Raw genomic sequence first — 72,089 nt, 5'->3', positions numbered from 1 at the left:
CTGTCTTATAACTTACTGTTGAGATGCATTGAGAGATCATCCTAATCCAGTGGCTCGAAAAAACATAAGCCTGTAGCACTTTTAAGAGGAAGACCCAATCTACCCTGTCGTATGCCTTTGACATGTCAATCTTGACCGCAGTGGAATTAGAGCCCTTTCTCGAATTTATAAGGTGCAGGAGTTCATGACTCAAGAGGATGTTATCCTCCATATACCTGCCTGGTATAAATGCATGTTGATTCTCTGAGATAAGGTTTGGCAGAACCTTCTTTAGCTTATTGACAAGGCACTTTGAGATGCATTTGTAGACCGTATTGCATAAACTTATCGGCCTGAACTGATTGGCAAGTTCTGACACCTTAACCTTCGGTATCAAAACCAATAGGGATTGGTTCCACTCCTTAAGCATGTGACCTGATTTCAAGAACTGATGAACACTGTCCAACACTAGCTGTCCTACCTCCTTCCAATAGACCTGAAAGAAATCTGCTGTGAAACCATCCGGGCCCGGGGACTTGGATTTATGAATGCTGATCATTGACTTTTTGATTTCATGGTCTGTGAAATCCACGTCCAGCCATCCTTTATCCTCTACTGTCAAACCCGCGATATCCAGTTGCCTTATCAAAAGATCTACCTTTTCCTCATGATTATCATCCATGGCCGGGTTGTAGATATCCTTGATTGACTTCAGGATTACATCTTCCACCTCTCTTTGCCCTTCAACCCAAGTATCATTCCCATTTCTTAACGTCAATATTTCATTGTTTGATTGCCTTTGTTTAACTTTCCTGTACATCAAAGAAGTAAGGCAGTCACCAAACCTGACCCAATTGGCTTTCATCCTCTATTTCCAAAATCGAAACACAGTTGGCTTTCTAGAATAAGCCTGTTGATGTGTTGGATGTAATCATCCCCTTTCTGAACTGTGTTGATGTTCACACCCCTTCCATGAAGGTCTTTAGAGAGTTACCTCCAGTTTATGCCCCAACTTTTCTTGTTACTCAAACACCAGTTTTGGAGCTTTGTCCTTACCAAGTTTAGCTTTCGCGAAAGTTGAAACATGTGAGACCCACTAAACTTAGTCTTCCAAGTTGCTTCCACTATGGTCTTAACCTCTGGGAAGTTGAGACACCAACTCTCAATTTGGTATTGTAACACCCCCAAATTACTCACTAATATTTACAATAGTAATCCAACTTTAGGGAGTAACATGGGAGTATTACTGCCACGTGATTACGTAAGGCTTAACAGAGTTTTGCAGCGGAAAATAGTACTTATCTTTCATTAATAATAATAGTAATAATAATAGTAATAATAATAGTTTGATACACTTTCAAAGTAGCTACACCACTAATACTATGTATACTAAATTAAACTAGATGATCACCGCCCATCATTCCCAATGCAGCATATAGTTCACGTTGTCCGATCGCCATCACCTATCTACTTATCAAAATGATAAGTAAGGCCAAGCCAAAACAAAACAAATACGTATTAGCCAAAATGCTAAGTACATACAAATGCTAGACATGTAAAATCAATTTAATTAATTAAACATGCTTTCGAAGAGATTTAACTTTAATAAATCATAATTTATCCAAACCATTACTGAATAGAAATTCATGTATAAAAACTTGTCAAAAGAACCAAATTCCGAAATAACCAACTTTCTAAAGATTTTTCCGAATAGGATGGATCAGTCCATATTTTCATAAATCATTTTCCCATCTAAGTGTGCACACCCCCCAAGCTAGTAACTCCTTTACATAGTGCTATCAAGGGGAAAGACTAGGTCATAAAAAGTCCATAGTCTTCAACTTACTTCGTGTAGTGGGAGTTAAAAATCCAAAGATCCAAGGAATAAATCCTGATAAATAAAATTTCCAATATCCCATACTCGGGATAAATTAAAACAATAAAACTTCCTTCTTTAATATCAATACAAGTTTATAATCAACTATATAAAATATTTTAACTTTTGAGATTTAAACGATTAAAACATGCTTCACTGAAATATATTTCTTAATTATTTAAACATGGTTCGAAATCACTTAACATGTAAAACATGTTGCATATAAAAGCCACTTTCTAAAAGATCTAGCCACATGTACGTACCTCGACCTTTGCACACAATTACGGAGCTCCTAATTTCGAACCTAAAATTCCTCCTATAACAAACCAATAATCCTAATCAAATACTTTTCAACCTATAGACACGAAGACTTAAAATACCGACTTTGACTTGTTGTGCATGACCAATTTATTAACACTTGTATTTATAAAATAATCTTTAACTATCCGTAGTAATAATAATAATAATAATAATAATAATAATAATAATAATAATAATTATACTATTAATAATAATAAGAGTAGTAGTAGTGATACGTAGGTAAGTAGTAGTATAATAGTAGTAATTGTAGTAGTAGCAACTCAGCAGCAACAACTACATCAATAATAATAATAATAATAATAATAATAATAATAATAATAATAATAATAAATGGAAAGGTAGTAATAGTAGTACGTGGAATAAGAGTAGTAGTAGTAGTAGTAGTGAGTAGTAGTAGTGAATGTTGATAGTTATCATTGATTATAGTAGTGACAAAATAAGTAGTAGTAATACGTGAGTAGTAATAGCCTAGCAGGTAGTATGTAATTAATAGTAAGACATAGTAGTGTATAATAGAAGTTCAAGAAGTATGGCAATAGCTTGGGACTTACGGTCAACAACAACGAGGAAGGAGGTGGCGGCACGACGGTGGTCGAGTGGCGGCAGTTTGGTGGCAGCGAGGTGGGTGCTCGTGAGGAGCCCAAGACCACGGATGAAGGCTATAAAGGAGGTGAGTATGGAGGAGGAAGAAGCTAGTATGAGGAAGAAAGTAAGAAGAGGATTTTAGAGAAGAAGATGGAGTGAAGTAGCCTTATGCGTATGGCTATTTATAGTGATACTTGGTACTACTTCTACCATGGCATTCAATGAAGGAAGCAAGTGGGTAATTTACTCCCCCTTTGCCGACATCAAATTGTTATTTTTTTTTTTTATTTTTTTTTATTATATATATATATATATATATATATATATATTGAAGTAGATATTTTTGTGTAGTACTAGTGTACTACACATGAATTGAACTCGTATAGCGAATTTTGCACTTTGTTGTCTGAATCGGGTATAATTTATTAACGGTTGAAAATTTGATTTGGGTACGACAAGTTTTAACTTGACTCGTATAGTTAAAATCATCATAAAATATAGGTATAAAATTATCATATAAATATTTTGTATGATAAAATATATCGGGAAAACCATATTTAATAATTATTAAATGACTTAAAAATACGGGGTATTACAGTCTACCCCCTTAAAAGAAGTTTCGACCTCGAAACTTGAGTAAAAGTTGGTTAAATAATCCAAGTTAATATAAATTGACTCATGCACAACTTATAATGACTCGAAATGACTCAACTATGACTCATGCACAACACATAGTAACTCAAGATGACTCAAAACTAACCAAAAAGGGCAAAAGCGCGAAATCTATCGCATTTTACCCCCCTTAAAAGGAGTTACGCCCCCGTAACTCGACTACTAACCTCCGAAAATAACTCTGGATATCTTTTCCTCATATCTGCTTCGGCTTCCCAAGTAGCTTCCTCGGTTTTATGGTTTGACCATAGAACCTTGACTATCTTAACATCCTTGTTCCTAGAGCTTCTCACTTTACTATCCAGAATCTTCACAGGCCTTTCCTCATAAGTCAAGTTTTCGTCCATCTCGATGGTTTCAGGCTGTGAAACATGGGAAACATCTGGTATGTACTTCCGAATTTGGCTCACATGGAACACATTGTGAACTTTTTCTAGCTCGTTAGGCAAATCCAACTTGTATGCTACCTTTCCCACCTTTTGGATGATCTCGTAGGGTCCAATGTATTTCGGGCTTAACTTTCCTCTTTTCCCGAACCTCATCACTCCCTTCATCGGGGATATTTTCAATAAAACTTTCTCACCTACTTTGTTTTCCTCATCCTTCCTTTTCAAATCTGCATAGCTCTTTTGACGATCTTGTGCGGCTTTTATTTTCTCTTGAATCATCTTTACTTGTTTCACCGTCTCTTCGATCATTTCTGGCCCAAGTGTAACAGTCTCGCTTATGTCATTCCAACATATCGGGCTTCTACACTTTCTCCCATACAAAGCCTCGAATGGCGCCATCCCAATGCTTGCATGATAACTGTTGTTATAGGAAAATTCTATCAAGTCCAAATGATCTTCCCGTGAACCCTGGTACTCCATGACACATGATCTCAACATATCCTCTAATGTCTGTATTGTTCTCTCTGTTTGACCATCGGTTGCGGGGCGGAATGCAGTGCTCATCAACAACTTAGTTCCCATAGCCTTTTGTAAACTCTGCCAGAAGTTGGATAAGAACCTTGAGTCTCTATCCGAGATGATGTCCTTCGGCACACCATGGTATTTCACCACAAATTTCACATACGCTCTTCCTACTTGATCCATTGACCATGTACTCCTCATGGATATGAACGTGGCACACTTCGTTAGTCGATCCACTATGTCCCAAATCGTATCATTTCCTATTTGAGTTTTTGGTAAAGCTCCTACGAAATCCATAGAGATCGAATCCCACTTCCAACTAGGAACCTCCAAGGATTGAACTGTTCCTTGGGGTCTCCTATGCTCGATTTTGACCTTTTGACAAGTCAAACATTTATCCACAAATTCTGCCACTTCCCTTTTCATATTCGGCCACCAGAATGTCTTTTTCATGTCCTTATACAACTTATTCCCTCCGGGATGCATTGAATAAGGAGAACAATGAGCTTCCTCCATCAACTTCTGCTTAAGATCACTTCGATTCAGAGGGACACACCATCTCCCTTTAAACCTCATGCTTCCATCATCGGCTATTGAAAAGTCCAATACTTTCCCTTCCTCGATCTTTTCTTTAATCTTGTTTAACTTTTCATCTCCGGGCTGACTTTCCCGAATTTCATCATAGATTGACGGTCTGCTCAACACGGCACTCAAGATCTTCTTAACTTCTCCTCGTTCCAATACCTCCAAATTCACCTTTTGGAATTCCGCACACAATTGATCTGGTAGAATCATTGCATTAATTGCATGACTTGACTTCCTACTTAATGCATCAGCTACAACATTCGCTTTCCCTTCATGATATTGAATCTCCTAATCATAATCCTTAATCAACTCCAACCATCGTCGTTGTCTCATGTTCAACTCCTTTTGAGTGAATATGTATTTCAAATTCTTGTGATCGGTGAAAATCCTACATGTCACTCCGTACAAGTAGTGTCTCCAAATCTTTAATGCAAACACAATTGCGGCTAACTCTAAGTCATGGGTCGGGTAATTCACCTCATAAGGCTTCAATTGTCTCGAGGCATAAGCAATCACCTTTCGATTTTGCATCAACACACAACCTAACCCAAACTTTGACGCATCACTATACACCTCATATTGCTCACTTCCATCAGGCAGGGCTAACACAGGTGCCGTAGTCAACACAGGCCTTGCAATTCTCTAGAAATCCTTAACAAATCTTCTATAGTAACCTGCTAACCCAAGAAAACTCTGTACATCTGACACACTCCTCGGGGTCGGCCATTCACTCACAACCTTTACCTTTGCTGGGTCCACCGATACTCCTTCCTAGAAATCACGTGACCTAAGAAAACTACCTCTTCCAACCAAAATTTGCATTTTGAGAGTTTGGCATATAATTGATGCTCTCTTAAGGTTTCCAATACCGCCCTCAAATGGTCCTTATGCTCATCTCGATCCTTCGAGTACACCAAAATATCATCGATAAACACCACTAAAAACTTGTCCAAGTATGGCCTAAAAATTCGGTGCATTAAATCCATAAAAACTGCAGGTGCATTGGTTAACCCAAATGGCATTACAGTGAATTCATAATGACCATAACGAGTCCTAAAAGCACTTTTTGCAATGTCCGACTCTGCTATCCTCAACTGATGATACCCCGACCTCAAATCGATCTTCGAGAATATTCCCGCCCCTTTTAACTGGTCAAACAAATCATCTATCCTAGGTAAAGGGTACTTATTCTTGATCTCACATTGTTCAACTCTCGGTAATCTATGCACAACCTCAAGCTTCCATCCTTCTTCTTTACGAACAAAACTGGTGCACCCCATGGTGATGAACTAGGTCGGATATATCCCTTCTCTAATAAGTCGTCTAACTGAGTCTTCAGCTCTTTCATCTCAGCCGGGGCCATCCTATATAGAGCCTTTGAAATAGGTCCTGTCCCTGGCAGTAAGTCTATGGTAAATTCGACATCCCTCACTGGCGGCATCCCTGGAATCACTTCAGGAAAGACATCGAGAAATTCATTTACTACTGGAATATTTTTCCCATCATCTCTATCTCCTTCTTCTATCCTTTGGACACTACACAAATACAGTGGATATCCTTTTGCTACACACTTCTTAAGTTGCAAAGCAGATATGATCTTTAACCCTGATTTCTTTCCCTCCCTTCGATAGGTTACTCTAACCTTGCCCGGGCCACACAATGTGACCTTTTGGGCCTCGCAACCAATTTGGGCCTTGTACTTGCCTAACCAATCCATCCCCAAAATAACATTGAGATCTTGTAAGTAAAGCTCGATTAAGTCTGATGGAAACTCTACATTTGAAATAACAAGAGGTACACCCTGATGCATCTTAGTGCAACTCACCACTTCCCCTGACGGGATAGAAATATCTAAGGAAACAGACATCGGACTCTCTAACTTGAGTCTATCTACTAAAGTTCTAGAAATAAAAGAGTGAGACGCCCCTGAATCAAACAAGACTTTAGTAGACATAGAACAAATAAAGAAATTGCCAATTACCACATCGGAGGCAATTGTAGCCTCACGGCTGTTCATCACGAACACACGACCCTTGGGAGCAGCTCCACTGTTGTTGGGTGTTGGCTTAGGAATGAATCCACTAGGATGAGCTGGCTTGGGTTGGTTCTTCTCATCTTGGGGTTTACCCAACTGCTCATCAGAGAACTTCTTATAACACTCATACTCACGGTGACCTATCTTTTGACAGTAGCGGCAAGTCACTAGGTTTCCCTCACAATCCCTTCCTGGGTGGTTCCTTGTACATCTCTTGCAAAAATAGGTTCTCTTGGGTTTGTCTCCATTCCCTCGGTTCCCATTCTCTCTTTCAAAATTACCCCTGTTGTCCCTTTTCCCATTGAAATTCCCACTCGGGTTCCCCTCAACTTTTGGTTTCTTCTCACCCCCATTGAAAGCTCCACTAGGTTTCCTCTTTTCCCCAGAATAGTTTCCCTCTAGCTCTCTCCCTTTGATCCCATAAAGGTGCGCTGCCCTCCCGAAAACCTCATCTAAGGTCTCAAAAGTCACTCCTCCCAATTTCCCTTGAAGGTTTAAAGTCAAACCTTGCTCAAACCTCTGGGCCTTAAGCGCCTCAGTTGGTACTACCTCAGGTGCAAATCTCATCAACTCAATGAACTTGCTATAATACTCATTAGTTGTCATGTTCCCCATCCTAAGGTTTGTAAACTCCATGCACTTCTGCTTCCTCAAATAGGAAGGGTAAAACTTCTCTCTCAAAGCTTCCTTTAATTGAGCCCACCCATAGTTAGGATTACTCAACAAGTCATCTCTCCTTTGACTCCACCACAAATCGGCTTCCTCTCTAAGGTAATAAACAACATTATTGACTTTTAATTCCTCAGGGCAATAAATAGCATCAAAAAGTTTATCAAATTCTCTCACCCAATTTTCTAAGCTCACTGGGTCTACTTTACCAAGGTAAGTGGGTGGTTTGGTCGCATCTATTCTTTTTAAAAACTTCCCCAAAAGCATCAAGGTCATTATGGGCTTTTCCCTGGTTTGAGACAATACCAGCTATGTTTTCGGTTATTTTGGTTAGCCTTTTGATGACAGAGCTGACCTTGGAACTACTCCCTTTCTTAATTCGTTGCCTTAGAGACATGATCCTGAATAATGTGGTAATTAGACACATGAATTTACAAACAAATTACTTATCCATCCAACAAAGACTCAGAGATGTGATAACTTTACTTTCGCAAAATATCTTGAATACTAAACGTTCATCAACTTAACTAGTAAGTTTTTATTTTAGAAGGAACTCTACGTAATCATCTCAAATAAATCATTACAAGATTTATCATAATTTGCATACAATTATATCATGAAAATCAACAAACACTTCATCATATAATTCATCACATAAGAGTGAAATTCACCTTCCAATCCATTTCCAATTTAGGAATAATCATCGAATAATTCATGAACCTTCACTAATATATTGTGGAATATAAAAATTTCTAAAAGACTATCAATCTTAATGCAATTCGAAATTTAATTTGAACCTTTATATTCTAAAACACAGTTTGGACGTTTGCTTAGTCCTTATGCACATAATTCACGTAAAGTTCGAAATTACTTTTTGAATACGTTTCAAATTCTTTTAATTTCGAAAATATTATATATAGTTATAAGTTGAATACTTGATTCATAATGTGGATTAATTGGACCAATGAGATCCCAGGTAGGAGAGGTTAGGGTCGACGTTGCCCAGAGCCCAAATCCTGCCTTAGCCAGAGCTCATTGTCAATCCAATAATCCCCATTATTAATCTTTCTTCGTATTAAAATAGAAAGTAGTTTTTACATAAATACATACTTAATATATATTTTCGGAAAAAACGAATGCGAAACTCTATCCTATATGCCCTTCTTAGGTCTACCCTTCAGTTTTATATTCCAGTTTTTATCTTTTTAAGACCCGAAAACTAATACCACTTTGTAACACCCCCAAATTACTCTCTAATATTTACAATAGTAATCCAACTTTAGGGAGTAACATGGGAGTATTACCGCCACGTGATTACGTAAGGCTTAACAGAGTTTTGCAGCGAAAAATAGTACTTATCTTTCATTAATAATAATAGTAATAATAATAGTTTGATACACTTTCAAAGTAGCTACACCACTAATACTATGTATACTAAATTAAACTAGGTGATCACCGCCCATCATTCCCAATGCAGCATATAGTTCACATTGTCCGATCGCCATCACCTATCTACTTATCAAAATGATAAGTAGGGCCAAGCCAAAACAAAACAAATACGTATTAGCCAAAATGCTAAGTACATACAAATGCTAGACATGTAAAATCAATTTAATTAATTAAACATGCTTTCGAAGAGATTTAACTTTAATAAATCATAATTTATCCAAACCATTACTGAATAGAAATTCATGTATAAAAACTTGTCAAAAGAACCAACTTCCGAAATAACCAACTTTCCAAAGATAATTCCGAATAGGATGGATCAGCCCATATTTTCATAAATCATTTTCCCATCTAAGTGTGCATACCCCCCAAGCTAGTAACTCCTTTACATAGTACTATCAAGGGGAAAGAATAGGTCATACAAAGTCCATAGTTTTCAACTTACTCTGCGTAGTGGGAGTTAAAAATCCAAAGATCCAAGGAATAAATCCTGATAAATAAACTTTCCAATATCCCATACTCGGGATAAATTAAAACAATAAAACTTCCTTCTTTAATATCAATACAAGTTTATAATCAATCATATAAAATATTTTAACATTTGAGATTTAAACGATTACAACATGCTTCACCGAAATATATTTCTCAATTATTTAAACATGGTTCGAAATCACTTAACATGTAAAACACGTTGCATATAAAAGCCACTTTCTAAAAGATCTAGCCACGTGTACGTACCTCGATCTTTGCACACAATTACGGAGCTCCTAATTTCGAACCTAAAATTCCTCCTATAATAAACCAATAATCCTAATCAAATACTTTTCAACCTATAGACACGAAGACTTAAAATACCGACTTTGACTTGTTGTGCATGACCAATTTATTAACACTTGTATTTATAAAATAATCTTTAACTATCCGTAATAATTCCCCTTTATATATATATTAGATTGATTTTTTTCTCATGAATAATATAGATTTTTTTTAACTTTTTTTTTTAATTTTTAATTTTATTATTATTATTTTTATAATCTATATAAGTTTTTCCAAAACGAAACATAATGACTATGTATTTTCTTAGCTACTCCGTATAAGGGTTTGTTGGTTCATTGCTAGTAAAAAATTTTATTTTACTATTAGAATGGTAAGCCAAATAAGTTATATTGATTAAAGAGGTTTTCAAAAAATTAACTTGTATGAAGATATTAGAAAATCTTGTCAAAAAAAAAAAGATATTAGAAAATCATTGTCGAAGTTGACAAGATTAGGATAATAATAATTATACTATTAATAATAATAAGAGTAGTAGTAGTGATACGTAGGTAAGTAGTAGTATAATAGTAGTAATTGTAGTAGTAGCAACTCAGCAGCAACAACTACATCAATAATAATAATGATAATAATAATAATAATAATAATAATAATAATAATAATAATAATAATAATAATAAATGGAAAGGTAGTAATAGTAGTACGTGGAATAAGAGTAGTAGTAGTAGCAGTAGTAGTAGTGAGTAGTAGTAGTGAATGTTGATAGTTATCATTGATTATAGTAGTGACAAAATAAGTAGTAGTAATACGTGAGTAGTAATAGCCTAGCAGGTAGTATGTAATTAATAGTAAGACATAGTAGTGTATAATAGAAGTTCAAGAAGTATGGCAATAGCTTGGGACTTACGGTCAACAACAACGAGGAAGGAGGTGGCGGCACGACGGTGGTCGAGTGGCGACAGTTTGGTGGCAGCGAGGTGGGTGCTCGTGAGGAGCCCAAGACCACGGATGAAGGCTATAAAGGAGGTGAGTATGGAGGAGGAAGAAGCTAGTATGAGGAAGAAAGTAAGAAGAGGATTTTAGAGAAGAAGGAGTGAAGTAGCCATATGTGTATGGCTATTTATAGTGATACTTGGTACTACTTCTACCATGGCATTCAATGAAGGAAGCAAGTGGGTAATTTACTCCCCCTTTGCCGACATCAAATTGTTATTTTTTTATTTTTTTTATTATTTTATATATATATATATATATATATATATATATATATATATATATATTGAAGCAGATATTTTTGTGTAGTACTAGTGTACTACACATATGAATTGAACTCGTATAGCGAATTTTGTACTTTATTGTCTGAATCGGGTATAATTTATTAACGGTTGAAAATTTGATTTGGGTACGACAAGTTTTAATTTGACTCGTATAATTAAAATCATCATAAAATATAGGTATAAAATTATCATATAAATATTTTGTATGATAAAATATATCGGGAAAACCATATTTAATAATTATTAAATGACTTAAAAATACGGGGTATTACAGGTATGGCCTGTTGGACCCCATAATACTAGGGTGGGAGTAGTACGTAATTGCCGCATGATCCGACACCGTAATTGGTTCATGTACAATCCTCCCATCGGGGGAGTGGACAAACCATTCCTCCGTTATGTATGCCCTATCTATCCTCTCAAGAATGGGGCCACTTCCCTCTCTTTTATTGCTCCAAGTAAACTTTGGACCCGAGAAAGGGACTTATGTTGCATTACTGCTAAACCTCCAATTAAGAAAGGCATCAATGCCTCTAATCATAACCGAGCCCCCTAACTTGTCACTTCCGCTTTCAATTTGATTGAAATCCCCTATTACTAGCACATTTTTGTATTCTTCCAGGAGCCATTGAAGTTGCTCCCAAACTAAACCCCTATTTTCTACTTGAGGTTCACCGTAAAGAAAAAGGACATACTTTAAGTTACCATTCGATTCATTAATGATCTTACAAAAGATAAAGTTCTTAGAAGAGTACAAGCATTCCACTACATCATTCTCCCAACTTAAAACTAAAAGGCCTCCACTACTTCCTTCCGAGTTCCAACCAAAAATCGAAGTAGGGTGCAACATATCTAACTTACTAGCCGCACTAACATTATCCATCTTAGTTTCCGAGATGAACATAAAAATAGGTAGCTTCGAACGGTAGAGCCACACTAGGTAGGGAATTGCAAGGGAGTGTGGATCATTCAAGCCCCTACAATTCCAAGACACAACATTCATATTCCATTCGGGGGCTGATCTGGTACAGCCACCTCACCACTTGAAACTAGTCTTACTGAGTCAAAAATTGCCACTTGAAGATCGATATCCATGTCATCCTTACTCACCCTTAGAGCCGAAGTCACTTCTTCACTTTTTTGCCTTTTGTTTGAACCCGAAGAAGAAGAAGAGTCCGATTGGCGCCTCTTAGAAGACACCCTTTTCCCAATATCCTCATCGATATCAACCCCAAACTTTCTACATTCACAATTAAATCGCATATAGTTTTCATCACCTCTTGTAATTGTAGACAAATTTTTATATATTTAGAACTCCATACCAAGATACTTATATACTATTGGTATTTTGTCAAACACTTGGCTTGATTTGAAATTCTTTATTTCAACAATTCAATTTCTTTAAGATTTCACATCAAATTTAAGTTATAACTGAAAATGCTTCCTAATATCTTAAATATTATACCAAACAATAAGACTAAGCTTTCTCTTATAATTTTCTTTGATTATATCTTACTTACAAAAGAATAAAATTATTATTTTGCCTGCCTTTGTTATTAAATTAGCTCTTTAATAATACTCTCAATGCTGTCATTTGCAAAATTCTCTCCCCTCTTTTTCTTTGCCAATATAACATACTTTCTTTAGCCACTATTCCACCAACTACGGGCTTGTTCACTTCAGCTTAATTTCAGTTTAGTTCAATTCAGTTCAGTTCAGCTCCCAATTTCTCTCTCTCATAAAATATTCATTTCAGCTCAGCTGAGTGAAGTTTAGTTCCAGTTAGTTCAGCTCCAATCAGTTCAGTTCAGTTCAGCTCATTTCAGTAAATGTGAATATGCCCTACGTTACTAGTTGCTATTCATTATTACAAACTATGCTATTTTTAGAGGTTGTGAAGGAAAATTGTCACATTGTTTTATGGTTATCCTTCGAAATATTTTATGTCGAAAAGTCTAAGTAATTGTTTCTAATATTGTAACATAAATATTGTAGTCATTATATATTGAGACATTATAATAATCTTCATTTTAAAAATTGTTTAAATTTACATTATAATTATTGAATTTAAATTCTTGATTTCAAATGACTGGTATAAGTCAAATACTTGATTAGGAATTATATATATATATTAAAGAGCTATAAGGACAGGTGATCTGATGAGAATCAATCCCAATATCTCTTGGAATCGGGAGGGATCAGAGCTCAACCACTTGACTTTTCCCTCACTCTAAGGAATTCAATTTCAACGTTTTAATTTCTAGACTTGAATATATCGATTCTGAGAAGGTTTTGTGAGAGCCGGTTTCACGTGAGTCCAGTATCACATCACATCATCAAAACTCAACCTCATCAAAACCCACAACAATGGCGGAACCTTTAGCCCCCGTTCTAACCGACCACCTCCCTCTGCAACTAATCAAATAAAAAACAATCATCGGATACTCATGGAAGAAGGGAGACGATAGAGTGAGACACCAACACAAAGCTGGAGTGCTCGGAATTGAAGACAGGGAGAATATATGGAGCTCCGACAACATGTGAGAGATATTATGAGGAGAGAGATAGAGGGAGGGAGTAAAGCTGATACTGCATGAAGCGACATTGTTTGTGCGTAGTTTCTTCATATTACTACTGATACGACGTCGTCTAATGCCTTTGCTGCTTCTTCTGGTAAACACTGTACTTTCTCATTGTTGTATATAATCTGATATATATAACTTATATTCTGATGTATATCTTAGGAAATAATTATGGGGATGAAGAATTAGGGACGTGTTTACACTGTCCTTACACTACAAGAAAAAGGTCTAATTCTGATGGAAGGGTACCGACGGACATGAAAATCCGTCGAAAAACACTTAATTTCCGACGGATTTATTTTCCGTAGGAAATTTGCGACGAATTTGGAATTTCCGTCGTAAATTAAGTGTTTTTTCGACGGATTTTATTCCGTAGGAAATTTCCGACGGAATATTCGATTGGAAATTAAAGCTTCCGAAGGAATATTATATGTTTCCGACAGAATTTATTATTATTTTTTTTTAAAAAAAAACCACCAAACCCTAATTAAAAACGGCGCCCCCCTCCCTCTTTATATTCTAATTTCTCTTTCTCTCTCCTCTCTTCTCACTCCGCCTCTCTTCTCACTCACTCTCCTCTCCTCTCCTCTCCTCTCTTCCTCTCATCCTGCCTCTTCTTCTTCGCCCCTTATCACCTTTTCCCCTTACTTTTTCAGTTTTTTCTTCTCATCCTTTTTCCCCTTTCTTTTTTCAGTTTTTTTCTCATCCTTTTCCCCTATACTCACGCATGAACATTGAACTCAAATGGGGTTTTAATTTTTTTGTTTAAATTAAGGTTTTTCATGTCAAATTTGACCATGAAAACTCTAGATCTAGAGTTTCTTGGTCAAATTTGACGTTTAAAACCCAAAAACACGCCAACTTCAGAGTTTTGTTGGTGAATTTCAAGGTATGTTATTTTTTTCTTATTTATTTTTTGGTTTTTGCGATTTTTTTATGGTGATTTTGGTTGAATTGCGATGATGGTGGACTCGTGGGTGGTGGCGGTGGACTCGTGGGTTAAGATATGGCCGCGGTCTGGGTCAGTTTAAGGGTGGTCAATTTTAGGGTCGTGGTCTGGGTGGGTCTGAGTCAGTTTAAGGGTGGGTTCAGTCGGGTTTGGGTTAGGGAAATGGGCTGTTTTAAGTTGGGTCTGGGTTAGGGTTGGTTAGGGTTTGGTCAGGTCTGGGTTAAGGTTTGGTTCGGTTTGGGTTAGGGTTTGAGTGGTGGTGGCAGTGGGTGGCGGTGGTGGTGGTCTGTAGTGGCAGTTGGTTAAGGTTTAGTGGTGATCTGATGTGGCAGTGGGTGGCGGTGGTGGTGGTCTGATGTGGTTGGTGGTGGTGGTGATGTGGGTTTGGTTGGGGTTAAAGGGGCTTTATGGGTGGTTAGAGGTGGTGATACGCCGTGCTGGTGGTCGCATGACGTATTTTTTTTAATTTCCCAAAAATAGTTTCCGACGGAATTCCCGTTGGAAATTTCTGGCTGAATTATTTCCGACGGAATTCGCTGGTGCCGGAAATTGTCTCACGACGGAAAATTCCGTCGGAATAGTGTTTCCGTCGGAAAAGGTGGTTTTCTACCAAGGTGCTTCCGACAACCTTTTTCGATGGAATTCCGTCGGAAACTCCTTTTCTGACGAATTTCAAGGTGTTTTCGACGAAACTTTTTCGTCGAAAATGAACTGTTTTCTAGAAGTGTTAAAGCAATTTTAACCCCCACTGTGATTGCAATGGGTTATTGGTCAATATGCTTCCAGGATTTCCCTAAGTTCAAGATAAATTAAAGCAATGTAATTGAACTCTCTAAGAACACTTTAAGAACAATAAGAATAGATATGGAAGAAGAAGATAAAGTAAAGGTAAGTTATAATTTTGGAGCAATTTACTATTTGTCTTTATATAATAAACAACTTTTTAATCCAAGAGTCACTATTTCCTAAATATAATTTATTAAGATGATATGAATTTTAATGAAAAGTCATTATTATCATAATCAATTTAACTGTAGATAGTAACTGCTGACACTCGTTCGGTCGGGAAAATAAACGGACAAATCTTTTAACTAGGCTCGCGTCTAACCAGGCAATAATGCATGCCTGATAGGGCCATCTATACGTAGGAAAATAAGTTTGCGCTCGCACCCAATCGGACTAACTTAGCCCTATCAAGCGAGCAAATATTATTTTCCTAAGTTTGTGCTCACACCCGACCGGGCCCGTGGTCACAACCATGACTCTTGTTAAAATTTTGTTTTGCTCTAAATATTAAACTCATAGATTAGCTCCAAGCTAAAATTTTCTATTTAACCAATGTGGGAGTTTTATTCCCAACATCAAGTTAAATAGAATAGAGTAACTTATAGACTAGCTCCAAGCTATACTTTTCTATTTAACCAATGTGGGAGTTTCTTTCCAACTCAAGTTAAATAGAAAAGAGTAAGCTATCATCCTCTATTCAACCAATTCAATGTGGGACTTTCTTCGCAATAACAAGTTAACTAGAATTGAACAAGCCAACTTCTTCTATTCTATCAATGTGGGACTTCCATCCCAACATTAAGCTATATAAACTAACCTATACAATTCAACCAACTTCTATTCTACCAATGTGGGACTAATTTTCACGTCATTCACAAAACATCTATAATGAAGACTACTCTAACTGTATATAATCTTATACCTGATGTATATAACCTAATTTTTGATGTATATAATCTAATACCTGATGTGAATAATCTAATACCTGATAAGTATAATCTAATATCTAACCATTAAAATCTAATTTCTGACACTTATAATCTAATATTATTTTACTATTATTATCTAATTTCTGACAATTAAGATTTTTTTTTTTCCTCAATTTTTTTTGTATGACTGGACTCACGTGAGTCCGTTCAATACAATACTTTTGCCATCGATTCCAAATCAAACCCAAGTGACCAAGGTGATCTAAAATAGACTCCAACCATCTAATATATTATACGAAATGTGATTAAGACTTGTTGGAACAATATCTAGAATATTTATCGTATATTTTATCAAATACGAAGTATTTTTTCAGTATTATGCCAAACTACTAGATAATAAACAAGGCTATAGCTTTTGCTTGCATTTTTTTTTATCTCGGTTAAATTTTTTAAAAATCCTTTTACTTGCTTTTAATTTGTTATCTAACCTGTTTCTATTATTTATTTCTCCATGCATCCTTATAAGAAATCGTAAAAACATATCTTTCATCATAAATTACTAAGTAACAAAATATAAAAATGAAAGCCTATACGATCTAATAAAACTATATGCATACTTATAAATTAGTTCATTTTTGTATAACAAACATCCATATTATTAGTACATGTCTTCATAGCTAGGTTGCCCCCCTCCCCCCCTCCCCCACAAATTACAGTAAAACCTAAAAAAAAAAATTAAAACAAACATCGTAGTTACCTAAAATGTTTTAGCTCAATATCAATTTATTTTATTTATTCGAACCAAAACAAATTATTTATTTATTTATTGACACAGTCAAAAGATTGAAATAAAAATGATTAAAATAACCAATTCCTAAAAAAAAGAACCAAAAATATACATGACATTATAAGTGCATTAGGCGGGAAGTTTTTTTTATGAGAGAGCGACACATATATATACAGTTTGAGGAGAGGATGATGTCAACAATTTTCTATTTTAGTAATAGTTAATAGATTCAATTTTATGTATTTGTTAATTTAGATTTCATTTGTAGATGCCGGATGACTTTTTATTAATGAATTGATTTGTTTAAAAAAAAAAAAAAAAATTCTGTTGTCGTGAGGGAGACTATCTTGAATTCTATTACCTCTTTCCTCTTCCAAGAGAACATCTTTTATTTAACCGGCCACCAACCGACAGCATTGCTAGTCATTTCAACCACATCTAAGAATTATCTATGAAAAATTGTCATACATCATCGATCACAAGAACATCCTTAATAAAATTCAATACCAAAAAGTTTTCCGTGTATTATTGTTTCCATGAAAAATTGGCATACATGAAAAGTTTTATAAATAAGGGTAGAATTGTCATACATAATCGATGGAGACTAAAATTCAATATAACGTAGTAACATATGTATTAATTATTATATATAGCCATACGTGTTTGAGACAATATTTTTTTGGTGTTTAAAGAGGCCACAAGGACAGAAATGAGAATCGATCCCAACATATCCTGAAATTGAAAGGAAAGTTCTAACCATTTGAGCTACTATAAAATCAACTAAAACCAAAGAAGTAGACCAACCAATGAAAGCTTTAATTATTTGAGAAAATGGTGTTCAATTTGCAATAGCCTTAATTATCACATGGACCAGACCTTCTGATTAGGGCCACAAGTCCACATCTGGATCACATGAGAGTGAGAGGAGGTCATTACTCTTGATGTTAATTAGGTGCACCTTATTGCACCTATACACGAACTAATTAGCATGTGGAAATGGACGTGTAATTGTGCATATAACATTTAATTTTTCATAGAAGAAAGAAATTTTATTAATTATATATTCTCAGCTACCCCCTTATATTATGTATGAATGCTATTTAAGCATAGAGATTTGAGTGATATATATAGCTTTCTTTAGTGCTTCTTTTTCCATATAAAAATATAGGTTTAAGAATTTGAAATTAAAATTCTTTAAGGAAAAAAAAAGGTTTCAGAAAAATGAATGGAAAGTCATCAATAGCTCCTATTGCCAAGAGGTGAGTTTCATCATTTCTCTTCTCTAGCACATAATTGTTATTTTTTAAGCTTCTCATAATTTTTTTATTTTAAAATGATATTTTACATGTCACGTGATCCCTTCTTTTAACACATATTTTTTTGTATGTATCACTTGTTTGAATGAAATAAGAGGAAGCCTTAGCTTATTGTTAGGTTGTTAGCTAGGAGTGTTCAAAAGCTAGTCGATTTGCACCGAAAATGGATACTAGACTTAACTAATTGAAGACAATTATTAGACGGTCTTAGAGTAGATTTTTGTTTTTGCTCGGTCCAAAACCATTTAATAACCAATTTTACTTGAAATGGATTAGATTGTAGGCATTCAAATCCTTAAAATCATTATTTTTCCTTTAAAATCTTGGTAAGATCATTATACTATAACCTATTTTACATTAGGAACTTTCAAACAAGGAGTTAATTATCACATATTCAAGATCACATAGATTGGATGACAAATGGTTTTGGTCATTAGAGTTCACAAAGTTTGACAAATTTATTGATTGCAATTTGCATTGAGTTATGATGTGATATTGACATTTGAACAAGTCTTTTGTTAACGTTATCATGTTATAAAATTTAGTTGCTGTGATGTAACAATAATATATGAAGTAGTAGATGTTTAGTGTAAGATGACAAGTGAAAAATTTTGACAACATTAGTTGAATAATGCATTACTCTTCGTATGTCTTTCGTCCCATATAATATATTGCTCACTTTTTTTTCATGGTCAAATAATGTTTAAAGGTTTGACAAAAAAATTTCATTAATATACACAGAAACATCATCATATTATATATTATATATGTTAGATTATATTCTTTCAATGTGTAATCAATTTTTTTATATTTTTGCTATCAAAAGATATCAATGATCAAATGTTACATCTTAAAAAATTGAAATGGGTATAGCAAGAGATCAATACACTATATCATGGAACAGAGGGAGTAGAATTTAATTGTTGAATCAATTATCAAATATCTAAGAAATAAATTCAATTTGTAAAATCACGTGATTAGTACTTATTATTCAGACCGTACCATAATATTGTTTAATTTTTCACCTACTATATACTCCTTTATTTGGAAAAATTGAAATTATCCTAAACTAGAAATATGTTAATATATAATGATTTGAAATTAATGTATTACTTTTTTTTTTAATAAAAAACATAAAATAAAAATATTTATGTATATGTAACTTGTCAATAATTATGCAGGTTGAAAGGGAAGGTAGCCATCATAACCGGAGGAGCAGGCGGCTTCGGAGAGGCCACAGCTAGACTCTTTTTCCAACAAGGTGCCAAAGTCATAATCGCCGACGTGCAAGACGAAAAAGGCGTAGCCTTATGTAACGAAATAATGGCTTCTAGTACCATGGCCAATGGGCACTATGACATTAATAACAATGGTCACGTAGGAGATATTATCTCCTACGTGCATTGTAACATCTCTGATGAAACCGATATGAAAAACCTAATCGATCTCACTATCTCCAAGTATGGAAAACTCGACATCATGTTCAATAATGCAGGCATTTCAGGAGATTTAGACTCTACTATATTAGGCACAACTAATGAAAATTTTAAAAAAGTGTTTGATGTTAATGTGTATGGAGGTTTCTTAGGGGCTAAGCATGCTGCTAGGGTTATGATTCCTAGGAAATCCGGTGTTATTCTCTTCACCGCGAGCTTGGCATCAGTGATAGGAGGCCAATCACCCCATGCCTACACAATGTCTAAGCACGCGATTATAGGTTTGATGAAAAACTTGTGTGTGGAATTAGGGCAACATGGCATAAGGGTGAATGCTATTTCCCCGGGTGGTGTTGCTACACCGATATTAGTCGATGCGTTAGGGGTGGATAAGAAGACGGTCGATGAGTTGTTGTGTGAAGCTACGGTGCTTAAAGGTGTGACGCCGGATGTTGAGGATGTTGCTAATGCCGCGTTGTATTTGGCAAGCGACGAGTCTAAGTTTGTGAGCGGTGTTAATTTCATGATTGATGGTGGTTCTGGCATTACTAACCCATCCTTCTCCTTTGTACTACAAAATTTTCTTGCATCACAAGGTTATACTTCTTGAGTGGGGTTTGCAAGACTTAGTTGTGGTCCTCTCAAAAAAACATACAAAGTAAACGAGATAATTAATCACCTCCAAACACTTGTGTTTTTCATTTTTTTTTCCTAATACTTTTTATTTTTTAAAGTTTAATCTTTACAATCAACTATATAGCTCATATTTGCTAAGGTCTTACATAAATCAAAAGAGCATTGTATGTTACATTGTTACATATATATGTTACAAAAATCAACCAAACGTTCAAACTCCATTAATCTTCTTTTCTTATTCATTTTAAGCATTCAAAACCTCACATGAAGTTAATGGAGTTTGGTTGATTTTTTTAACATACTTCTATATATGTATCAATGTAAGAAGTTAATGGACTTGAGTTTGACTGATTTTTTTGTAACATGTATATGTAACGTAATGGATTGATAGTCAGAGATTATTATAATAATTTAACTTTAAGTGATGATTTGCATATAATCTTCCTTTTTGATTATTTTTAAAAATGTGTAATTGTGACTGAAGAGTACGAGTTATTATTATTAATTAATAAAAAAAAATTATGAACACTAAGTAGTTATGAGTTATTGTGACAATTTATGTATATATATCAAGGGGCATAATGGATACTGTATAATTTAGGGGGTAAATAGGGTAAAATTGCATGGCGGATCAATGCGGGCAACCTCACCCTGTATTAAATTTTTGCCATAGTTAGTACGGGAATGATACAAAATGTTATCTGCTATCAATATGAAGTGTCTTTGCAACCTTCCTAACAACGTGATTCAATATTCACATGTCGCAAGTGGGGCCATGGTAGAGAATAACAAGCTATTAAATTTGGACTGATAATTGAAAGGGTGCATTCAATTAATCGATCAGTACGTACTGCTGGCTAGCAATTAGCAATAAGGACAATAATTGAGTATGTGAAGATTATTATTGTAAGATAGTGGCCACTCCAGAAGCAAGAAGAACAATAAGCGAGTGTGCAAAGATTGTATTATTATTGTTACACTTAGTCAAGTGGTCATTGGCACATTGCTGAAGTTATTAGATTGTCTACGACCCATAAATGCTGCTAGCTAGGCTAGCCAACCAACAAAAAATTTGATTCACGAACTATGATACAAGCTCTCAAACTATTATCCCGACTCTGAGCTGAGATGGTTTTAAGACTCATTAGAAGTGTTATTACACTAATTTTAAATTAATTGTGCGTGTCAAGAGCGATTGTCTCATATCGAAAGAGTGATAAGAAGGTGACTTAACCAGTTAATTAGCCTCTTCTATTTTAGAATGAAACTTTACTTATGTGTTAGTTGTCTCTTCTCTTGTCGTGAGCTTGCTTTAACCCCTACCAACTTGGTCCTAACAACTAGTATTATATTGGTCTAATATCAAGGCTATTACCACTTTTCCTTTGTATCGCCAAAAGCAAGTTCACAAAGACATAAACACGTACTATAATATTGGATCCAGACCAAAATATGAGACTAGAAAACGAACCCAAGACTACTTAAAAATTAATATTGCTTACATATATTTATATTCGAAATCAAGACATTTATTATAGGGAGATATCTATATTATACATGAAATGGATTACACCAACAATTACATACTTTCACACACACACACAAAAAAAAGACATAAGTTGCGCCTACTCATATCCAAGTACGTTACAACCCATACGTGATTAAAGCTTCAATGATAGAAATCCATCTATGAAAACAACTTTTTGACAGCCATAGAGAAAGATGGGTTGGTGACACTATACCCACCATCAAGAACCAAGTTAAGTCCGCTCACAAACTTGGCCTCTTCGCTTGCCAAAAATAACGCCGCATTAGCCACATCTAAGGCCTCCGGTGCAACCCCTTTAAGCACGGCCGATTCACAAATCAACCCATCAACACCTTCCTTGTCCATCCCTAACGCATTACTTAGTAACGGTGTGGACACGGCGCAAGGAGAAATCGCATTGACTCGAATGCCATATTGTCCCATTTCAACACACAAGTTTTTCATTAAACCAATAATCGCGTGCTTTGACATTGTGTACGCGTGTGGTGACTCCCCGGCCACCAAAGCAGCAACACTCGCGGTGAAGAGGATTACACCGGACTTGTTCGGGATCATAACCCTAGCAGCATGCTTAGCCCCTAAGAAACCACCATACACATTAATGTTGAACACTTTTTTGAAATTGTCACTAGATGCACCTACAATAGTAGGGTTTATATCACCCGGGATACCGGCATTGTTAAACATGATGTCGAGTTTTCCATGCTTTGATATAGCTAGATCGACGAGGTTTTTCATGTCGGTCTCATCGGAAATGTTGCAATGTACATAGGAGATTATTTCTTCGTCGTTTTCACCATGTTTGTAGGTAGCAATGATTTCGTTACACAAGGAAACGCCTTTATCGTCTTGTACGTCGGCAATAATGACTTTGGCTCCATGTTGGACGAAGAGTTTTGCCGTGATCTCTCCAAATCCTCCTGCTCCCCCAGTTATAATTGCTACCTTTCCTTTAAGCCTGTAGGAATAAACATATTATATGTTAGCTAAATTACATTTTTATAATTATATGTACATGTACACATACAAGTATATCTCATCTAGTAAACTAGCTTATTACTCACCAAAAAAAAAGGACAATATGTTGCAATTATATATACTATATCGATTAAATATTATTTACAACTTTGGAATATTTTATATCTTACAAATAATACCCCAAAATTGCAACTAATATTTAACGGATGTAGTATATGATTATGTGGTGAAGAATCTAAGACTATCATGACTTTAGTGTACCTTTAATTTCCTACTACTTCTGTTACAGATTATGTGCAACAATTAGACATTTTTCCTCTCTGCTTTATGTCAAATCGTTGCACATAACCTGTAACAGAGGTAGTATATTCGAGCCACTAATACAACTATATATGCAAAGGCACAAACCCCCTCCCTAGTGGCCTAATGCACCTTTGCATACATATTTGTTGGGAGAAATAAGGGGATCGAAAATTCGAAAGGGGTTATGACTTATGAGGCTCTTACTTGGAACTAGGCCACGACATACAGATGGATCTACCACTGAGCTCTCACTCACTACGTCAATATGTGGCGACGTAGGTAGTTAGTATACACGACATATATGCAATGACCAAAAGATTTCATGTATGTTTTAGACAATGACAAAAAGATAAATAAGAGAATAAAATAAAAGAGCATACCTCTTAGCAATAGAAAGAGTTGTTGATTTGCCATTCATATTTGCAACCTTATTTATGATGGAAGACGCTCCAAACTCTATTGAAGGAAAGGCGTAGAAAGAATGCCACTAAAAGGAGGACAATAGTATTCCAAATATTGGATGCTTCCAAAATTTATGAAGTGAGAATTTAATATTTATAGCAGGACTCTCGGGGTTTGTATTTGAATTATGCAATTTTGAAAGAATTTAAAGCACATGATATTTACGTGCAACTAATTACATACACCATGCATCTCCAACCTACCTTTTCTTATGTACATACAGTCATTGACAATAACACATTAATAAGATTTAATATTTAATTTGACAATAAGCCGATAAAAGGTAGTTTCTTAATTTATATAGTACTGTACTTTGTATTTCTATTTACATTGTTTCTTTTTAAAACGAATATACAACAGAATCTCTATTTATTTATTTATTTATTATTTTTTTTACAGAAATCATATGGAGTATTGTTAGTTATTATTAGATTTGTCTTAATTTATAGGAGTATTTTCTACATATTAAATACAAATTTTTTTTTTTGAAAGGATATTAAATACAAATATATTTCCATATTGATAATCTAAAAATTATAGTGTTGTTCATAGAAATTTGACAGTGAGAGTGAAGGATAGCTCTAACGGTTAGAGCCTTTTCTCTAATTCCAGGAGATTTTGAGATTGATTTACACCCCGCCCTTGTGGCTTTCTAAAAAAAAAAAAATTGGCAGTCTTCACTACCAAGACTTCTCGACCGATCAACAGATTAAGCTACGGTAAATTCTTGCCGACCAACACGGTCATTTTTTTTATCTTATTAAATGCTTGTTGCCAACTTATATCATTAAAAAAAAAATATAGGTACGGAGTACTTTTTAGCCATATCAAAATATAGGTAATATGTTTTCAATGCAGTGAAAATGATTGTTCGGATCCATATTTTGCATTTCTAGTAATCATAAATTTATAAGTGAAAATTAAAGATAGTTATAAATTCAAAATGTACCTGATGAAAATTTCATCAAAATTATCTGAAAAAGTTTGGCCGTGAAATTTGGTGGTTGAGGACGGAATTGAAAAGGACCTTTTACCTTATGTATTTAATTACATAAACAGATTAATAAGGGTTCGTTTGACATTGCTGTGGTTTTCTGTTTTTTGGTTTTTTGTTTTCTAAAAGTATATAATATGTATCCCTTAATGAATCAAAAATTATATATACTTATTAAAATTATGATATTTTTGAAAACTGACAACATAAAAGTGAAAACACCTTTTTCTTGTTTTCTGTTTTTGATTTTTGGTTTTTTTTAAAAAAACCAGAAAACTGAAAACCAAAACTGATGTCAAACAAGCCCTAAATAATCTGGGGTATCACTACTGAAATCAAATATATATAAATGTGTTCAGTTTTATTTTATTATTTTTATTTTGAAAAATTTGCAAATTGCAGTCATTTAAAGTTCGTATTTTGCAAATTGCAGCCATTTAATTTTTTTTTTTTGCAAATTGCATCCTATAAGTTCGTATAAATTGTAAATTGCAGGCCGATTCAATTTTTCATCGGTTTACATGTTGAAAAATCTTTGATTAAGGTTTTAGGGGTCATTTTAACCCTTAGGGACCCGAATTGAGCTCAGAATTAGCAAAAAAATAACGTAAGTATCTCATATTTACAGTTTCCCACAAATCGATACATTTTTGTTATGCTAAACGAGATACTTGCGTTATATTTTTGCTAATTCTGAGCTCAATTCGGAACCCTAATGGCCCCTAAAACCTTAATCGAAAATTTTTCAACTTGTAAACCGATGAAAAAGTTAAATCGGGCTGGAATTTACAATTTATATGAACTTTTGGGCTGCAATTTGCAATTTTTTTTAAATGGCTGTAATTTGCAAAATACGAACTTTAAATGGCTGCAATTTGCAAATTTTCCTTTTATTTTTAGGGGTTGTATTTAGTAATCTAGATACTACAGTATCAGCAAAATTGTACATTTAGTGGAGTTGGAATATTTACTTCAAATTGTTAGTGTGTAGTTTACCTTTAGTAATAATTTTGTGTTAGTGAAGTCATAATACTAGTGATTTTAGTGGGTTAATATTAGCCGTGATCGGTTGACGATTATGAGATCATTTTCCTTATTTCTAACTTAATTTTGCAATATTATTTAATTTTTCAATGAATTGAATACATAAAGTTCTTCTTTTCATTCCTCATCTCATCTCTATTATGGAGTATTATAATTTCTACAATGTTGTAACTTTCTTGGATCCAAATCTAATACTCCTTAATGAAACAAGAGTAATATATAACTAATCATGGAATTTCAACATTAGTTTAAATTTTAGCTAGTTTAGTTAATCTTTCAATAAATAATAGAATATACGAGCTTTAAAGATTTGGACACAATTAAATTTCAAAATTAAATTTCAATAAGCATCAACTGTGCTTGAAATAATATATTGTGAAACATTATAACTTACAAACCACTATATAAAATTCTCAACTCAGTCCAAATCAAGTTAAAACAACTTAAATCGTATTCAACACATTTTAACTTATACTTAGTATATCATATTTTATACTCGTACTTTGTATATGCTTATACTGTACCAAATTTATAGACGTTGACCAGAATTGCCACCCTTATTACTTGTGGTAGACTACCAGTGATAGTGATATTAAGGCCAACCATACCATGACAAGTAAAACTGTAAATAATTTATTGATACTGCAATAAATTGGTTGACAGCGCCAGAACATTCAAGTTGCACATGTGGCTATGGTCTTGTAGATCAGATATTGCAATTCTGAAACTCTGACTTCTGAATTATACGCTGTTAATCAATAGGTCTACAACTTGTTTATTTCTTTTTTCAAGATATTAAAGGCATCTTATTGGCCAATAGTCGTTAAGCTAGCTTATACAATTATCATAATGCAATGGTTACACTGGCCAAGTGGGTAATTTTACTTGTTCAAACTATATTAGTTGATTGTCTTACCGGCGTTAAAATAATATGGTCTATACCTATTTGAAAAATACAAAATAAAAATTTAAAAATTACTAACGACCTGTTAGCTATTTTCAAGGGCTAATGAAAGGAAAATTTATTGATTTTGAGGAAAATGCAGATTATAAAATAAGTTAAAATCCCGAGTGGATAGCATAGCATAACTACATAAGCATACAAATTAAATATAAACCGCATACGGATGTCCTATTTACAAAATATTTCCTACAAAAATAGGTCTTTGTACACGACTCTTGAAAAACCACCCTGATTGCCCCATGGCTCAAATATACGGGCCTATAATACTATCAGTACAATGCAGTGTCTTTAAACTTTTATGGGTACATCTTAGTATCTTACTAATTAGATTTAAGATGCCATAAATGTGTTGGGAACATGTGTACGTTAATTTCACACAAAATGTTTATTATTAAGAGCCATGGAAAAAGATGGATTAGTGATGAAATACCCACCATCATCAACAAAATTAGCACCCCTCACAAACTTAGCCTCATCACTTGCCAAAAACAATGCTGCATTAGCAACATCCAAGGGCTCCGGTGTAACCCCTTTGAGCACATAAGACTCACCAATAATTTCGTCTATTTTCTCCTTATCCATCCCCAATGTATTCATTGATAACGGCGTAGAAACAGCACCGGGTGATATTGCATTCACCCTAATGCCATATTGTCCCATTTCAAGGGACAAGCTTTTCATTAAACCAATTATTGCATGCTTCGACATGGTGTACGCATGAGGTGACTCGATACATATCATTGATGCAATGTTAGCCGTAAAGAGAATGACACCGGTCTTAGCCGGAATCATCACCCTTGCGGCATGCTTAGCTCCTAAGAAACAACCATACACATTTGTTTCAAACACGCTTTTAAAATTCTCATCTGTGGAGGTTAAGATAGATGTGTCAAAGTCTCCCCATATTCCTGCATTGTTGAACATGATGTCGAGTTTTCCGTGTTTAGAGATGGTGTGATCAATGAGACTTTTGACATCATTGTCATCGGATACATTGCAATGAACGTAAGTGATTGTTTATGCTAATTTTTATTAAGTGGGTTGAATATCAAAATCTAGGTTACGGATCAACTAAGCAATATTAAGAGTAAAATACGGCTAAAAAGAGAATAAATGATACGAGGAATTGGTGACGCGGAAAAACCAATGAAGGTAAAAACCGCGGGTAGAATGAGGATCTACCAAACTTTCACTATGCCAGAAATAATAATATCAGTTTACAAGATGTGATGTAGTATGTATATCGTTGGATGAGAATGTTTTCTACCCGTCGTTGCCCTGCCCTTTATATGGATGGTTGCTAGGTTAAACTCTAGCCGTTGCATGGAGATAAAATCATGCCCATGATTTTCGGACTGCAGTTGCGGAAAATATTCCTTCTTCTGCTTTGAATTCCAACGGACTGATTTGGCTGAGGTTGGACTAAGTCTTTACTTATCTTCATCCTAAAAATTAGGGAGTTGTTACTTGACTTCGTCTTTCCGTCAATGTTGATGATGCGTCGTCGAGCTTGTGCCTTCGTCAAGGGGAGTCTTCGTCATTGACCTTCGTTGACTATCGTTGACTAACCCTTGCAGTTTTTTTACCCATAACAGTGATTACATCTCCGTGATCGTTGTTGTTGATTTCATTGCATAAGGAAAGGCCTTGCTCATCTTGAACATCGCCGATCACGACTTTGGCGCCGTGTTGGACAAAGAGTTTTGTTGTGGTCTTTCCAAATCCACTTGCTCCCCCTGTTATAATTGCAAACTTACCTTTCAACCTGCGTATATGTGATTTGCCAAAAAATTACACCATCTAATTGTTGAAGCTTATACTAAAGTGAAATAATAATATATTAATATTAATGGAGATAAACAAAACTGATTTTATTAACTTGCACTCTACTCAACGAGAATACAAAGATGCATGTATATAAATAGCATATGGAATAACAACCTAAAGCTAATAATTAGGAGCATGATCTTATCTAACTAACCCACTATGCATGACTCCACTAATAGTAACAATGAGTAAGGGCCTGTTCACATTTACTTAATTTCTGTTCAGTTCAGCTCAGCTCCAATCAGTTCATTTTATTTCAGTTTAGCTCCAATCAATTCAGTTCAGTTCAGCTCCAATCAGTTCAGTTTAGCTCCAATCAGTTCTGTTTAGTTTAGCTCCTAATTTTCCTCTCATATAAAGTATTCATTTCAGCTCAGTTCAGTTTAGTTCAGCTCCAATCAGTTCAATTTAGCTTCAATCAGTTCAGTTCAGTTAAGCTCCAATTAATTCAGTTCAGTTAAGTTCAGTTAAGTTCATTTCAGTTCAGTAATGTGAATAAACCCTAAATACCCAATTTTGGGGTCCCTTTTACTTAGGGGCCTATGCGATCAAGTACCTTGCACAGTTGCACTATTGCAAATGCTCGAAAGTCAAAATCACCCCTGACTCTATATGTGTATAATTACTTTTGAATATAATAAATGTATCTTGAGTTTGTATGAGGGCCTACCTCTAGACTCATATAATGTCATTATTTATTGCTTATTTAATCAAGCTAAGTAATCGAGATATTAAATATTAATTAACTCGATCTTTAGGTTTTTGGTGTAGTAGAGCAAATTAAATGAGGCCGAGTCCAGCTTGAAAATTAGTCAGGTTTGGGCAGATTTTTGGTTTCGAATTTTAGGCTCAAATTGACCCTTTTTTCGGGGTTTGAGATAACTTAACATTTAATTTTTAGTTATAATAATTTTGGTTCGGCCTAAAAATGATATGAAAAGCCAGTGATTTTTGACATGAAGACAAATTGTTTTTGCTTGAACTTAGGCTCAACCCTTCCCATCTTCAAATCTAGATAACATGTAGTTATCCCTCCAAACCAACTCCCCAACCCCGTTAATAATTCATATATCAATTCCATGCATGATTACATATCCCTACCTTATAAAAAGTATAAAGTTGTTCTTATAAATAGTGCACGGACTTTTATACCCTTTAAAATATTTTTTTTACCTTTATACCCCTATTTACCCTTCAAAATGTGTTTTACCTTTGTACCCAGATTTGTAATTTTGTACTCCAACAGTCCAACTTTAAATTGTTTATACCCATCTACATTTCCTTACACATTTGAGCTTTCTCTCCTCCTCTCCATGACTCCATCTCTTGAAATATTAGAGTTTGGTTTGTTAATTATGTTAATATTGTATGTTATATTAGAGCTTTTAACTTTCTCTCTACACACTAACTTTGCCATTTCCAAGTACTAAATTCCACATCTTTGTTTAACACCTTCCCAAAATTTCCAAATCAATTAAATTGCGGCAAACAAAAAAGTTGACAATACCAATATATAGCAGAAAAAGAATATTTAATGAGGACCTTTTCGCAGTCGATGGTCTGGAAACGGGAACTCTGAGGAAAGGGGCCTCGAGAAGGGAGAGGGGAGAGGGGGAGGCGGTGGAAGAGGGCGGCCGGATTTTCTGGGTGCAAAGTCCATAGATTTAAAACAGGATTATTATTATGTTAAGAACATTCTACTATGGATTTTGAACTTCATAACATGTAATGATAGGATCACATTGGAATTCTATTAAAGATCATTATTTTAGCATATGAGCAATTCATCAGTGTAAGATAAAATTAATTTCATAATTTAGTCTGGACTTGAATTTAGTCACTATACACTATCCAGGACTTCTTAAGTCTAAGAACTCATTGGTTAGACTTGACTTGATAGGTGGATAGCTGCTTTAGTGTAATATATATACATATCATGTACGATTGGGCATAAGTGTGTGAAGGAATTGGTTGTTTCGATTTCATCTAGAAGGATTGTACTTTTAAATTAGAAATGAACTCATTGATTAATATTGTTAGCCTTTGTGATGGATAAAATGTATTGATTAATATTGTTAGCCTCTGTGGTGGATTAGGAATTGGTCGTTTCGGTTTCATCACTGATGATTCTTTCTCTATTTCGTATTGTACCACCACAATTAAGTAATGCTAATATCAACATTGCGAAAATAAATAAACAACAATTTTAACATTTGTTCCTTTTCAGCATTATCATTGAAAAACCTAATAATTATATTCTACTGTAACTCTACATAGTACTCCAATTAAAAAAATCACCATATACAAATAATAAAAATAAAGATTTTTTTCAATATACAAGATATTTCACGCGTAACATTCAACTTAGGACGACTATAAACAAACAATGCCTAAACAATAGAAATATATTCCTTTACCGGTCTTTTATTCCTCCATGTGAAGTGCAAACACAAGACAAGTAAAATTGTTGCAAGGACAAGCCATTCCGCGTGCAACGCGCGCGTTGACTGCCCTAATTATTAGAACAGGGAAAATATGATCGATGTTACTATCAAGTAATTTCTATTCTACAAAAAACTAAGAAGCTAAATTAATGAGATGGAAATGTTGCATCATATAGATGTATGTACTACAAAAACTATGATTTTCACATCCAAAAAAAAAAATAAAAAAATAAAAAAATAAAAAAAAATTAGAGTGAAGTAAGAAAAAATGCAAGAAAGAAGTAATTCACACCTTTGGGCGATAAGAGGAGCTGTTGATGATGTGCCGTTCATTCTTGGCCTCTTTCTACTTATCCACGCTTTTGATAATATCTTACTACTCTTGCACTATCTCTTATTCTCTTTAAATCATAATAAAGTGCTAGCTTCCAAAACACATGTACTATACTAGGATATTACTTGATTGAAATGTCTAAATCACGTTTAACTTCATCGGTTCCTTTTTAAGTCTCATTGGCCATTATTAGCATAAGTTTTTGGAAAAATTGATTGGAATAATCCCACCTTTTGAATATCGGAGATTAATAATCCCACTTTTGGAATTCTTTTTAATAATCCTACCTCTGATATCAATCTGCTGAAAATAGTTCCAACCGGTCATGTAACCTGTTACATGTAACCTGTTATAACAGGTTATATGACACGTGGCGGCTTGTGATTGGTCAAAAAATTAAAAATAAAATAAAATAATTTTTTTAAAAAATTAGATTTTTTTTAAAGAAAAAAAAAATAATAATAAAAAAACCAAACCCACCCATTCCAGCCACCATCCCCACGCCCCTGACTCCGTTCCCTGCCCCGCGTCTCCGACCACCCTGCCACCATCCCACGTCGCCGCCGACAGCGCAGACCCTCCCCCTCCCCGAACCACCTGAATCACCAACCCCGCCCCTCCCTCACCCACGATTCCAGGAAACCACCACGCCTCCCTCCTCTTCACCTCGCCCCTTCCCCGTCGCGATTCCACGAATCACCAACCCAGGCACGTTCGCCTCCCTCCTCTTCACCTCGCCGCTTCCCGTCGCATTTCCGGCCGCCAAACAACCACACTCCTCCCTCCTCTTCACCTTGCCCCCTTCCCCGTCCAGATTCCGACCTTCTTCTGGGTCAATTGTTTCAATTCAATTGGTTTCGATTTTTCGAAATCCCACCATTGGGGTTGGGATGGCTGTCGTCGGCGCGGTGGTTCAGGGGAGAGGGAGGGTCTGGCGCTGGTGGGTTCCGTCCCGATCTCGGTTTCCCTTTCGATTATTGAAGGTGGTTTTGGGTTTGGTGGGTTTTTTATTTTAAAAGGTGGTTTTGGGGTTGGGCTAGTGGTGGCTGTGGTTTTGGTTTTGGGTGGTGGGATGGTGGTTCTGATTATGGGTTTGGATGGTGGTGGTTGTGATGTGGCTGAGGTTGTGTTAGTTTTCTTTTTTTCTTTCTTTTTTTTTTTTACTTTTTTTTTATTTTGGACAAATCAAATTGTGACACGTGTAAAATAAGCTTAAAAAAAAATTACCTCTTCAACCGGTTACTGGTCACCCGCGATTATTTTCAGCGGATTGATATCAAAGGTGGGATTATTAAAAAGAATCCCAGAAGTGGGATTATTAATCTCCGACGCTCAAAAAGTGGGATTATTCTCATCAATTTTTCCTAAGTTTTTAGTATAGTGAGTAAAAACAATATTAACAATGAAATTTGGATGACTAAAAATGAATAAATAAATACGTAGTAGGATTTGGTAAACATACACATGTTGGATTTGGTCATTCTCGTGTCACCCCATCATATTTACAAAATTTTGAAAAAAGATGTACATGTATTGAGATGCACTCACCATCAACTACAAGATTAGCATTACTCAAACACTCACTAAACACTTTTGTATTACATATTTATTGGAAATATATTTTGTGATATATTTATGTTAGCTAAAAGATTTTTACGTGTTACTTGTCAATGTGCTTCTTGTTTTGTATTAGGCTCATATTGAAACGGGTCATTTTTATGTCGGCTCAACACATGCATAGCTCTATCGTGCTAAACATATACCACTTTATATCAATCGGTTAAAAAAGGATAAAAATTAATGAAAAAACACGATAACACACATATATTTACGTCGTGCTTCACTAACATTGTGCTTGCTAAAATAAGCCTTATTACATTGTACCAATACCATTGTGATTTTCATTCTAAACCACCTTATTTTCCTTGGGCCAATGTTCAATATAGCCTTTCTTTAGATCATACAGAATGTTTAATGAGAGCCATGGTAAAAGATGGATTAGTAACAGTATAACCACCATCAACTACAAAATTAGCACCACTCACAAACTTAGCTTCATCACTTGCCAAAAACAATGCTGCATTAGCAACATCCAAGGGCTCTGATTTAACCCCTTTGAGCACATAAGATTCACGAATTACTTCATCGATCGTCTCCTTATCCATCCCCAATGCATTCGTTGCTAATGGCGTAGAAACAGCACAAGGCGATATCGCATTCACCCTAATATCATATTGTCCCAATTCAACACACAAGTTCTTCATCAAACCAATGATTGCGTGCTTCGACATGGTGTATGCATGAGGTGCATCGAGAGCCATCATCGATGCAATGCTAGCCGTAAAGAGAATGACTCCGGACTTAGCCGGAATCATTACCCTCGCGGCATGCTTAGCTCCTAAGAAGCCACCATACACGTTTGTTTCAAACACGCTTTTAAAATTCTCATTCGTGGTAGCTAAAATAGATGGGGTTGTGTCACCGTATATACCAGCGTTGTTGAACATGATGTCGAGTTTTCCGTGTTTAGAGATGGTGAGATCAATAAGATTTTTGACATCATTGTCATCGGATACATTACAATGAATGTAAGTGATTATGTTTTTGTGATCGTTGTCGTTGGTGGTGGAAGCAATTATTTCATTGCACAAGGATAGTCCTAGCTCATCTTGGACATCTCCAACCACAACTTTGGCGCCGTGTTGTACGAAGAGTTTTGCTGTGGCCTTTCCTAACCCACTTGCTCCTCCGGTTATGATTGCAACCTTACCTTTCAACCTGCAAAGTTTAAATTGAAAATGGTAATTATATATCATGTCAAAAAAAAAAAAAAGTTCAGATAAAAAAATCATTTCAAATTCGATTAAATAAGCAAAACTAAGATGGACTAAAATATTGCCTAAGAGCCTGTTCTCATTGACTGAAATGAGCTGAACTGAATTAAACTTATTAGAGCTGAACTGAACTAACTTATTAGAGCTGAACTGAAAATAATTGTATGAGAACAGGCCCTAAGTGACGTATATGCAATTAAATATGATTGTTGCGTGGTTCAACTTCAAATCCCGATGGTATGTAGATGGAAAAAATAAAGAAAAATTTTATTGTAAACGTTAGACGATCTTTTAGGGGCGAATCGAAAAGAGTAAGCTTCATGAGTTTTTGGTATAAGTTTTGTTATGGTCTTTCAATAGAGTTCATTAATTTTTTTAAAAAAAAATTGAATGTAAAATTGCTTGTACAATAGTGTACAAGCAATTTTACATTCAATTTTACAATAGTGAAATAATCCCTTTGCATACAATATGAAACAAGAAATTAAAAGTGGAAAAGATAATTAAATTAAAGAAAATAAATAAGGAACATGTTGTCAAAAAAAAAAAAAGGAACATGAAGATTTTTTCATCTAAACTAATGAAAGGCCCAAGAGCAAGCCACAAGTAGCCGAGTTTACAAAAAGGGTACATTTTCTTTCTTATTAAAATGTAAACCTCTGTGAATTAAGAAAATGTCAACCTCTGTGAATTAAGAGATTATGATGCAGAGCAACTATATTGATGATGTGCTGTTCATTCTTGAATCTTGACCTCTTAAAATAAAAATAAGTGAATTAAGAAAATGAGCATTGAGCAAGAAAGAAGAATCACACCTCTGGGCAGTAAGAGGAGTCATTGATGATGTGTTGTTCATTCTTGACCACTTTATTTTTATCCGCACTTTTGATATATTCTTACAACTTTTGCTCTCTAATAATTCTGTATAAATTATAGGGTGGAATTTGGAAAATGGTTCCTTTAGCAACTTATCTATAACGTGCATGCTTCCAAAAGCCACGTACTTGGTGTACTTTTTTGAAAAGTTAGCTTGAGAGACTAGTAATTTGGGAACACGTCAAAATTTATTTGTTAACTAGTTCTTTGTCCGAGCATTCAAGGGGAAAAAAATTATACAAATTTTTGTATGTGGCTAGTCACATGGTGCTACTTGTACGTGTTACTTGTATTCTAGGGTTACTAGTAAGGTGTTACTTGTAGGTGTTACTTTTAATCTGGGGTTACTTATAGGGTAACACCGGTTTTTGGTAAGGGTGTTACTTGTATTCTGGAATTACTTGTAGAGTGTTATTGGTTTTGATCAGGGGTTAGTTGTAGGATGTTACTAGTTTTAGTATGGGGGTTTGGTCTGGGGTTACTTATAGGGGTAAGTCAAAATACAAGTGACACCTACAAGTAACTCATACAATTCAAGTAACCCCAAAATACAAGTAACACATACAAGTAACTCATACCAGTAACCAAAAATACAAGTAGCACCTACAAGTAACCCCTGACAAAACCAGTAACACCCTATAAATAATCCCTGCCGCACTGAAAAACCTCTGAAAAACAAATTATATTTATATATTATTATAAGAAATAAAAAAGTATACTTCGTATTTATATATTATTATAGGTTTGTATTTGTTTATAGATTTTGTATCCATTTACTATTTTATGTATTCAAAATTGTTATTGTTTTACTCCGTATTATTTAGGCTGTAAAATCTCTTTTTTTTTTTTTATTAATTATCTTATTATTTTATTAAAAAATAAAATAAATAAAAAGTTTTTGGCGGGAAAATTTTAATGTAGACACGACACGTATACTTTTGGGATAATGTTGGTGATTACTTTAATACTCCTATATAGTATTGATTGATTGCTCGGGCCGTGAAAATTCATGTACCTCGTACTCAAGCGAATCGTTTTCTCTAATTAAGCTAAGAAAACGTAGTGCTATGTTGTACTCTTGTTGATATTTAATTTATGAGTAATGTCAATATATTCCCAATTGAGCTAAGAAAATGTAGTGTTATGTTATACTCTTGTTGATATTTAATTTAGGAAAAATTGGTCGTAACATCTTGATTCTTGAAGTATGGCATAGATGCACTGAGCACCTTGAATTTTGCTTAGTAGCCAAAACACCACCAATTATGGTGTAAGGTTCGACGTGTGTTTTAAATGAAAAATTCTGACCACTTGTTTCATCGAAGGAGGTGAGTCCGAGCTTGCCAAGTGGATGTCAATTGTTTACCATTTCTTTAAACTGTTCTGAAGGGTAGGGCTGCAAACGATCCAAGCCAAGTCGAGGTTTTTACTTGTTCGAGCTAAGCTTGATAAAGATTCCAAGTTTTCAATCATGCTTGAGCTTGAACGAGCTTCATAAATAATATATTTTGTGTTCAAGCTTTATTGTTCATTAAGTTTTTGCCTTGTTCGAGCTCAGCTTGAGCTCGTTCGTTTGTGATTCGAGCTCGAGCTTGAACAAGCTCTAATGTGAACAAGCTCAAACGTGAACGCGCGAGCTCAATCAAGCTAATATTAATCAACTTTGAAAAACTATAAGCATACTCTAATTAGAAAAGTCATTTGATGATATTCATCGTAACAACAAGATAGACAGTAATTGAGTATTTGATATTATAAATCAAAATTTTGAGCAAATATACTATTCACTTTGTTAAAAATAATACTCCATATATTTTAATTTTACTAGATATTATTAACATGGCTAATTTGATTATATACGATAATTGATTATAATTGATTTGGTTTTATATTAAAATTGAACTATTTTAAGAATAATTAAAACAGTGAAATTAATTGTTTTGAGGTTGAACGAGTTATAAATGAGCATATGCACGATCATATGTATGAGTTATGTACGAGTGTTTGTGAACATTAACGAGCCGAGCACAAAGGTGTTCAAGTTGGGCTCGTTTACTTAAGGAGCCTCAAATTTTTGTTCAAACTCGTTCAATTCTTAATAAACAAGCTTTGACCGAGCTTGTTTGCGAGTTGTTCACAAACGTATCGGCTCATTTGCAGCCCTACTGAAGAGTGAAGATTCACCTAATCCGATGAAATAACTGGCCGGAATTTTTCATTTAAGGCATGTATTGCACCTTACACCATAGTTGGTGGTGTTTTGGCTACCACGAAAAGTTCAGAGTGCTCAGTGTACCTAAGCCATACTTTAGGTATTACAACCAATTTTGCCTTTAATTTATGAGTAATGTCATATGTGAATCCATATACTCCCTCCGTTTTTAAATATATGCTCCATTTCTCAATGCGCGGGATATAGAAGAAATTGGAGAAAGTAATAAAATATGAAGGTAGTGGGATAGTTGAGAAATAAAAAATTGTAAAAAAACAAAAGTAGTGGAAGAATAGGAGGAGAGAGAGAGAGTATTATGTTGGGTCTACTAAGTGTGAGTAATAAATTAAATATTGTAAATGCCTTCCAAAAAAGAAAATGGAGCAAGTATTTAAAAACGGCCGGAAAAGAAAAATGGAGCAAGTATTTAAAAACGGAGGGAGTATTAGATAAGCCTTAACAATCTCATCCTAAAATGTAAATCCATATATATATATAGTCTTTTTCTTGAAAAAAAAAAAAAAAAGTAGGTATAAATTGTGAACCCATGCCTTATAGATCCAACGTCTCTAAAGAGACACATATAGATAAGCCAAGCAAAAGCACAAGCCCAAGCACAAAAGGCGTCTTGCCTAGCCCAAATACCAAATTACCAATTTGTTATACACACATTGATTTCGTGGTTCATTATGTGTTAGACTGGTAGCTACTTTCATAGACAATTTAAAGAACGAGTGCATTTTTTTTGTTCATAAATGGGAATGTTCATTACATTAATAAACATTAACATACTCCGTAATCCTTACCCATATAAATATTACAGTACAGAGTATATACTAACATACATATGCCATATTACATTGTATATCATGCATTTTATAATCTCATTTTTACAATATGTTTATTGAGAGCCATTGTGAAAGATGGATTAGTGACAGTATAACCACCATCAACAAAAAGATTAGCACCACTCACAAACTTAGCGTCAATCACTTGCCAAAAACAATGCTGCGTTAGCAACATCCAAGGGCTCTGGTGTAGCCCCTTTGAGCACATAAGATTCTTTATTTATTTCGTCGACCTTCTCCTTATCCATCCCTAATGCATTCATCATTAACGGCGTAGATACAACAGTCGGAGATATCGCATTCACCCTTATGCCATATTGCCCCATTTCGACGCACAAGTTTTTCATTAAACCAATTATAGCGTGCTTTGACATGGTGTATGCATGAGTTGAGTCAAAACCCATCACTGATGCAATGCTAGCCGTAAAGAGGATGACACCGGACTTAGCCGGAATCATCACCCTTGCGGCATGCTTAGCGCCTAAGAAGCCACCATACACGTTTGTTTCAAACACGCTTTTAAAATTCTCATTTGTGGAAGTTAAAATAGATGGGTTGGGGTCTCCTAATATACCAGCGTTATTAAACATGATGTCGAGTTTTCCGTGCTTAGTGATGGTGTGATCAATGAGATTTTGTACGTCGTTGTCATCGGATACATTGCAATGAACGTAAGTGATTATATCTCCGTGATCGTTGTCGTCGTTGTTGCTAGAAGCAATTAGTTCATTGCACAAGGAAAGGCCTTGCTCATCTTGAACATCACCGATCACGACTTTGGCGCCGTGTTGGACAAATAGTTTTGCTGTGGTCTTTCCAAACCCACTTCCTCCTCCTGTTATGATTGCAACCTTACCTTTCAACCTACAAAATTGTGATGTTTCAACAAGTAAATTATACTTAAATAATCATAGTTGGTTTGTTGTGAAATTGCCAAATGACAACTTTGTTTAGTTATTAAGTATTTCTATCAACAACCCCTTTTATTGACACATTTTAGTATACGAGGTGTCAAAAACTGACCCGACTTAAAAATAACCTGATTGTGATTTTTGACTTGTATAGACACTATGATTTGTGATCCCAAGATCTCCTCTGTATCTGTTAATAATCTGCTATATAATAATTTAGTTAAATACCATGCAGCAAGACCTTAACATCCTTTCCACTTTCTTATTACTCTATATATATTAAGGGTAAATTTTTTTTTGAACCCATATTAAGGGTAAAATTGACTTATCATCATTTCTAAAAATATGAACTTGTCTCTAGCGACAAATTTTACTTGAAAATACACTCGTTTTGCTTTATTATGTTATCACTATCTTATACTCGTACTTCGTAATTGATATCATCAATATTTTCATCAATGAAGCCTAGGTTTAGAGAATTTTAATCAGATCATTTCCGTCAAAACAAACAAAACTTAACTTGTACCAAAAAATAATTCAAAGAATAATCATAAAAAAAAAAAAAAAAGTAACAAAATTTAACCACACTTATTTTGGCATTGTTGACATGAAATTAATCCATCAATCCCGATTTTTTTTGTTATATGTTACCACTTCTATCATAATAACATTACAGATCTTCGAAGCTAATAAGTTAAATGAATTCTTTCATGAGATCGAATATTTTACTTTATTTAGTATGCATACTTAATACTTTAATTACACAAAAACTAAGACAATATTTCACGCAATTAGAAAAAAATATAAAAAAAATTAAGTGAATTAAAAATGAGCAAGAAGAAGTAATTCAAACCTCTGAGCTGTAAGAGGAGCCATTGATGACATGTCGTTGATTCTTAGCCTCTCTTTATTTATCAACGCTTTGGATAATTAAATTTCTTACAAGTTTTGATCTTTAATAATAATTCTCTATTAATTATTATAGGGACGAAAATGGCCCCTTCTACAACTTATGTGTAAAGACGTAAAGTGCATGATGCTAACAAATCACGTGTTAAATAGATTAATAGGAGATCAGTTGGTAACATATCTAATCACATACATTATTGCTTTTTACTATAGATCTATTGACTTATTGAGTGGCTCTTATGTTTGGGAATTAAATTAATAAGAGAGGAATAGTTTTTTGTGTCTTATTGATCTAGGCCTAGATATGATCCTTGTGAGAAGGTAAATCCATCAATTTGTGTACTTATTTAAAAACCTTGATGGGGGATTGAAATAATTTCCTAAAGATGGGTACTGATCGGGAGATGCTAGCCCGTGTGTTGATGTCAACATGTCTCATGCTAAAGAAGGTCATAGTAAATTATTTCTTTGTATATCTTGGAAAGAATGTTAGTGATTATGATAGTAGTAGTGGACTTGTGGTAGTATATAGCGGTAGGGCACTAACGCATTAAAAACTCAGCCCATGGCCTAACCCGTGAAAATTGGGTACCCTACTACCATAGTACCTGGTTAGTGGTAGAGAAATATAGTGGTAGAGAATAGTAAGAATGACTGTGATTTGTAAAATGTAAGCTTTAAATAGCTGCAATTGACAAATTTTTCCTTTTATTGTTCAAGTAATAAAAGTTTTTTTGATGATAAAGTGGAACGAAAAGACATGTATCCACCTTAGAAATTGATGTTGCTTAACTCTCTTAAATTGATATTATTATTGATTGATTTATCACTTCACTCAAAATTCAAACAATTAGCAATTGAATTTGACACATTCAAGAACAACGAGTGAGATCCAGATGGTAATCACATTGGAATTAACACAATAAGTGTGTCGAATTCTTTGGTTGCAAAGTCCTTAAATTCATCCAAAATTTATCTCAAAAGTGGAAAACAAATTAGAGTGAAGATTGAATACAATGGTTGGACAAAAATGCTACAAATATTGGTGGGTTATGAAGGAAGTCCATTAAAATGTTTCATAAATTACAAAATAAAAGTCTCAAAGAAAATCTCAAGTCAAGTATACTTGGGTTTTACCAGCTTCAACTGGTACACTCACTGAGACTCATCAAATACATGATTGGATTTTCATTTCTACAATGTTGCCTTACTACACTGTCAAGGATAACAAGAAGAAGGACATCATATTCAATTCGCGAGTGTGTTAGCACGCAATTGTAGGAGCTTTTTTATCTTTGCATTGATTGCAATTCCTGTGTTTCGACTAGAGGTGATCATTGGGTGGGTGGGTCGTGTCGGGTTCGGACCGGGCCGAGGTTGAAAAAATCAGCCCACTTATCGGACCGAGCCGAGCCAAACTTCGGGTAGGATTTTTGTGCCCAAAATGGCCGGGTCGGGCCAAAAAATTAACTAAAAATGCATAAAACCGCATTTTCAAACCTGCCCAAAAAAATAAAATTACAGGCCGGGCCAGAAAATCCTGCCCAAAATCGGGCCGGGTTATCCTTGATAGGGTCTAGTTTCGACGTAGAATGATCAAGAAGAGGGAAAGGATTCGGAGAATGGAAGAGCTTGATAGGCAGTCAGCTGTCGCGGCTTCAGGAAGATTACGTACAAACAACTTGCTAAGGCTACTAAGAATTTTAGTAAGGGTAATTTGTTAGGGACTGGTGGTTTTGGAAGTGTTTATAAAGGGCAGATTTTGGATCCTCCTCAGACTATTGCTGTCAAGAAGATTTCATCTACCTCTCAACAAGGTTGGTGTTATTTTCTTGATTTTCTTTATGCTTAGCTTGTTAGTTGTTACTATATTTCTGTTTACTCTTTTTCTAGATGAAATCATTACATATTCATAATTGCATAAAGTGTCGATATATATTTTTTGTGGTACATAACTACATATATATGTGTTGGAGAGTAATAGTAAACTAATATTATTGGTGTAAATTGTTAGGTGCTATGTATGGTAAATTGGTAATAGACTAATAGGTAGGGGTGGTTCTGGGCATGTGTAGAGTGGTCGATTACACAAGGACCCTAAGTAAAACTACTATAAAAGGGCCCTGGTTTTTGAATTTAGTAACATATTTTCCTCAACAAAATGATTTTAGGGCTCAGTTTAACAAAATTGCCTCGTGCCACTTTCAGTATTAGCAATTGTATCCCCGCCCGTAGTAGTAGGATATGTGTTTTTTTTACAATAAGGTCACGAGTTCAAATTTAGGCTCCGTCCCGTCTCTCTGAAGCTTGTCTTGCAAAGTTGACCGATTAATAATCAAGGCTGTTTTATTTTCTTGCTTAACCAGGTGAGAGAGAATATATAGCAGAGATATGTACAATTAGGCGCCTAAGGCTCATAAACACATTGCAGCTCCAAGGATGGAGTCATGAAAACAACAGTCTTGTTCTAGTATATGACTACATGGCTAATAAGAGCCTCAACGAATTCCTCGCAAGGCAAAAGTTCTTGGACGGGAAGACAAGGCACAAAGTAATTACCAGCTTAGCATCAGCGGGCATTGTTGTACCTCCGTGAAGAATGTGGTGATCCGGTAGTGCATAGAGATGTGAAGCCTAGAAATGTCATGCTAGATGCAAAGTTCAACCTGCATCTTGGTGATTTTGGGCTTGCTAGGTGCCTAGGTTGCTAAAGAACACAACGGGAGTCACCACAATGGTAAGCTACACCGGGAAGGCAACAACTAACTGAGTCAGATGTGTATAGCTTTGGTGTAGTTGCATTGGAGATGGTGTGTGGGAAGAGGTTTAGTGACCTCCTAGGCGAAAGTTGCTTGGATCAAGCATGGGATATGCATGCAAAGGGTGCATTGGTAGAGTGTGTGGATCCCTAGGTTGCACGGAAACGGGAAACGGAAACGAAAACGGGGAATCGGGGAAACGAAAATTATTAAATTATGAGAAACGGGGAAACGAAAAAATTAAAATAAATAAAGATATTTACTTCATATCATAATATAATACCAATTGATTAAAGACCAAACTATTTCTTTTTTCTAATTCAATGTCCCCACCTTCATTCATCTTCCTCTTCTTCTCAAGCAATAAGAATATATATGCAGAGTTGCAGACAATTCAAGATCATCACTTGCGAATAAAAACTAAAATTGTTCATCATAACAAGACAAAGTAGTTTAGGCTTTTCCTCTAACTCTTAATCTTCTACATACGGCCATACAAGAGTCACACAGATGAACGATGACGGTAATTTGTAAGATATATTTCCTTTCTTTCTCAAATTAAAACAAAAATAAACCCCAAATCACCAAGGTTTAATTGCTTTTTCAAAGGGGAAATGCTTTTATATACCCCTGATTAAGTTTCCCCAAGGTTTCCAAACTTTCAAATGGTGTGAGAAGTTTTGCAAAGCCAGGAAACTTTCAAATACATTTCGAAACGCGTTTCTAAACGGAAACGATACGTCAATGAATTTTGACGTTTCCGTGCATCAGAGGTGGATCCTAAGCTAAATAAGGAGTTTAACAAGGAAGAAGCTCTTAGGGTTTTAAGTGTAGCACTAGCAGTCTAGCATGCTTGCATTTGGAATTGAACTTGAGACCAAAAATGCGAAAAGTGGTGATGATTTTGCTAAATTCTGATGAACCTCTAATAGAACTCCCTAGTATTCGTCCTAAAGGAGTGTATGTATGTGTCTCTTTATGGATTTTCAAATCCACCTACTATGACTAGCTCTTGTGATAGTACTCCTTTATTCTCATGGCCTGATTACCCTTCTTCATTCGATAGTGCCAAATTGCCAATTACTTGCCAGATCAATCTTTGACACGTTAACTACTACTACGTCGGTTAATACTCTATTTCTTATTTTCTTTGAAATAAAGCACTAGGTTAATACTCTATATATATCAAAGTAGTTTAATCTTTGAGAAGTTCATTATTGTTATAAATAATGTTTTATGGGAAATTCTCAATGATAACTCTCTGGTTTTGCTTATTTATTTTTATTGGTAGCCATTTTTTTTTTATTATCAATGATAGTCTTTTAGTATAAAATTGAAAAACATACTCAGTAGTCAATAGTCTTATTGAAGCTAAAAACGTCAATCGACTATTAAATTTAACTGCAGTCAACCATTATCACCATGAAAGATGTCGGCTGACTATAGTTAAATTTAACGGTCAATTAACATTTTTAGCTTCGATCAATAAGGCTACGGAAGTAAGTTTTTAATACTACAAGGCTATCATTGATAATAAAATAAAGATGGCTTCCAATATCGAATAAGGGCATGTTCACATTTACTTAATTTCAATTTAGTTCAGTGCAGTTTAGTCAGATCCAATCAGTTTAGTTCAGTTCAGCTCCTAATTTCTCTCTCTCATAAAATATTCATTTCATCTCAGTTCAGTTCAGGTCCAAATAGTTCAGTTCAGTTCAGCTCCAATCAGTTCAGTTCAGTAAATGTGAACATAGCCTAAGACTATTAATCGACCTAATGTCATGAAAATTTTCATATCTTACATTACACATAATGATTCGTATATAATACTTCCTCCGTTCTGTTAATATTGTAACAAGGAGGAAATTACGCATCCCGAAACACATTTTATATGCTAAATATCTATAATTGTATAAGAGTAAAAATTATAAAAAGTTGATATTGTGAAAGTATTATATGAGACGAATCCAACAAGATCCCACTTGCCTATATTTTGCTTAACGTATAACTCATATTATATGATCAAACAAGAGTGATAAATAGTGCAAAAAGTTCATTGTTGCAATATTAATAGAACGGAGGAAGTATATTAATATACATACAATTCAAGACTTGGTCAACTGAAATCTTGGGATAACAAATCCAATGTGACGTCCCACGTAAATCTTTATTAATACGTAAATCTTTGTTATGATTTTGTGTTTTTAATTAATCAAGTGATTATATGTATATAAATAGGACATCAAACAAGATTGATGTTCTACCAAATATCATAAATACATACGAAGTATATTTATAATATCTCTTCTTCTTTTTTTGAGCTTTCAATCCGATTATTTAGGCGAGATGAGTTTTTCACCCGCATCAACCAACAAAAGGTAAGCATAAACAACTTCCCTTGATATTTGAAGGCTGAAAAATCTTACATTACCCAGGTACAGGGTACACTAAATGAGCAATAAATAATCTTGATGAGTGTACAAAAAAGATTATTGCTCATTTAATCATTAAATGAGCAATAATCATCAAAATGAGCAGGAAAAAAAAATAAATAAAAAAATACGAAGGTCAAAGTAATATTTCAGAAGGATGTACAAAGTTCTAGTTTATAATTGTACTTAATTACATTGCTTTTATATTAGGTTGTGATTGTTTACCTGATTAAAAAAAAAATCAAACAAAACTCATAAATTAGTAATTAGTACATCTTTTAGTTTTTTTTTTTTTTGACAGAGCACATCTTTTGGTTGATTATAGCTAGAGACTGTTTTTTTGTCATATGCTTCTAACTTATAATACTATGTATATCTTTGTTACAAGTATTACTTTAATTTGTATAGTATTTATTAACTATGAAAATATCATTAAAAATCGCCTCCAAATTGTAATTTCACGATATTATATTAAAGTTTGCAAAATATTTAGAATGTTCAAACTAGTACAAGTATTGCTAGATGAACATAAGATGATATTAGTTGAGACATAGTCAAATTTAATGTGCATAATTGGTCATCATTCTCTAATTTAAAATTAATATATTGTAATTAGATTGGATGGAAAGGTCGCAATAGTAACAGGAGGAGCTAGTGGAATTGGTGCAAGCACAGCAAAACTCTTTTGGGAAAACGGAGCCAAAGTCGTAATTGCTGATATTCAAGACGATCTAGGCCAAAAATTGGCCAAGAGTCTCAACAACGACAACATCGTATACTTCCACTGCAACATATCAGTAGAAGAAGAAGTTCGTGACCTTATAGACTACACAATCTCTAAGTATGGCAAGCTAGACATCATGTACAACAATGCAGGCATAAGGGACAAGCCTAGAGGTTCGATTTTAGACTCGACTCAAGATGAGGTGGATCGAGTCCTTAGAGTGAACCTATATGGTTCATTCTTTGGAGCCAAGCACGCTGCTCGAGTCATGGTGCCACAAAAGGAGGGTTGCATATTGTTCACTTGTAGTGTATGCACACTAATAGGAGGTATTGCAACGCACCCTTACACTATGTCTAAGCATGCTATTTTAGGGTTGGTGAAAAATTTAAGTGTTGAGCTTAAGCAACATGGTATAAGGGTGAATTGTATCTCCCCTTCGGGTGTATTCAGTGGCATGGCACCGAGGCTTAATGGGGCTCAAGGGGTTTTGATGACCGAGGACGTTGCTCGAGCGGCTTTGTATCTAGCTAGTGATGATGGAAGTTTTGTGAATGGACATAATCTTGTGCTAGATGGTGGATCTAGTGCTGTTAATTCATCCATGGGATTCGCGTTCAGTTCAAGTTAAACAAACTAAAAAAAAAATTTAGCATATGTTGAAGATTTGGTGTTATGTGAACAAATGTTTGAAATGGTACTTATTCACTAGGATAATATTAGCATAATTATCGGTTATGTTAAACTTAATTAAGTAAGTGCGTGCTAAGTAATAAGTGCTGACCAAAGCCCAATCAAATAGGCCCAAAAACAAATCAATTATTCATAGCACACCCAAGTTAATAAAGACATCCAACATACTTTATTCTTTTCAAGTGGGATAATGTTTCTACTTTAAAACTCACATATTGAAGACAGATTATACCTAACATCTGGGATTGATTTTCACCCCGCTCTTGTGGCTCTACATACCAAAAAAAAAAAAAAAAAAAAAAAGTTGTACTTTTTAATTAGCACTATGATCTTTATATTCTCTTCATTAAAAAAAATGACAATATAGCTGACACATACTTTAAGAAGCAATTAATATCTCCGTTATATGTTATGTGCAATGATCTGACATAAATCAGAGAGGGAAAATGTCTAATTATTGCACATAACCTGTAACGGAGGTAATAATAAAAATTAGACATAAGCGATTAATAAAAAATATGTTAAAATTTTATGATAGTTCTAATAATTACTTAAAAATTAGGCAAAATTGTCAGAAAATACCTTATTTTAAGTCAATTTGTGAACTAGTTCATTACTTTGTTTTTGTTATCAACTAAACCTTGAATTAAATTCTGTTTTTAAAATGGTAGCTTGAATTAAAGTAAGGTACTAGTTCACAAATTTACTCAAACAAAAGGTTTTTCTTTTTATAATTTTGCCAAAAAATTAAGAGATGTGACAAAATAAAAATTATTGTAGGGGTAAAAAGGAATGAAAACATTAAAGTTTTAGCGATTTTACCCATTTTTATCCAAAATTTTACTCCATTTTAGCCTTTATATTATAAACGAAATTAAATTAGTGTTTGGTAAGTGGGAATTGAGGGTGGGATTGGGAGTTTTAATCCCAATTTTAAAAAATAAGTCTTGTTTGTTTGGTGGGAATGATAATAAAAAGGGGTTTGGCCGGAAATGAGATTATTTATGGGTGAATTTTTGCCATTTATGAAAAGAATGAAATAATAATCTTAATAAGGGTATTTTTGTAAACATTGTTATTTATTCTCTATATATTCTATCAATTAATTCCCAATCTGATTCCCACCTTTTAATCCTCAAACTCCTATTTCCACAATCCTAACGCCCCATAAAATTTTCCATTTTAGCCTTTATATTATAAACGTAATTAAATTAGTGTCTCCAAATTAAACTCCAACCATCTTTAACTCTCTCTGTTTCAGACTCACCATCTGAACAAAAATGGGTCCTCACAATTCAATTTACAACAATTGGGTGTTTACCATATTAATCCTGTATTTATGGTCTCAATCTAAATGGGTCAAAATCATCTGGGTTTCTGGGGCCAACCCAGAATTCGACCCGAATTCACGCGCTCAAGAACTACTGGGAACGGCCAGAAATCCCGAGTTCTTGAATTGGTTGAAGAAAGTGAGAAGAAGAATCCATGAAAACCCAGAACTTGCATTTGAAGAATACAAGACGAGTCAACTCATTAGATCAGAGCTTGACTCGCTGGGAATTGAGTACACGTGGCCAGTTGCTAAGACTGGTGTTGTCGGGTCAATCGGGTCCGGGTCACAACCTTGGTTTGCTCTCAGGGCTGACATGGATGCCCTTGCCATTCAGGTTCTTTTTTTGGTTTTGGCATATTTCTCTTAAGTTTTTTTATAAAAATTATTTCTTGTTTGATTAATTTAGAAAGTGAAAAATAAATCATATTGTCATCATGTCTTGAATTAATTCTCACATTTTTGGGCAAAATTTTTTAGGAAAGTGAGTAAAATAAAAGTTAGTGGATGATGGAGTTTATTATACAAGTACGGAGTAATATATAAAGACAAATGTGATTTTTTTCCTCTAATATATCTTTAAAGCATAAAAATAAAGCCTGTCTTTTGAATTTTGTTTCTAAATTAGTTTATTACTGCTGACACTGTATCTCCTTTGGCTACCATTGCTTAAGAACATGGAATATTGCTGCCAGAATGGATAGTTATTTGGTTGAACTGGATATATCATGTTTGTTTGAAGGCAGTGACTGGTGGATGTTTCACTAAGGACCCTGGTTGGCTTTTGAAGCAAATTTTCCTAGTTAAGGATCGAATTTAAAGGTGTTACATTGGTAATACCTAGACTGCTCGTCGAATTCATGGATGAAGGGTTGATTTAGGAAGAGAGTGGTGCAGTGTTGTAGTGCTTGTAGATATAGTAAGTGGTTACCGAAGGTGAAGGGTTGGGTTTATGGAGAGATTGGTGCAGTGTTGTAGGCTTGTAAGCTACTTTTATGGATCCAACACGGCAATGCTGTGTCGAATTGTTAACTGTTTAGTCCATATAAATTGGTACAGTAGCTTACAGGGTATGTTTGCAATGGAGTTCTGGTTTGGTTATTGAATATTCAGTGTTGTAGACAAGCTATGGTTAAGGGAGTAAAACTACTGGTCTCTTCTCTCTTGCTGTCTTTTCTAGGCTTTGGATAGGCCCTCAGTAGAAAAATGTCTCTACTTAAAATCCCTTTTGTTACAGTTCTTTTATTACTGATTATAATATTAAAGGGCATTTTAGAGATCGTTTAAATTAATCAACTTTTCATGGATTTTGTCTAATGGCCTTTTGCGCATAAGGGTTGTAATATGGAATCAGATGTTCTGATATCTTTGCCTTTTCATGTGTTAGGAAATGGTAGAATGGGAAAACAAGAGCAAGATCAATGGTAAAATGCATGCTTGTGGGCATGATGTGCATGTCACGATGCTTTTGGGAGCTGCGAAGTTGCTGCAACAGAAGAGGAAAGCCTTAAAGGTGTTTTTATCTCAAGCATGAAAATATAAAAAGTTTGTATCCTTATAATTTGCCGTGATCAATTGTTGATGCTGACCAAAAAAATTTGAAATAAAATGTTGATGTATAAACTGTATTAATTTGTAGGGAACAATTAAGCTGATTTTCCAACCAGCAGAAGAAGGTCGTGCTGGTGCATATTCTATGATACAAGAGGGTGCTATTGACAATGTGCAAGTGATTTTTGGACTACATGTTTCGCCTTATGCTCCTATAGGAACAATTGGATCTAGACCTGGCCCTGTGCTTGCTGGTGCAGGCAGATTTGTTGCAATAATTCAAGGAAAAGGTGAAACAAGAGATCCAATTTTGGCAGCATCCACCACAATATTGTCGCTGCAACATCTTATTTCTCGAGAGACGGACCCTCTTGATGGCAGAGTAGGTTCCTCCTTCCTAGTGTGCTTAACACATCTAATTGACACATACTCGTGATCTACTCCGTATAATTTGTCCTACTTAAGATATGAGTCATTGAGTTTTTTGAGCATCTAATTTTAGTGTTACAATTGTGCTCAATTGTGTCCTACTTGTCTACTTTTCTAACACTGATAATTACCAAAATAAGGGCCCATTAATCATGTATTCATGTGTGACCTTTAAACTGCCATAGGTGGTAACAGTGACCATGGTCGAAGGCAGCCAACAGAGAGAGATCCCCGAGACTGTTAAGTTTGGGGGGAGTTTTAGAAATACAACTGCAGAGGGGTTGTCCAATCTTTAAAGAAGGATTAGAGAGGTAAGTCAAACTATACTTGAACACAAATCTTTCCACCAACTTTAAAAAAAATATTGATTTTCTGATTACTGAGAATGTGGTTTCTGATTTCAAATTAGATCTCCTTTTTTCTGTATGTCATGCCTTAAAGCCCTTTTATCACTTATTATTATGCAAATTTCAATGGACTGAGTGCCTCTCTGCTCAATTTTGAAAGACAAATTTCCTCTCAAGTGTTTAACACGTATTCAAGATATGCACCATACATTATGAAAAGGTTCACCTTAGGATAATTGTTACTTCAGAATTGTTTCCTTGTTTCATTAGGGTCAATTTACTAATTGTTGTATGTAGCAATAATGTGTACCAAAATACACATAGAGAAATGAAATTTTGTTCAACAGATGGGCCTATGTATGTTTCTTCTGCATATGCTACTAATTAAAAGGGCTTTTGTATGATATTTGAATCTCATCATGTGATGAACATCTATGACTTCAAGATTGGCTAAAGTAGTTGAGATTAAGACTTTCCTGTAGTTCGTACTTTTAAGTTGAACCGTTTGCATGACAATCGTGTTTTTTTTTTTTTTTTTTTTTTTTTTTTTTTTTTGGTTACACTTTCTCACTTATGGTCCTTATTCTTGTATCCTCCATGGTGCTAATATTAAGTTGACGTATAGACTCCATCAGATATGTGATTTGCTTGACTGGGATGATAAGTTGACAATATGCTAATGAAAGTTTCTCTGTTTACAGGTCATAGTGCTGCAAGCAGCTGTGCATCGGTGCACTGCTACTGTTGATTTTATGGAAGAAACAGCAAGGCATTATCCTCCAACCGTCAATGACAAAATGATGTATGACCATGTGAAGGGCATAGGAACAATGTTGCTCGGGGAATCAAATGTGCTTGTTTCTCCATTTCTCATGGCATCAGAAGATTTTGGCTTCTATACACAGAAAATTCCAGCTGCATTTTTCAACATTGGGATAGCGAACAAAACATTGAATTCAGACAAGCCATTACACTCGGCACATTTTTTTGTAGATGAGGATGCTCTCCCAATTGGAGCTGCACTTCATGCTGCTGTTGCAATGTCCTACTTGAATGACTATGCAGCTATGCAGAGTCAATAGGGAGCTTCATGAAGCTGGCCTTTGTTTGCTGTAAGACGTTCAGTGTACAGGATATGTTCTGATAACTCCATGACATGAAAATGGTGGCTAATTGAATTCAGGTAACTTGGCTCGGTCTGTTTAGTATCTATCCATTTGTGTATTGTACGTTCTTACTACCCCCCGTCCAAATTTAGCTGTCACAATAATAGCTAACCACATTATCAACAGGACAACTAATTCAAGACTGAGGGATGCTTATTGTTGCATATTAGTGATAGGTTTAGTAGTTCAATTTGATCATTTGATAAATGTGTTGCCCACTCTCTCTTCTTTTCCTCTCTTGATACTATACTAATTGTTGGCCTGTTTACAGACTTCAGTTGCCTTGCTTTCTCGACCTTCCACTTCTTGCTACTGTATAGACTTGTTTGGTTAATATTGTCAAAGGAGCCTGATATAGGAGAGATTCATTACAAGTGGGCAATCTAAGACATCAAGATTCTGGCAAATTTGTTAAAGTGTTGTTAATATTTGTAGGCATAATTTGCGTTTCTTTTGGAATAGATATTATGAACACTTTTTTTTTTTTTTTAGCTTATGTCAAAAAGAGACCTATAGGTACTCAAAAATACAAGATAAATGCTTGGTTCATACAAATGGTCATGACTTGAAAGTTAATTGGTATGGTCATGACATTACTTGTGCACATCTAATTATAAAGTTATGGATGTGTACTTGTCTAGTAATCGAATGTTTTATATTAAAATTTCATATCTTTTATTTTATTGATCGGGTGCCTTAAATTTTATACACTTGTTGTTTAAGGTGTTTGAAATGTGTATTAGAACATATCGAATCTTTTATTTAACACGAAAATGATTTGCATGGCTAAAAATATAACTCGACTCCTCTTAGCATACAAGAAATCAGGTAGACTAATTAACGACTAGAAAATCAGTATGTTTAGGAGTAATGATTAAAAGTAGACCTAAGGAAGCCCTTTTAGCGTAATTTTTCAGATATTTGTTGTAATTAGTGAACATTTAGCTCCCTATTATCCGATAATAAATGGCTACTAAAACACCTAAATACTTGGTTTTAAAAAAAAAATAAAAATAAACACCTAAATACTTGGATTGTGGAAAATGCATAAAATTTAAACCACTCAGTGTGTAAATGACGGCCTTTGAAACTTTATTGACAGCCCTTGTTTCTTGTTGCTAAAAATTGTACTTGGATTAATTTGCCTTGTAATTTTTGGTGTATAATCATATCGAACTTTCCGATTTCAATTTGTATTGTAGCTGCATCAATACCTTAGTCCAACAAAATGCAGCCTTCAGACTCGCCACCACAAGAGCCAATGACGCCGAGACCCATACAAACGTCACAAGCATCACCACCATCGTCTCCCTCGGAAATTTCACGTGATGCAAGTAACACAATGCAGCCTCCAGGCTCACCACCTTAAGTACCAATGACGCCGAGACCCATACAAACGTCACAAGCATCACCACCATTGTCTCCCTCGAAAATTTCACACAGAACATCACCATCATTGTCTCCCTCGCGAATTTCACATGCACAATTGTCATTTTCAACGAACATTCCACAAGGATCTCCTCATTCAAGTACACAAACACCACAAGAATCTCCACGTTCGGGTAAACAAATGCGGCAGAGATCCTCATCATCAGCACAATCAACTCCATCTCCTGGGAATGTTCCTTTGAGCTACCCACCACCCCCAACCCAAACTCCCATAAACGCTACGACAACGGTTGAATGGTCTACCGGACTTTGTGCATGCCACTCGGACATCACAAATTGTAAGTTCTACAACATAAACTTACCTACTCTTCACAACGATTAATAATGTGCTTGTGTTCCGAAATAAATGTCTCAATTAACTTTGAATCAAAACATGTCATGAATTTATATACTACCTCCGTTTCTTATTATGTGCAACAAAGGAATATTTTATGTCTCACAAATAATATCCCTTTGTTGCACATAATTAGAAACGGAGGTAGTATAACAAATTTTTCGTCGAAATGACCACAATCAAACTCAATAACGATTACCAATTCTTCATCATATACTCCTAAAAAGCCTCTTTTTTTTTTTTTTTTTTTTTGGAGGAAACCTAAAAAGCTAAATTTCAACATGAATCATAATGTGCCCTTGTAGTTTATTCACAATATACCAGTTTTCTCCTGGAATAAATAATATATCGTAAATTATCTAAGCCAGGTAAGTATTCATAAGGTGAATATATTACAACGTAACATTATAAAGCACTAATTTTCTTCAACTTTATACAGAAATTGGAGTTAATTCTATATATTTTGGCAGGTTGTGTCACATTCTGTTGTCCATGCATCACATTTGGGCAAATTACAGACATTGTTGATAAAGGAACATCATGTAAGATATCTTCCAGAAAAAGGAGAAAAGTCCTATTATTAGTCATGTAAATTATGAACTTCAAGAAAATTCTTAATTTTCCATTTTTTTTTTCCTGTATGCATACAGCTTGTGCTGTCAATGGAACAGTATACGCAGTGCTGGCTATAGTTTTGAGATGTGCATGCTTCTATTCCGCTATCTATCGTCGAAGGATGAGGCTTCAGTTCAATTTGAAGGGCAGCACTTTAGGGGATTGTTGTATTCATTCATTCTGTGAGATCTGTGCTCTTTCCCAGGAATACCGCGAGCTTCATTTGCGAGGATTCGACTTGGGTTTAGGTAATAATCATCAATATCACCCTTAATTATGCAATCTGCTTTATATGGAGTTTATTCATGGATTCTTAGTGCCCTTTGCTGCATGTGTTTAGGATGGCAAGCCAATATTGATAGACAAAATCAAGCAGCAATTACAACACCACCTCCACACGAAAGCATGAGGAGATAATAGAGTACAATGTGCTAAAAGAAAATCAAAAGGAAATCAACTTCACCATCACCAGCCAAACTGTCGCGATGCAAATGAAAACCAAACCTCCAGAACCTTTACATCAAAGCTACAGTGGCTACAGAAATCAATACCCAGGGTAATTATTGTAGCTGATAAGTTGATCAGACAGAAAAACAGGGAGATGGAGCATTCTTTGAATCAACAGAAGTAGATGACGGATAGAGTGGCAATGAGCGGTGGTTCAACCATGCCAATGGTGGTGGTAGGTGGAGTCAAGATGGTGCAAAACAAGCCTGCAATACAGCAGGCAGTATTTTTGTATCAAGTATCTGTTAATTTTACCAGATTATAGAGGAAGAAGAGGAATCGTGGCTCCCTATAGGCCACATTAAGAATCCGATTTGATAATTATGGAATACTAGATTCAGCTTTCTCCACATTTCCTTAAACTATTCATCAAATTGTACATCTCACTTTTTTGCTCTTTTCAAATTTAGAAAAAAAAAATGTGAAAAGCTTGTATTGTATATAATGGGGGCAAATCCCTACTTTTACACATCAATATAATGATTTTACCTATAATTAAAAGGAGAGAGAGAATCGGAGAATAACATGTTACAGTCATCTTACATGACTTCACCAATTACAAGTTGCATCAGGCAGGTAAAGAAGCTGACCAAAAAATCAGGAGCAGATGCTATATTACATATTTACATTGCATCAGGAGGAAATATGCTTTTGACAAATCTGTCAAACATCACTGGTTAGCTTCACTTGCTGATGCATTGCCAAATAGAGAACTCCACTGCATAAGTCAACTGCTTCTCAGCTATCCAGTAAGTTTTTTGGGAAGAAAATAGATGCCAGAAAAGAAATCATATAATTCCAAGTTATCAAAGACCTCAATCAAGAAATACAAGTACGAGAAATGGTGACTGCCTGAATGTTAAAAAATTAAAATTTAAAAAAAAAAATAAAAATAAATAAATTATAAAACAAAAAAAGAAAAAAAAAACCTGTAATAGCCTCTGGCTTGTATTCGTGTGTGTGTGGGTGTGTGAGTAACAAGTCCTGACCACTGCAATTTCTGATTGCCAAAGATATTAAATAAAATACCTACCTCAGTTACAAGCAGTTAGCAGGATCCCATATCTCTCTGATAAGCTTGCATAAGCACACTCCCCCAGAAGAGGAACACTTTGGCTTTCAATCATTTTAGTTTCAAGGCAAATGCTCCTAAATCTGGCCATCCTTAACCTAAGGAAGCTTCCAAAATATTGACATCCAATTAACGATGAAATAGCTGATTATCAGAGGAGGGGGGGGGGGGGGCTGATTGCCTCTGTGTAATGTTGATAAGTGAGTGTAAATATTCCCTGGTAAAAAGTGTGCAGTTCAGATAAAAACTTTTCATAAAAAAGATGCCCAGATTAGCTGCATATCCCTAGTTTAAGTAAAAGTTTGAAGATTCCATAGCTTGCATATCCATGAAAAAGTATGTCTTTTAAGGTCCATACTCCTAATATGGTAAGCAATAACTGAAAATGGGAAGTATCATTCATCAGAAAGATGTATAGCGAGCCCTATATCTCACTTCATAGATTGGCTATCTTTACAAGGTCAGTTAGCAACTTAAGATAAACTCAGCTCTTAAATTAGCAAATTCAAGTCCATCCTACCTGTAGTTCGTATGGGCTAGAATCTGAAACTTTGCCACGTCTGTGTTTTCCTATCACCATAAAGAAGAGTTTTTGCAGAAAGTTACCAGGACTTTTCAAGTGTTCAGAAGCTATTCAGCAGTAGGAAATGGGTGTGCAAAATGCAGCCAGCATTTGAAAAGAAAAGGGCATCAAATTTGAAACACAAAGGTTTATGCATTGCTGTTGGCAGAAGCATAGTCAAAGAAATTTTAGGTTTGAACGTCATTTTACTGATCAGATGAAAGATATCTAAGTTGAGCAATCCTATGCACACCTCCAGTCCTCCACTAGCCCAGTACTTTCCTAGAAAAAGTTGCTCTGTTTTTAGAGAAGCAACTTTAACAACCTGGTAGAGACAATAAACAATGTGCTTCTAGCATATATAACATTTGGAGGCTCAGACCTTAAATATAAAACAACCAGAAGAGCAGCATAAAGAAATGTCCTCAGCTTCTAAAATTAATGAGCTAGCGTTCAGGGGTATCCAACTGTTTATATTGTGAATTGTAGATAGATGAATTTGAACAAATTCCAATCTCTTTGAGGTGTCTTTCATTGTATTTAGAATCAAAGGCTCCAAATATCAAAGGATGGGATAAATGGGAATGTGCATACTTCTTAAGGAGTTCTACAACTCAACAAAAAGGTTTGAAGATGAGTTGTGGTAATAGAAACAACTGAAACGGGTAGACCTTATTCCATATCAAATAAATGGAATTCATGAAGTAGGGAAAAGCTATGAGCTTAAGCTTTGGGTAGGATGAGATGACACAAATCACATAATAACATATAGCAATAGATAAAAACTGTTCCAGGTCTAATTTGAATAGATGCAGATAGGACTTTTCCCTTTGTCAGAGAACATAGGTTAAGTATCATAAAGAGACCTAAACCTCAAAAGCAGAGTGAGTATTAATTAAATAAACAACATGAATTAAACAGCAATAGCCAGAATTGGAGCAACAACACAGAGAAGTATGCAGACCAAGAGAAACTGTGAAAGAGCTAAACCATCATCATTCATTTACACAACACACCCAAAAAAAAGAATAAAAAAACAACAAATAGACATCAATTCACTTTTTACTACAGCTTCTAGCAATGGATGGTAAAAGGCAACAAGCCAAAACATAGCCACAAGCCCACAATACTGAACTTGTCAGATGCCACCCTGCGAAATCTAAGCTGACCCCTTAAATGCCAGTAAAGTATCCAACATCATATGAAGTCAAAATTTTCCAATATAGACACTAGCTTGTGCCTGCTGAAAACCAAACATGACACTGCTTAAGTTCCTTGCCAAACACGTGATTTGGCATACCCATGAGCAGATCAGCCAGATATGCTCTAGTTAGCATATTACCAGGAAAAATAGTATACAAATAAAATAACATCACTAGGATTGGCACTAGAATGTGCGCAGGTTACCCAGGAGTAGGAATTAGAAAACATAGGTCTAGGAAGAAAAGGATGATGATACAAAACTTGTAGGTACATATGGGGGTTGTAACATATCAGGTATAAAAGAAGTTTCTACATTACGAGCTACCCCTAGAAACACCCTATCCTAACCAAGATAATGGATAGATGTTTGCACAACCACTTTATAACATACTTAATTTAGAACATAATATACATTTCTAGGCTGCTTATTCTTCACAAGTGTTGTTTAAGTTCCAAATAGTATGAATGTCAAGGAAAAACAAAAAAAATACAAAGTAAACACAACTATGGAAGACCAAGTTCTCATCCACAAATTGGTATCTCCAATTCATAATGACCATAACATGTAATTCGATAGCATAAATACTATCAGAACTTCAGAAGGAAACATTGAAGCTTCATCATTGTGGGACAAAGGTCTACGGCCACTACGGCCTTTAAACTCAAGTCATTTTTGCTTCTGATGCAAAATCTTGTATCCTCCCCAAGAATCAACTTCAATTCAAACATTACTCTACTTTCAAAACATTACATCGTATGGGATTTCATGTTGTTTCTCACTACAATCCAGCCTTTATAATTTAGTATTCAATCTAATCCTTCCTTATATGCTGTCATTATTCATCATTTGCTTCATAGGTTCAATTACTCGCCAAAAGTTGAGCGGTATTAATGAAACTTACATGAAAAGGATAGATACCCAAGAATATTAATGTAAATCACATAAAAGGATGAGATATAGGTAAGACAAAGAAGATAATTACCCAATCAATGATGCAGATTGACATCATTTAAGCCTTGCTTTAACACCATTACACCAATACTGCCTCTCTGCTTCTTAAATGTGTAAGCTTCAGTAAAATTAAAATCCATTATCCTCTCAAAATTAATTGCTACATTAATGCATCGAAAAGAAGAAAATATTGTGGTTCCATGCCAAGAAGCCCAAGTAAATAATAGTTCAGCACGAAGGAAAAAATTCAGCAAAACTAAAAACCCACTATCCTCTCAAAATTAAATGCACAATTAAAGCAACGAAAAGAAGAGCTATTGCATTCCATGCCAAGAATCCTAAGTGGAAAATAATTCAACAAGAAGAAAAAAATCTGTAACATCAACAAGAAGGAAAACTTGTGGTACATGCAAAAAAAAAACCCAAGTGAAAATGGTTTAGTTGACAGATGACAGAAGCAAAACAACCTCATACCGATTGGACATTATCAAACACTGAAAGACAAAACCCACCCTGCTAAGAATATTTAAAATGACAGAGAATTATATTGCTTTAATACAAAGCCTAGAAAATTGCAATAACGACTCACATGTGCAATGACTTATATCAATGGTTAAATCACAACATCCAGCTTCATTGTACAAAGCTACTATTTCAATAATTAATAGCACAACAAGTAAAATGAGAGACAGAAAATTACCATAATTCAAATTAGATAATTTTCTTTCTAATCAATCAGTTACCACACCACATTATGTTGCATTATTAGTTCATTTTATAGTATATAAGGTTACCTCAGAAAAACCAGCTCATGCAAATAATGCAGTGACAAATGCACATGTACCTGCTGATTTAAAGTTATCTTGGCAGCTAGAAAGAAACTAATCATATTGCAAGAGAGCCTACCTTACACATCCTTCAGAATCCTCCTGCTTCACTTACTGTTACATCACCAAAATGATAGACTCTAACTAGTCAAGTTTATATGTATCGGATTACCTTAAGAGCTAAATAAATTTGCAAACAAAGAAGGAAACATATACCAAACAGGAATAAGGTAACCCCAGATAACACACCACATCAAAAATTCAAAAGCAATCAGTATAAACAATTGAACATCAGTGCATGCATCAAGACATAAAGCTAAATTCAAATCTCAATATTATAGGTATACATTTTGTCAAATAAATATATAAATAAACTATAGGTATATAAAACCTAAAGAACATTCTGAAAAATAAACAAAAGAACTGTGGCCTTCAAAATTCCGCAAAATAGTTCCATCCTTTCCTCACTAGCCCCCTATGTTACTTGGACTCTTCATTTCACCCAAAGTTCCTATTTTATGCTTTTTTTTACCAAAAAAAAAATAACCAAATCAGGGTAGCAAAAACAGGTGGCAGCATTGAGAATTTCCCTATCTTTACGTTCTCACATGATATGGACACTTGAATTTTTATTTTGGATCAAATGCATGAACATTTTTCTTAAATAAGCGAATTCTGAAATTTAGACGAGTACCCGTCTGTGTATGATGAGATATCTAGCTCATCTAAGACTACAGCTACACCCTATCCTTATTCTAAGATGTTCATTCATGTTGACATAAGCAAGCTTTTAATTATTCATGTTCATTCATGTCTATTACTGGTGTAAATCTATTTATTAAATACTTATGCATGCCATAACAATAGTATCCAAAAATAAAAAATAAAAAAAATTATAATTGCAACACCACAAACATAAGAAGATTGATAAGCAAGTATATTAGAAATTAGAAATGTTACTGCATTAAACATAAATTTAACAAAGAACAAAATTATTTTACTCAATTTTGTAAAACAATAACCCACAAATTTAAAAATCACAGAAAAATAAACATGATCAAACTTCAAAGCCTGAACATAATCCCTAGAATAAGCATCAGCATAACTACACTAAATTCTTCCAAATTTAACTTCAATCATAAATTCATAATCAATCAAGCAAAAGAGCAAAATTAACCAAAAAAATCAAATCTTCCCCTCGCGCTCCCGATTCCATTGCTCAATCCTAGCTCTCCTCTCCTCACTACCTTCTCTTGCCGGCGGAGGGCTCCTACTCCTCCTCCTCCCCCCTCTCCCTCCTCCATCCTCACTCCTCCTATCGCGAACCCGGGGCTCAAAATCCCTCTCCCTGTCTCTCTCCCTTTCCCTTTCCTTCTCCCTCCTAACCGGCCTCGGGCTCCTACTCCTGCTCCGGCTCCTTCGACGCCTAGAATTATGAAACTTCCCAAACAACTTCCTCCTCAGCTCCCTCCCAATCATCTTAACATGCATAAAATTACAATAACCACCTCTATTACAGCTCTCCTCCTCAAATTGCCGGCAAGTCGCCTCACGAAAATCCGTCACCGGCGAAAAATCAGCAATAATCGGCCTCCCTGAGTAAAACCTCCCCTGAAGAGCTCCCAACGCAGCCGCCGCTTGATCCTCCTCACGAAATTGCACATAAACATTCCCAATCATATGATCAGCAAGATTATCACACACATTTAGGGTTTCAATTTCGCCGAATTTGCTCAATTCCTCAAATATATCCTCAAAAAAATCCTCAAAATGAGATTGCAGAGTTTCGGCAGAAATTGGCTGACCTTGAGCGTCGACGCCTGGAGTAATCATGTCGGGGCGCTGGTACATGTTGGAGAGAAGGAGAGTAGGAGAGATAGTGGGGCGATTATGGAGTCGAGAGCAGCGATCTCCATGGCGGCATGCGCCGATCTTGAAGTAGAAAGGGCAGTTCACACGGTCTTTCTCTGTACCGAAAATGGATGCCAAGTGTTCCGCCATTGTTGTCGGAGGTTAATTCTTCAAGCTCTTGATTCTAGAGATTGATTTATGTTTTTCTGCGGAAAATAGGGTTAGATGAAATTGAATTGAAAAGAGGGAAGAGTAGAAACCCTAATTTTGAAAGGTTGGAGAGAGAGGAGGAAGATGGAATTTTGAACCGCCACAGGCCACAGCACAGGCGTTGGTGTGGCTTGTTTGAAGCTCGACTGCAATATGCAATCCAATGTGCGAATGCTATGAAATGCTATTTGTTTTAACCGGTACGAATTATTTTTGGGAAATTATACTGGAAAATTTCTAAATCTGTTACTTTCTCCGTTTTTTATTACTTGACCCATTTTGACTTTTACACTATTCACCACCTCTCCTTTGACCGTTTTTTGTGAAAAAAACGTAAGAAAAAATATATTCATGTATGATCTTTTTGGATTCGTCTCAATAAGTACTATCATAATATATAACTTTTATAATTTTTACTTATGGAGAATTTAAATTATTGATCGTTAAAGTTTTACAATGGCAAGCGTGATAAAAGAAACAGGTCAAGTAAAAAAGAACAGAGGAATATGAAATATTTGTGGATATATACACCTTATCATATGGAATAATATACACAGATTTATTCTCTTTCAATCTCTCATCTTAGCCAACTAAGCATGCAAAAGTTAAAGGAATATGATATTAAGATATTGAGGTAGGTATCATCGTTCTTAAAACCTTAATTTTGGATGTGCATATGATGGTTGTGTAATTTAAGAGTTGCAATGTTTCTCAATGTGATATTAAATTATCATGTCTAATCCTTAATTTTGTTGAATTATAATTATTGTTTCTTGTTGTCAATGTTAAATTGATTATGATACCAACCATTATTTTTGTGAGGAACGGAATTGCATTTACATATTAGAATTTAAAAGTTTTATACTTTGTATGACACCATACCAATCCAAATTAGATTGATGTTGTATTTTTAAGTTTTTCTTTGTTTAACATTCAAAAACTTTATGCGTCAAATTACTACGAGTATTTTTTAATTGCACTAACAAGTTGGTTTTTAATTATTTCCATAACCTTGTATGTATTTACAATTATAGATTACTAGATATAAACCCGTGCGATGTACGGTTCTAGTAAATTTTTTTAATTAATTTAAGATTTTTTTTATATGAAGATCATTCATCGGATATTTGAATAAAATTCCTAATATCATAAGATAATTTTTTAAAGAAAATTTTAACACTAAAGTTATCTGTCGTAGGTTTATTTATTTTACGTGGCGCTTGAATTTAAAATTCCAAACCTTATTCTTTAATTTTGCTTAATAATCGAATGAAGCGAAAGTGTGGAATGTTTAGTGTTGCGGATCTTATACTTGTAGCCATATATGAAGCATGGGAACGATACAAGGAATATCAAAGGGAGTGCCCTCATCATGGAATTCCGTCATATCAAGTGCTTCAAATTTTCTATGGGGGCTTGAGCCCACAAGGAAAGACTAGCTTGGATGCGGGAGCGAGTGGCCCAATTATGAACAAGACGGAGGAGCAAGTCATAGAGATAATTGAGGATGTGGTGAGACACCGCATGGATTGGCAAGAAGGAGAGAGAGAGAGTCTCTAAACAAGGGAGGAAATGTGGTTTACTCCGTTTATCACCTTAATGCCATCAACAATTTGACTTCCCAAATCGCCAACCTTGGAAAGGAGATGACGTCCATTAAGGCAAAATTAGAGACCTCTAGTTCAACACAAGAGCATCCCTCCCAATCTAAGGGGAGAGGTATGAATTCTAACTCTTCTCCCTCTACTTCTAATAACGTACCTCATGGATGTTTGTTTTGTGAAAATTGTGGGTCATATGACCATGATACCTCTTCTTGTAATTATGATTCCCAACCCCAACCCCAATACGAATATGGTAATGAAAATGAAAATGAACAAGTCAATGCCTTGTCTTATGATAATAGACATAGGAATGACAATCAAAGATACTTACCACCAAATCGAAGAGAACAAGGGGGGAATTCCTATAACCAAAGAGGAAATGATTACGATTACCATAACCAAAATCAATGGGGAAATAGGAACCAAAGGGACCAAAATCCCTAAGGTAACTACAACCAACAAAGTGGTTATGGTAACCATAATCATAATAATCAAGGAAACTATGGGAATCAAGGGCAATTTCACCAAGGGGGAAACTCTAATAATCGGAACAATTGGAACAACAATAATAATAGAGGTTCTTCTAATCAAAATGCGTCCAATTCGAATGTTAGAGGTAATAGGGCTTCCCAAGATAACTACTATGCACAAGCACCACATAGTAGGTCTAGCTTGGAGGAAATGATGGAAAATCAAACTAAAATGTTCAATACTTTCATGGCCTCTAGTGAAAAGAAATTTAGTGAAGTGATGACCCATAATAAAATGCTTGAGACACAAATTTCTCAATTGGCCAATGCTTTGAAGGAAGGGACTAGCACTTCTAAACTACCACCCCAAGGACTAGATCCTAAGAGGCCCGTTAATGTTATATCAACAAGGAGTGGTAAAGTGTTGGAAGAAAGTGTTCCTAAAAAAAGCAATGAGAGAATGAACATGAGTGAGCCTCCCCTTAAAAGTGATTTTGAACAAGAGAGAGAGCAAAACCATGAGAATGAAAAAGAGAAAGAATGTGAGAAAGAAAAAGAATTTGAGAAAGAGAAAGATTTTGAAAAAGAGAGTGAAGAGAGAAGAGAAAAAAAGAGAGAAACAAAACAATTGCAAAAGCTACCATATCCTCACAAATTTGTTAGAAACAAATTAGATGTGCAATTTGGAAAATTTTTTGAAACATTGAAACAAATTCACCTTTCAATTCCTCTTACCGATGCTATCAAGCAAATGCCTAACTATGTTAGGTTTTTGAAAGATATTTTGAGTGGAAGGAGAAAGTGTGAGTTGGTTAAAACGGTGAGTCTCACCGAGAATTGTAGTGCAATTATCATGAACAAGATGCCACCCAAATTGAAAGACCCCGGTAACTTTTCTATCCCATGTGCAATATACAAGATGCAAATTGATAATGCTTTGTGTGACCTAGGGGCTAGTGTTAGCCTAATGCCATACTCGGTATACCAAAGACTTGGGATAGGGGAACTTCTACCCACCAACATCACCCTACAATTGGCCGATCGCTCTATTAAATTCCCAAAGGGTAAGGTAGAGGATGTTCCTCTAAGGGTGGGGAAGTTTGTAATCCCGGTGGATTTTGTTGTGTTAGAGATGGATGAAGATGTTAACATTCCAATAATTCTAGGAAGACCTTTTTCTTGCTACTTCGGGTGCTTTAATAGATGTTAAAAGTGCTAAAATTTCACTAAAAGTAGGAGATGAGGTGATAGAATTTGATTTGAATGAGAGCATGAAATATCCAAGCTCTAGTCTTGATAATTGTATGATGATTGATACTATTGATTCTATTGTGACTTCTATGCATGAGCACTTGCTCACTACTAATGATGCCCTTGAGAATGTCCTTTTGAATAAGGAAAAGATAGGTGAGCAAGGCAAGGAGATGACATTGTATGAAGAAATCCTTGAAGGAAGTACAGAAGAAAGCATTGAGCAAGTATGCATGGGAATCACAAGCAATGATGCTTTGGAAATAGCTACCTCAAGAGAAGTTAAGGGTGTTCCAATGGTAGAGTTAAAACCTCTACCATCACACCTAAGGTATGAGTTTTTGGGTCCTAATTCAACTTTTTCGGTAATAGTGAATTCTTCTTTGAACGAGTGCCAAATTCAAATGTTATGTGGTATTTTAAGAAACCACCAAGGTGCTTTGGGTTATACCATTGATAACCTCAAAGGTATTAGTCCCGTTTTATGTATGCACCACATAACACTTGAGGAGGGTGCTAAGCCTTCCATTGAGAGGCAAAGGAAACTCAATCCTCAAATGGGGGAGGTGGTGAAGAAAGAAATCACCAAACTCCTTGATGTCGGCATCATCTTCCCCATTTCGAGTTCTAGATGGGTTTCCCCCATTCATGTGGTCCCTAAAAAGGGAGGAATGACCGTAGTTGAAAATGAGAATGGTGATCTCATTTCAACTAGAACGGTGACCGGTTGGAGGATGTGCATAGGCTATAGACGTCTAAATGCATCCACTAACAAGGATCACTTTCCTCTTCCTTTTATCGACCAAATGCTTGAAAGACTAACAAAGCACAAGTATTATTGCTTTCTTGATGGTTATTCGGGTTTCTTTCAAATCCCCATAAACCCGGATGATCAAGAGAAGACAACTTTTACTTGTCCATATGGTACTTTTGCATATAGGAGAATGCCGTTTGGACTTTGCAATGCACCGGCAACCTTTCAAAGGTGCATGATGAGTATTTTTGGAGACATGCTTGAAGCCGAAATGGAAGTGTTCATGGATTATTTCTCGGTTGGGGGCCTTTCATTTGAAGATTGTTTGTCCAATTTGGGAAAATGCTTAGCAAGATGTGAGAAGGTCAACTTGGTCCTAAATTGGGAGAAATGTCACTTCATGGTTGAAGAGGGAATCGTCCTTGGTCACAAGATATCAAGCAAGGGGATTGAGGTCGACAAGGCCAAAGTTGAAGTGATTGAAAAATTGCCACCTCCAATTAATGTGAGAGGAGTAAGATCCTTTTTAGGGCATGTCGGGTTCTATAGGAGATTTATCAAGGATTTCTCACAAATTGCTAGACCCCTAAATGCTCTTCTTCAAAAGGATGCCATCTTTATTTTTGATGAAAAGTGTCTTCAAGCTTTCAACAAATTAAAGGAGGCTTTGATCTCTACTCCAATTATGCAAGGGCCAAGATGGGATTTGCCGTTTGAACTTATGTGCGATGCTAGTGATGTTGCAATTGGAGGGGTGTTGGGACAAAGAATTGAGAAGAAACTTCACGTCATTTACTACATGTCCAAGACCTTGAATGAAGCTCAACGGAACTACACCACAACGGAAAAGGAGTTTCTTGCCGTGGTGCATGCTTTTGAGAAGTTTTGGAACTACCTAATTGGTTCCAAAACTATTGTTTATACCGATCATGCGGCTATTAGGTACCTTGTGGAAAAGAAAGAGTCCAAACCTCAACTTCTTCGATGGTTCTTGTCTCTCCAACAATTTCATGTTGAAATCCGGGATAAGAAAGGGGCAGAAAATGTGGTTGCGGACCATCTTTCCCGATTAGAGAATGTGAAAGCTAGTGATGATGAAATTCCCATTTGTGATGAATTGAGAGATGATGTGCTCTATATCTTGAATGAAAAGGAGTTTCCATGGTTCGCCGACTTGGTGAACTATTTGGCTTGTGGAGAATTCCATCCTGATTTCTCCAAAAACCAAAGGAAGAAGCTAAAAAGGGAAGCAAGGAACTATGTGTGGGATGACCCCATTCTCTACAAGAGAGGAGTAGATGGTTTGCTCCGTAGGTGTGTTCCAGATGAAGAAGTGCAAAATGTGCTCAAGATGTGTCATTCCGATCCTTGTGGAGGGCATATGGGAGCAAACAAAACAGCATTGAAGGTTTTGCATAGTGGGTTGTGGTGGCCTCACATTTTTAAGGATGCTTGGGGGTTTATGAAGACTTGTGACCGGTGTCAACGAACCGACAATATATCCAAGCAAAACGAGATGCCTCAACAACCGGTTCTTGAGCTAGAGATATTTGATGTGTGGGGTGTTGATTTCATGGGGTCATTCCCTACTTCTTATGGAAATCAATACATCCTTGTGGCGGTCGATTACGTATCAAAATGGGTTGAAGCCATTGCCTCCCCAACTAATGACCACAAGGTAGTCTTGAAAATGTTCAAGAAAGTCATATTTCCAAGATTCGGAATTCCTAGAGCCGTGGTAAGTGACAACGGCTCACAGTTCGTTCATAGTGCTTTTCAAAAGATGCTAAGAAAGCACGGGGTTCACCAAAGGTTCGGCCTTACCTATCATCCACAAACTAGTGGGCAAGCGGAAGTGTCCAACCGTCAAATTAAATTAATCCTTGAGAAGACGGTTGCAAGGAATAGGAAGGATTGGTCGGAAAAGCTTGATGACGCTCTATGGGAATATAGAACGGCATACAAAACCCCAATAGGCACAACTCCATATCGTCTTGTGTATGGAAAATCTTGTCATCTAACGGTGGAGCTTGAACACTGAACTCAATGGGCAATCAAGAAGATTAACTTCGACTTGGCTAGCGCGGGAGAGAAAAGATGGCTTGATTTGCATGAGCTTGAAGAGTTAAGATTGGAAGCGTATGAGTGTGCTAGCAACTATAAGAATCGCACTAAGGATTTCCACGACCGAAACATTGAAAAGAAAGCATTTCTAAAAGGCGATAAGGTACTCCTCTAAAACTCTAGGATGAAATTGTTTCCCGGGAAACTTTTATCAAGGTGGAGTGGACCTTTTGTTGTCAAGGAAGTGTTTCCACATGGAGCCGTGGAAGTTTGGGATATGGACGGAAAGAGATCTTTCAAGGTGAATGGGAATCGCCTCAAGCTTTACTACGAGGGTGCTCATGTAGGTGTTTTAGAATCAATCAATGTAATCTTACCTCCTGAGTGTGGAGGTCGTCAAGATATTGACGTTAAAGAAGCGCTTCCGGGAGGCAACCCGAGTAAAAAAAAAAAGAGAGAAGGAAAAAAAAAAAGAAAAAAAATGAATGAGATAGGAAAAGAATAAGAGTGTTGGGAATATCTGACTTTGGCTAATATTGTTGAATTTATGTTATTGTGGTTTTGATATAGGAACTTGAAGCAAAAAGAGCCGAAGAAAACAAAACAGGAAGCTGTTAACAGCTTGGAGCGGGCGCTCCTATCACTAAGCACGCCCGCTCCAAGCTTAATGAAAGAAACAGTGGGCTTCAAGACTGGTAGGAGCGGGCGCTCCTGGAAAACTGCACGCCCGCTCCTAATGTTCCGTACAAAACAGAAGCTTCAGGTATCTTCAGGAGCGGGCGCTCCAACAGACCTGCACGCCCGCTCTGTGCTGGATTAGAAATCAAAACCAAAGAACTGCATCAGGAGCGGGCGCTCCCATACAACTGCACGCCCGCTCCTGTCTGGGTTAGCAAAAGCAGATTTCACTTCTCAACATTGGAGCGGGCGCTCCACAAGCATTGCACGCCCGCTCCTGGCCAATACCGTAGCCAAAATTGTTTAAAGGAGCGGGCGCTCCCCTACACCTACACGTCCGCTCCTAGCTGGGACAGAAAAAACAAATTCCCTTCTACAGTTTGGAGCGGGCGCTCCTTCCTCTCTGCACGCCCACTCCTACCTGTCCGGGTAAAAAAAAAAAAAAAGAGGGGAGATTTTTTTTTATCTCTTTTTACCCTTTTTCCCTCATTCTTCACCACTCATTTAAACTTTCATACTCTCTCTCCTCCTTACCATCTACTCTTCTCTCTAAAAACCTCATATTCTCCAACTTCTCTCTTCAATTTCATCATCAAATCTCAATATTTTTCACTAAAAATTCACAAAATCCTCTTCTCCACTAAATTCTCTATCCAACAACACAAAATTTACACAAATTCGAGCACGAAAATTTCAAACCCTAGAGCACCACCATTGAAAATCGAAGGAAAATTTGGATTTTTCAAGGAATTGGAGCAAAGGAAGCAAGAATCGAGCAAAACTTGGAAGTTCTAGAGTATTTTCATACTCTAGTTGGTATATTCTACTTCCCTACTTCACTTTCCCTCTTCAAGCTTTTCAAATTTGTTTATTTCATAAACATTGTGTAATTAGTTGCATGATTAGGTGATTTCAAACAAATATGGTTGCTAATTGAAAATGGTTGGTGGAAAATTGTGATAGATTGTTGGAGTAGTGAAATTGTGATTGAAATATTGCATGAGTGTGGTGAATTTGTGCATGTGATTGGTGTGAACTTGAAGTTCATTGTTGATTGTGAAATTGTGTGTTGGAAAATCCTTGTTGGTTGTGTTGGTATATATATATTGAGTTCTTGAAACAGATACTTGGATTAATTCGGGGGTTTGAAGTTAAGGAGGTTGTGTTTGGTGCATTTTGGTGTTTGTGTGAGGTGTATTGAGTGACCCCTTTTAATACTTATTCCGCATTTGTCAAAATGGTACTAAGATTATTTGGAGGTGCGGCAGGAAAGAAGAGAAAGACTTCCGGCATCCAAATACCCGAAAACCAAAACCAAAGCCAAACACAAAACCAAGACAATGGTCCTCCTCCTATTAGAATTCCCGAAAAATTCAAAAAGTATCACTCCGAGCTTTCAAAACGAAAAATCCTTCCTACGAGATTTTATGACCAAAAAGCTTGCCATCTCTTAGGTGTAGATGAAGCCATGAAGGAATTCGGCGAGTGGCCGATAATTTCGGATGGTTAAACTTCCTCAAGAAGAGGGAGCTAACCTACGAATCGATCACTCTCGAGTTGCTTTAAACCCTAACCATGCGCCGAATCAATGGTGAGGGAGAGCCTCTTGAGTGTGAAATTAAGTTTAAACTTTTCAATCAAGAAAAAACTTTAACCTTAACTCGCCTCAATGAAATATTTGAGTGGCCCGTATATAATCAAATAGACAACCCCGATAGTTTCTACCTTTCTAGCTACGATGAGCAAAATTGGTGGAATACTATTGCGGGGTATCCTAATTTCACCACCCGGTCTAGCCATGCTAGCCACATTTTCCACCCCGTACTCCGTATATTCATGAGAATTATGGGGTACACTTGTTTCTCAAAACAAGATCTCGGGAAGCTAACAAAAGAGGAGATCAAATGCCTCTTTATAGCTTCCCGATTTGAGGGAGACCTTGAGGGTAATGTGAATATGAAATACTTGTTTATCCAAAGGTGCATTGAGATTAAGAGGAGCACGGAGTTGAGAGGGGAGATAAAATGTGGTGGGATGATCACAATAATTGCCAAGGCTTTGGGTTTCACTAATTGGGTTGAGCAATTGACCCCGGTGAACGGGTCCAATGCCCTTGACATTCCCGGACTTGCCTCAATGCAAATGCTTGTGGAACTCCGTGGTAATGTGACCACATACTCTTGGTTGGTCAAAGGTAAGCACCGTTGCATTCTCCCTAATGCGGCGGTAATGAACATTGTGGGGAACACTTGGCAAGTGCCAATTGAGCCACTCCCCGTGAATGTTCCCGACCTTGACCAACCATCTTAACCTCGCCGCCATAGTATTTCTACCGTTCCTAGGTTTTTGGGCGGCTCCTTCTCTTCTTCTTCCTCCTTCGACCTTGAATCGGCCTTTCACCATCTCAATCTAACCAACCAAAGAATTATGCAGGAAAATGAATATCAAAGTTATGTGTCTCAAATGTCCTATCAAAACCAAGTTGAGAGGGGAGACTTTCTCCCCTATGTCAACTATCCTCACTGCCCCGTTCAAGAGGGGTCGGTTGCGGGTTGGAACAACAACCAACCCACCTACTCTTATTGGCAAGGACCTCGTAGCTCCATTTCGGAGTTACAATCCTTCCCTCCCTACGATTATACACAACCCGGGGGTTGTGATTTTAGGGGGGACCCTTCTTATTACCACGTCCCCGAGACATGTGTTAATATGGCTCCCGAGGAGATCGATAACCACCCCTTAAGGGGATACTTCGGGTTTCCACCCGGGTATGATTGTGGTTGGGGCACTAGTAATGCACCGGACTACGGTCACTATCGTAGTAGCCCCAACTATGATCTTCCTCCATACGTGGATCAACCTTCCTTTTCCGGCGATGTAGACCTCAACTATAACTAAATGCCATCGCCGCCTAGGGAGGATGATCGGGAGTAGCCTTTAGACATTTGTTTTTACCGTTCCCTTCTCTTCTTCCCCATCATGTGTAAAACCGAGGCCGGTGTCGAGTTCTAGCTTGGGGGGAGATGTTTCTCATTGTGTCCTTCTATCGTGGGAATGGTAATCAAATGTCTAGCTTGGGGGAAGTCTTGGGGTCTTTGTGTCTAGGGTAGTTTTCAGTTTTGATAGGAAATGTGCTTTCATGTGATGCTATTTTGTGCAATGTATGGAGAAGTTTGAGTTTGTATGTGGAATGTTTGGCATGAAAGGCTTAGCTTAGCCTTTGGAACTTGTGGTAGGATTCATGTGTTATTATGTTCTAGATTGCATGCCTATTTTAGGATTGGTTGTGCTCTTTCCTCGATTTTATGGCATGCCTAGGCTAGAACAATTGCATATTGATGTTTTTGTCTCACTTCCCCTTATCGCTACAACAAAAGGATTAATTAACAACGCTTTTTTTCTATAAAACACAGCGTTTGTAAAGCGCTATTGAATATATGCGCTGCTAAAACAATTATAGCACTTAAGTTAAGCGCCATTAATAGTGTTCAATTTAGCAGCAGTGAATATAAAACGCTGTAAAATCAATTAAAATGGTGGGAAGGTTGATGACATTCATAATTGATTTATTTTGAATTAATCAATAGCATTTATTAGAAAGCGCTGTTAAATATTTTAAATTCAAAATCTATATAATGCATTAATTATAATTATTAATAAATATGTAGCTAAACAAATCAGTACAAACTAACCAAGATCTAGAACAGAACTAAATTTAGTTTTCCAAATGAAATAAATGTCTTAAGGTCTCATAAAATACAAATAATATTAATAGTCATTTTTGGTAACACTCTCCAAGAAAGGGAAAAAATTATAGTACAATATATGTCAATTCAAATATATACATACCCTAATTAAGTCACTACAAAATTCTTAAATTAAAAATTTGTGGCCTATTACAAATTTAAATACACGGTGAATCAACCACATATTCACATGAGAAGAACATGACGTGCCCATTGAGTTCGGATTTCATCAATTTGGTCTTGATCATACCTTAGAGCACTATCAATGGTGAGCTAAAAATTTGCTCATGGGCATTTTGGGTGGGCATAAAATTTGCTCATGCATTACAATGGTGAGCAAATGAGAAAAAGCCAAAAATTGCTCATGAACATTTCTGAAAATGCCCAAGACTTGAGCATTTTTGAAAATGAATAGTGCTCTGGTGGGCTCCACAATTTGCAATGGTTATATTTTTTGAAATGCAAATTC

At 35.6% G+C, this 72,089-nt stretch overlaps 7 protein-coding genes, 1 long non-coding RNA gene and 3 pseudogenes across 8 annotated transcripts; 5 read left to right on the top strand and 6 right to left on the bottom strand.

The window, feature by feature from the left end:
• Positions 1–18,246: 18,246 nt before the first annotated feature.
• Positions 18,247–20,601, top strand: LOC110695709 (secoisolariciresinol dehydrogenase-like). Its single transcript, XM_021872934.1, has 2 exons — positions 18,247–18,422; positions 19,661–20,601. Exons 1-2 carry the CDS (start codon positions 18,385–18,387, stop codon positions 20,523–20,525), a joined length of 903 nt encoding a protein of 300 aa, XP_021728626.1. The 5' UTR covers positions 18,247–18,384; the 3' UTR covers positions 20,526–20,601.
• Positions 20,602–22,010: 1,409 nt separating this feature from the next.
• On the bottom strand, positions 22,011–23,952 carry LOC110695708 (secoisolariciresinol dehydrogenase-like). Its single transcript, XM_021872933.1, has 2 exons — positions 23,762–23,952; positions 22,011–23,058 (listed from the first exon to the last, which is right to left on the bottom strand). The coding sequence occupies exons 1-2, from the start codon at positions 23,797–23,799 to the stop codon at positions 22,239–22,241; spliced, it is 858 nt and encodes a 285-aa protein (XP_021728625.1). The 5' UTR covers positions 23,800–23,952; the 3' UTR covers positions 22,011–22,238.
• A 3,265-nt stretch (positions 23,953–27,217) lies between these two features.
• On the bottom strand, positions 27,218–28,633 carry LOC110695845 (secoisolariciresinol dehydrogenase-like; the record flags this gene model as incomplete). The annotated part of the gene is made up of 2 exons (XM_021873070.1): positions 27,218–27,858; positions 28,453–28,633. Coding segments are annotated over 2 exons (822 nt in total), but the record flags the coding sequence as incomplete, so codon positions are not given.
• Positions 28,634–30,904: 2,271 nt separating this feature from the next.
• LOC110695707 lies at positions 30,905–32,508 on the bottom strand. Its single transcript, XR_002506173.1, has 2 exons — positions 31,409–32,508; positions 30,905–31,184 (listed from the first exon to the last, which is right to left on the bottom strand). It is a non-coding gene; the product is annotated as an uncharacterized LOC110695707 (long non-coding RNA).
• A 769-nt stretch (positions 32,509–33,277) lies between these two features.
• On the bottom strand, positions 33,278–35,233 carry LOC110695810 (secoisolariciresinol dehydrogenase-like). Its single transcript, XM_021873038.1, has 2 exons — positions 35,100–35,233; positions 33,278–34,228 (listed from the first exon to the last, which is right to left on the bottom strand). The coding sequence occupies exons 1-2, from the start codon at positions 35,138–35,140 to the stop codon at positions 33,409–33,411; spliced, it is 861 nt and encodes a 286-aa protein (XP_021728730.1). The 5' UTR covers positions 35,141–35,233; the 3' UTR covers positions 33,278–33,408.
• A 2,878-nt stretch (positions 35,234–38,111) lies between these two features.
• Positions 38,112–40,145, bottom strand: LOC110695706 (annotated as a pseudogene).
• Positions 40,146–40,821: 676 nt separating this feature from the next.
• LOC110695844 lies at positions 40,822–43,902 on the top strand (annotated as a pseudogene).
• Positions 43,903–45,145: 1,243 nt separating this feature from the next.
• LOC110695843 (tropinone reductase-like 2) lies at positions 45,146–47,085 on the top strand. Its single transcript, XM_021873069.1, has 2 exons — positions 45,146–45,177; positions 45,848–47,085. The coding sequence occupies exons 1-2, from the start codon at positions 45,146–45,148 to the stop codon at positions 46,584–46,586; spliced, it is 771 nt and encodes a 256-aa protein (XP_021728761.1). The 3' UTR covers positions 46,587–47,085.
• Positions 47,086–47,810: 725 nt separating this feature from the next.
• Positions 47,811–52,145, top strand: LOC110695703 (annotated as a pseudogene).
• LOC110695705 (protein PLANT CADMIUM RESISTANCE 2-like) lies at positions 51,408–55,616 on the top strand. The gene is made up of 5 exons (XM_021872932.1): positions 51,408–51,488; positions 52,674–53,198; positions 53,725–53,796; positions 53,905–54,117; positions 54,210–55,616. Exons 2-5 carry the CDS (start codon positions 52,847–52,849, stop codon positions 54,284–54,286), a joined length of 714 nt encoding a protein of 237 aa, XP_021728624.1. The 5' UTR covers positions 51,408–51,488; positions 52,674–52,846; the 3' UTR covers positions 54,287–55,616.
• A 4,316-nt stretch (positions 55,617–59,932) lies between these two features.
• On the bottom strand, positions 59,933–61,296 carry LOC110695704 (splicing factor U2af small subunit B-like). Its single transcript, XM_021872931.1, has one exon. It carries the CDS (start codon positions 60,991–60,993, stop codon positions 60,178–60,180), a length of 816 nt encoding a protein of 271 aa, XP_021728623.1. The 5' UTR covers positions 60,994–61,296; the 3' UTR covers positions 59,933–60,177.
• Between the last annotated feature and the right edge of the window lie 10,793 nt (positions 61,297–72,089).

The sequence above is a fragment of the Chenopodium quinoa genome, unplaced genomic scaffold (assembly GCF_001683475.1).
Source record: "Chenopodium quinoa cultivar QQ74 unplaced genomic scaffold, ASM168347v1, whole genome shotgun sequence".
NCBI lineage: Eukaryota > Viridiplantae > Streptophyta > Magnoliopsida > Caryophyllales > Amaranthaceae > Chenopodium > Chenopodium quinoa.
Note: the sequence above shows the minus strand (reverse complement) of the source record. Positions and strands in the feature narration are given on the sequence as shown.

Coding starts and splice junctions, on each gene's coding strand:
- LOC110695709 (XM_021872934.1), top strand. CDS start 18,385: ATGAATGGAAAGTCATCAATAGCTCCTATTGCCAAGAG. Junction 18,423..19,660: donor ATAGCTCCTATTGCCAAGAG/GTGAGTTTCATC, acceptor ATAATTATGCAG/GTTGAAAGGGAAGGTAGCCA.
- LOC110695708 (XM_021872933.1), bottom strand. CDS start 23,799: ATGAATGGCAAATCAACAACTCTTTCTATTGCTAAGAG. Junction 23,059..23,761: donor ACTCTTTCTATTGCTAAGAG/GTATGCTCTTTT, acceptor TTATTCCTACAG/GCTTAAAGGAAAGGTAGCAA.
- LOC110695810 (XM_021873038.1), bottom strand. CDS start 35,140: ATGAACAACACATCATCAATGACTCCTCTTACTGCCCAGAG. Junction 34,229..35,099: donor ACTCCTCTTACTGCCCAGAG/GTGTGATTCTTC, acceptor TAAACTTTGCAG/GTTGAAAGGTAAGGTTGCAA.
- LOC110695843 (XM_021873069.1), top strand. CDS start 45,146: ATGAGTTTTTCACCCGCATCAACCAACAAAAG. Junction 45,178..45,847: donor CCCGCATCAACCAACAAAAG/GTAAGCATAAAC, acceptor TATTGTAATTAG/ATTGGATGGAAAGGTCGCAA.
- LOC110695705 (XM_021872932.1), top strand. CDS start 52,847: ATGACGCCGAGACCCATACAAACGTCACAAGCATCACCACCATTGTCT. Junction 53,199..53,724: donor CCACTCGGACATCACAAATT/GTAAGTTCTACA, acceptor ATATTTTGGCAG/GTTGTGTCACATTCTGTTGT. Junction 54,118..54,209: donor AGGATTCGACTTGGGTTTAG/GTAATAATCATC, acceptor GCATGTGTTTAG/GATGGCAAGCCAATATTGAT.
- LOC110695704 (XM_021872931.1), bottom strand. CDS start 60,993: ATGGCGGAACACTTGGCATCCATTTTCGGTACAGAGAAAGACCGTGTG.